The sequence below is a fragment of the Hylobates moloch genome, unplaced genomic scaffold, assembly GCF_009828535.3.
Source record: "Hylobates moloch isolate HMO894 unplaced genomic scaffold, HMol_V3 SCAFFOLD_20, whole genome shotgun sequence".
Taxonomy (NCBI): domain Eukaryota; kingdom Metazoa; phylum Chordata; class Mammalia; order Primates; family Hylobatidae; genus Hylobates; species Hylobates moloch.
Genome location: NW_026652295.1, coordinates 18,893,201 through 18,965,289, shown reverse-complemented (window position 1 = coordinate 18,965,289; position 72,089 = coordinate 18,893,201). Strand labels below are relative to the sequence as shown.

Genomic DNA, 72,089 nt, shown 5'->3' with positions numbered 1-72,089 from the left:
TACCAAGTAATTCATCTGAGTCCACTTGTATGTGAAAGCATGCCTCTTTGTGGCCACAGAATGACTCAACTCAGCGTAGTCATCTTGTGAAGATGTATTACTGTTCATGACAATTTCTAAGTGAGGGATGTGGAAAAATCACCACAAACACATCAGCAGTATAACAACAACAAAAACAAAACCGCAAACCCAAACCCCCTAACATATGTTGTATTTTTGATGAGTTAGCAGTATTGTATCATTTTAGTGTTCAAGAGATAGAAAAAAGGTGATAAGACTTGAATTCACAGGTAACCTCCTTATCTGACACTGTATTCTACCTTACCTTTTTGAGATTAAAAAAAGCAAATAAAATAAGTATGGTATTATACTACGAAGTTTATAGAAATAAACAATGTAAAATATCCCTCCCTATATTCACTATATATCTAGCACTTAGGTGCTAGATATATAGTGAGATTTTATTGAACATGATGCTCTGAGGCACTGAAAAATATTGAATCATTAAAAATATCAAATTATGTTCAATTTCGTACATGGTAAGGAAAGGAAAACAAGACATTTAAAGATTTTCAATAGGGTTGGGATAAAAAAAACATGTTTTTTTGGCCTCAGGATAAGCAGAAAACCAAATTTACTACATCTAACATAGGAATTATCCAGACTATAAGAAAATGGGCAAATGACTTGATGAGACATCTCTCAAAAGAAGACATACAAATGGCCAAAAGGGCCAGGCATGGTGGCTCTCGCCTGTAATCCCAGCATTTTGGGAGGCCAAGGCAGGTGGATCACCTGAGCTCAGGAGTTCAAGACCAGCCTGACTAATATGGTGAAACCCTGTCTCTACTAAATATACAAAAATTAGCCGGGTGTGGTGGCGTGCACCTGTAGTCCCAGCTACTCGGGAGGCTGAACTGCTTGAACTCGGGAGGTGGAGGTTGCAGTGAGCCAAGATTGCGCGACTATACTCCAGCCTGGGTGACAGAGGGAGACTGCCTCAAAAAAACAAAAAACAAAGAAACAAACAAAAAACCAAATGGCCAACAGGTATATGAAAAAGTCCTCAACATTGCTAATCATCAGGAAAATGCAAATCAGAACCACAATGAAATATCATTTCATCCTACTTAGAATGGCTATTACCAAAAAGAAAAAAAAGCAAAGAATGCAGAGAAGGGAAAACTCTCATACACTGTTGGTGGGGATGTAAATTAATACAATCATTATGGAAAACAGTATGAAGTTTCCTCAAAAACTTCAAATAGAACTGTCACATGATCCAGCAATCCAACTAATGGGTATGTATCCAAAGTAAAGGAAATCAATATATCAAAGAGATATATACACTTCCATGTTTATTGTAGCACTATTCGTAATAGCCAAGACATGAAATCAACCTGTGTGCATCAATGGATGAATGGATAAAGAAAATGTGGTATGTAAATGTACACAATGGAATACTATTCAGTCATAAATAAGAACAAAATCCTGTCATTCAATGCAACATGGATGAGCTTGGAGGACATTAAGTGAAATAAGCCAGGCACAGAACAACAAATACTGCATGTTCTTAATCTTATACAGAAGCTACAAAAGTTTATTTTATAGAAGTAGAGAATAGAATAGTGCTTACTAGAGGCTGGGAAGTGAGGGATAGCCAGAAGTTGGTTGATAAATACAAAATTACAGCTAGATAAAAGGAATAAGTTCTAGTGTTCTATAGTACTATAGGGTGACAGTAATTAACAATTTATTGTATATTTTCAAATAGCTAGAAGAGCAGATTTTGAATGTTTTCAACACAAAGAAATGATAAATGTTTGAAATGATGTATATGCTAATTACTCTGATTTGATTATTACACATTGTATACTTATATTGAAATAACACTCTGTATCCCATAATTGTATACAATTATTATTTATCAATTAAAAATAATTGACACATAAGGCCGGTGACTCATGCCTGTAATCCCAGCACTTTGGGAGGCCAAGGCCAGTGGATTGCTTGAGGCCTGGAGTTGGAGACCAGCCTGGCCAACATAGTGAAACCCTGTCTCTACTAAAAATACAAAAATTAGCTGAGCATGGGGATGTGTGCCTGTAATCCCAGCTACCTGAGAGGCTGAGGCAGGAGAATCACTTCAACCCAGGACGCAGAGGTTGCAGTGAGCCGAGATTGCACCACCGCACTTAATGTTAGCTCTTAACGAACCACTAGAAATCATGGAAATATCCTGCTTTATGAGGCAAAAAGTGTTTGGGTCAAATATATTAGAATTTGAAAATGTTTGTCTCTGCAGAAATGAACTCAATTCAAGCAAGTGTTCATTTGTAGGTGTTGTTTCTGATTCGGTTTCAGCTGTGATGTATGACATTGATCATTCACCTGTATGAACCTCAAAATTCTTAGTTGTAATGCAAAATGTTTGTGGAAGATGATCATCAAGGGCCTGCTCAGTTTTAGGACGCCGTGTTTCTATATTACATGCAGTTAGCCACGATTTTCCAGTTCAGGGTTATCTCTCCTGGATCATTTCCTTCAGTTGTCAAATATTCTTAAAACATATCTCCCATTAAATTTTTTTCCTCTCTTTACCTCCAGCAACCACAACTTCTCAGAGCGAAACATTTTTGATTGGCTTGTCTATGCTGGTTGTTTCTACGTCTTCACTTTTCATACTGACTTCAAACCCTCTCCAGTAGGGCTCCCATCCACACAATTTCGCCGAAACCACTCTTGTCAAGACTAAGAGTAATCTTCATTTTGGCAAATCCCTTGGTCAGTTCTCCATCTGTATTTCATTCATTCAATCTGGTTAGCTGTTCTCTCCTATATGAAACAATTATTTCTATAATCTTTTATGCACCGCGCTTGCCTCCTGTTTTCTCCTATCTCACTGGACAGAATCCCCTGCTGGCTCTTCTTCCCATTCTCTAAACCAGTGTGTCTAATAGAAATATGACACGAGCCACATATGTGATTTTCAATATCCTAGGATTTAATTTACATGTTAAAAATGTAAAAGGAAATCAATAAAATTGATTTTAATATGATATGTAATTAATTCAATATATACAAATACTGTAATTTCAACAAGTAATTGATACAATTGAGATACTTTGCATTCTCCTTTTAAAAATAAATACCTAAGTTTTCAAAATCCCGTGACTTAACCGTACATCTCAGTTGAGATGAGCATATTTCAAAAGTTCTAAAATAGCCACATATGGCTGCCATATTGGACAGTGAGGTTCTGAATGTTGGATGGCCCAGGGCTGCCATATTGGACAGTGAGGTTCTGAATGTTGGATGGCCCAGGGCTCAATCCTGGAGCCTCTCCTATTTTCTGTCTACAGCCTTTCTCTCTGGTTAACCTGGCTGAGTATCTATTATCTATATGCTGCTTCAGGCATTCAGTAAGTAGAGTGCCTAATATGTATCAGGGTACTGTGTTTTTGGTACTAGAGGATACAATAGTAAGCAAAATAGTCATAAATCCCCACCCTAAGGGAGACTATTTTCTACTAAGAGAGAGATAGACAATAAATAAAATAACTGAGTTAATTATACGGTACAGTAGAAGGTGAAAAGTGCTACGGTAGGAACAGAAAAGTGTGAAGCCATGTCAGAGAGGCAAAGAGGGGGCTTTTTGGGCACTATTGGAAGGACTTTGGGTTTTACTGTGTCAAGATGGGGAGTCATTATATGGCTTTAAGTAGAGGAAATACCTGGTATGAGTTTCATGATAAATGAACATCAAGTTGTGAAGATCATTTTGGCTGCTGTTTTGAGAATATACAATAGAAGTGACGAGGGTGGGTGGAGGACACTGTAAACAGTAGGAGGCCGTTGCAATACTCTAGACTGGAGATGATAGTGGCTTTGACCTGTTACTAGGGGAAATGGTGAGAAGTTGCCAGATTCTGAAAGAAGTTCAGGCCAAATATATAAATATGGGAATCATCAATACATACCTAATTTGTCAAATAGGATAGCCACCTGCCACATATGGCTATTTAAATTTAAGCCAATTAAAATAAAATAAAATCAAAATTCAGTTCCTCAGCCACACCAGCCTAACCTGATTTGAGGTGCTCAATATGCACACATGGCTGGTGGCTGCTGTACTGGACAGTGCAGATTTAGAGTATTTTCATCTTCACAGAAAGTTCTTTTTGGCAATGCTCAGACACATGACATTTAGTGTTCTGGCTTCTTTGCAAATCAACCGCCTGCTGGATTTGTCCACTTACAAATTAGGTTAATGTTATATTAATATATGTCCAATAAGCATCTCATACATAACATGGTCAGTATTTTTGTTCCAGTCTTCAGCTCTGTGATTTCCATTCCCCAGCCTGTATTCCCTTCGTTTTCTCCATCCTGGGAAATGGAATCATCATCTGTACTATCGTCCCAAACTAGGGGGTTCCTGATTCCTCTCTTTGTCTCCCCACCCATCCTCATCACTTTCAATCCATTAGCAGGTTGATTTGCTTCTACCTCTAATACGTATCCTGACTATGACCATCTCTGAGCATCTCCACTTCTATCACTCTGATAAAAGCTACCAGCATCTCCCACTTGGGTAATGGTGACAGCTTCTAAGTTAGTGGTTTTTAACCTGATTGTACATTAGAATCACCTGGGAGTTGAAAACAACACCACGAAAAACAAGCCTGGGTGCTATTCCATGCAAACAGGTGGGACTTGGTTTTGCAAAAGCTTTCCAGGTGATTCAGATGTGCAACCATGGCTGAGGACCCCTTTCATCCTATCCTCCCCTCCACCTTCATTGTCTGCCCTCTACAAAGGAGCTGTTTATCTCCAGCAGCTAGAAAAGAATTTGGCAACAAATAAATATGTTTGGATGCCTTCTTCATTTGCTTCATTTGAGTTATAAAAGATCCTTTTAAAGTCTTCAGAGAAAAGACAGTGACCACAATGATGATGAAGATGATTTATGGGGCGCTTACTATGTGCTAGGCACTGAGCTTATTTAATCCTGAAAATAGTCCCCTGAGATGGGCACAAACCACCCATTTTACAGATGAAAACACTGAGATTCAGCAAGGCTAAGTAACTGTTTTGGGGCCTCTAAGGTAATGAAGCATGAGAACCCAGGTCTGCCTGAGGCCAAGTTCTGACTCCTAAGAACCAAACAAACAAAACACGTAGCCCTTAATAAATACTTATGAAGTAAATAGAATAAATAGCAACTGGTGCATTTTAGAGACTTGTCAAACACTGATATTTAGTTTATGGCTAAGAAAAACAAAAAACTCTCCTTTTTTTATCCTAACATTTTCTGCAGGGTCACTCCTGCATCTTTTCTGCTCCTGTGGAGGACTCAAGTGCTGCCCTGCATTCCTCTTTTTGCCAGTTATTTGTGCAACATGCAGTTTTAGCCTGAAGAATTCCATCTCCTAGCAGCTACCAGGGTTACTTGCAGCCTCAATGATCTTCCTTTGAGGAGAGGGAAAAAAAAATCCCCTAACTTTGTAATACAGTCCAGCGATGCATGAGAAGCCTTTGTCAAATCATGGGGGGGAAAAAAGGAAAATAAAAATGCTGTTCTCCTCTGGAATGTCTCCTAGGACTAGTGAAAAATGCTAATTCTGACAACAGAAAAATCATTTTAAAATCAAAGCACCTTTGAGTTATATTAGAAATGAGATTAAAATGAGAAGTGGTGAAAGAAAATAATTACATTCTTTCAATCTAGCAGCATCTTATCCCCTCCAGCTCTGTTCTGGTTTATGATGCCCTAGATATTCTCCCAGGAATGATTTCCCCGTGACTCCCTATAGACATGCTTTGTGCGCAGGTTGCATGAAAAGGTAAAGGGATGCATGGGCTCTCTGGATTCCCCCAGAATAGGCTGATGGGAGGTTGGAACCTTTTTTCTCCCCTCTTTAACAAAACCCCATAGCTCGCTGTTTTTATTTTTAATTACTCCAAGATTAATGCGCGAAAGTGTGCTGATGCTATTAGCCTTCACTATACTGGCTGCATCTGAGTACTCCACGAGATCAAGTTAAAAGTGGGCCAGAGAGCTTATAAAAGATGGATTTTTCCTTAAGGGCGCGCGCGCGCGCGTACACACACACACAGACACACACACACACACACACACACACACACACACACACACACACACACGCCACACACACCGGAGCCCCTCACCCTGCAGCCTGGAACGCCCCTCTCCACCGCGAATGGGGCTCGTGGAGCCTGCAAAGGAGTCGGCCTTTGGTATGCGCTCTGGGAAAAGGGAGAGCCCTCGGGACGCGCTGTCACCAGGGACGCCTCGCTCCTGGCGCGCCTCTCCCACGTCCCCTGGCCTCCCCCGCCCTGAGTGTGGAAGTGGCGCTCATTCAGCCTTAGGGGGGCATTTCTGCATTCTTTTCCAACAAGATGACGGCCCTTCGCGGCGCCCCTTCCTCCGGCGCCTCTGCCAAGGAGCTGGGGGCGGGAGCCGCGCGCCCAGCCCGCGGCCCAGATGGCGGAGCAGCCTCGAGCGGGGACATTTTCTCAGGCTTTCAAAAAGAGCACTTTCTTTCCTGCCTAATATTTAGCTCCTTCAAATGCAAATGGAGAGGTTGCGCTCCAAGGTTAGCATAACAATTATGGGAAAGCTTTAAATCTGATGCGTTTGTTTACATGATGAAAGGCGGGCAGGATCCGAAAGCTCCAAGGCCCCAGCTTTTCAGCAACTATTTTCTAACTAGTGAACTGCGAGTCAATTTTAGATCACAAAGAAAACCAATTTATATCACGGTGTAGGCTAATTTTGGAGGGAGTTCCACATTATTATCAATGTGTGTGTGTGTGTGTGTGTGTTTCTTAAATGACCGCTGCTGGAAGAGTGATTTTTCCTTTTCCTTGGCGTCCTGAAGTTTGGTGTAAGCTAATTGGTGTTAGTGATAGGCAAGGAGGTCTTCATTACTGAGAACGATGCGAACCAGGGGATGGGGCGAACGCAGGTAGAGAGTTTTACAGACTTAGTAGGGTTTTAGCATAAAATGCATGAAAAGCATCTTAGTTTGCCTGTTAAAGTTTTTATTTTTTATTCGGCTTAGCTATTCTGGTATTTCAAAAAGGGTTGTGTGGTTTTAAATACCGCGGATGGGTATCAGACCTAGACTTCAGAGGAATGGCATTATCCCACTATAAAATGATTAATTTCTAGGCATCGACACTGAGAACTGGGCCAAGCACATGAGATGTCTAAGATCTGCCAGGAAAAAGACCATGAAGAACCTGCCTGTGGTCCAGAAAGAAATCTCACGTCTTTTTTCCCCACTTCCTCTTTCCCTCTCTCCCTCCCTCCCTCCCTCCCTTCCTCTCTTCCACTTCCAGTCCAGGAGACTTTTTTCCAGACTTTCTTCCTGGGGCCATCCTCTCACCTGTCATACACAGAAAAGTGAATTCTTGTTACCGGAAAGGGGCCCAATCCAGACCCCAAGAGAAGGCTCTTGGATCTCACACAAGAAAGTATTCCAGGCAAGTTTATTAAGAAAGCAAGTTTATTGAAAGCAAATCTATTAAGAAAGCAAAGAAATAAAGGATGGCAACTCCACAGACAGAGCAGCAGCTTGGGCTGCTTCACGGTTAATACTTAACAGTTATTTCTTCGTTATATGTTAAGCAAAGAGTGTATTCTTCATGAGTCTTCTGGGAAAGGGGTGGACAATTCCTGGAACTGAGGTTTCCTCCCTCTTTTAGACCATATAGGGTAGCTTCCTGATGTTGCCATGGCATCTGTAAACTGCCATGATGCTGTTGGGTGTGTCTTTTAGCATGCTAATGCATTATAATTAGCATATAATGAGCAGTGAGGACAATCAGAGGTCACTTTCTTTGCCATCTTGGCTTTGGTGGGATTTGGTAGCTTCCTTACTGCATGCTGTTTTATCAGCAAGGTCTTTATGACCTGTACCTTGTGCTGACCTCCCATCTCATCTTGTTAGTAATACCACCTGGGAATACAGCCCGGTGGGATCTCAGTGTTATTTTACCCAACCCCTATTCAAGATGGAGTTGCTTTGGTTCAAATACCTCTGACACTCTTATTGAAATTCTGTGAGATCTCACCCTATTAGGGTCCTCATCACTGGGAGACCCAGGGGACGAAGACCCTTGGGAGCTTATTGTCTATTGTCTTCATTGGCAATGTATTGGAAAATAGTTTATAAAACACCACTATTTACAATGCTGACTACTCTGAAAGTTTACAGATGCATAGTATTTAACAATGTTTTCCCATTTGAGAGAGTATTTATGACCAACAGAAATACGCCATTTCAATGTTAATATTCAGCTACAAAACCGTTTTTTTTTTCTTGCAGTATTTGTACAGTTGAGCCGAAATGCCTGTTCTAACAAAGAGAGCCTGGGTAAGTGTGCATGCTCCATTGCCTGACAGGTATAATGCAGTTGTTTTCAACTTCAGTGTGCAGCAGAATCACTTGAAGAACTTCTAGCCTAAAAGAATCAAAGAACTATATAATTTCGAGAGAACACAAGATACCAAAATTTTCCTAGTGTAGATGGCTCAATCAGTGTTGACTGAACCATTCACACTAGAAATTAAGTGAAATTGAGGGACTATTCTTAAATGTAAATATTTTTCTAATATAGGTTTTTAGAGATTGCTGACTTGACCTACTTAAGAACTCAAAACAAATAGTCTTCTGGAGTAACAGATAAGCATTAGAAAACACGAGGTCTACCTGGCCGAATGAATGGATTCACAAAGGGGGGTGGTATATAAATGAAATATATTTAACTGATCTTGAACTACATCGAGAGTCACTGCACTGAAGATTCCCCTTGGCTCTCTTAGTAATCATGCCCCTTTTATCAGTTACTGTATGCTTTGGTCTCTTCTGGAGTGTTCCTTTTCTCTGAAACCCTTGACAAGCTCCTTCTGATTAATGATTAAGGCAACTCTTCAAACCCAACTCCTCAAATAAGCCTTCAGGACAGAGAGGTTGCTATTTTCTTTTTTTTTTTTTGAGACAGAGTCTTGCTCTGTCGCCCAGGCTGGAGTGCATTGGCGCGATCTCGGCTCACTGCAAGCTCCGCCTCCCAGGTTCTTGCCATTCTTCTGCCTCAGCCTCCCGAGTAGCTGGGACTACAGGCGCCCACCACCACGCCCAGCTAATTTTTTGTATTTTTTTAGTAGAGACGGAGTTTCACCATGTTAGCCAGGATGGTCTCGATCTCCCGACCTCAGGATCCACCCGCCTCGGCCTCCCAAAGTGCTGGGATTACAGGCGTGAGCCACTGCGCCTGGCCTGAGAAGTTGATATTTTCATGTGAGACCCTAACCATCCTGAAGTGAAATCTTATAACTCCTTTTCATTCATCTAACCATTTAATATAATAAAACATACTAATACTCTGCTTCTGCTTAGTGTCTATATGAGTATGCTGATTTTTCCCATTTTGTTTTAAATTGCATATCCTGAAAGGGCTAGACATTTTCATTCTGACTTTTCATAATGCCTAGTATAGAGCCACACAGAAATAGATACATGAAAACAATAATTTTGATGATGATGCCTCATGAAGTAGCTTGGCAGTAAGTTACTGTCTGTTTACATGCTACTAAGCTAAATGGATGAAATGTATCTTCTGCATAAAGCCTACTTTACGGCCGGCCCGGTGGCTCATGCCTGTAATCCCAGCACTTTGGGAGGCCCAGGTGGGCAGATCACCTGAGGTCAGGAGTTCAAGACCAGCCTGACCAAGATGGAGAAACACTGTCTATACTAAAAACACAAAAAATTAGCCGGGCGTGGTGGCGCATGCCTGTAATCCCAGCTACTCAGGAGGCTGAGGCAGAAGAGTCGCTTGAACCTAGGAAGCGGAGGTTGCAGTGAGCCTAGATCGTGTCACTGCACTCCAGCCTGGGCAACAAGAGCAAAACTCCATCTCAAAAACCAAAAAACCCCAAAACAACAACAACAACAAAACAAAACAAAAAACCTACTTTAGGCTAGCCACTTGGGCATGGACACGTCAGGCTAGTTGAGAGGCAGGTAGTAAAACTGCAGGAGACGTTTCACTCAAGTCATATTTTTATGTGCACTAAGGAAATATACAGCATGAGAAGTCATATGTAAATCATTGTAAAATAAACAAACACCTATAATTTATCTTTCATTTAATGGGTATCATAACATGCTGGAGAATAGTGATCTAGAAGACAAGGGATCCTCACCAATGACTGCCTTTGTCATGAAGATGAGATGAGAGGCAATGCTGTTGAAATATAATGTTCAGTAAGTCATTTATTTCACCCTTTTCTCATTGACAGCAAGAGGAGTAGACGACCCTTCCAGTTCTTTCTGAATTATATGTATTGCATCTGCTTCGGTTTACTTAAACCACATTATACATACACATACAGTAGGGTCAGCATTGGTTTAAACAGGCGACTCTATTATGATAATATTGTCAACACCCATTAAAATTATTGTGAGCTCCTCTCTATGTGTTACCGTCTCCTTGGATTTGTGGGAAATGCTCTGTTGATTGTTTTTCGTGTAAAGGAGTCATTTTCTTTGAGCAACTGCTATTTCTACTTGAACATTCGAGTCATTGAGGAGACATTTAATTTAGGGACGGAGCAGATCTTCTTTACCCTTGCCGTTATCCTGTGTCACAGCTGACTGCTTTAGTGCCAATAAAATGCTAAGGGCTCTGGTTTTACTGGGCAAAGCAGTGAGTGTCAAAGTCATTCCTATTAAATATTAACATCATTTACTAAGAATATAATTAGAAATAAAATAAACTAGCATATAAAATTTGTATCTTAATCATCCTCTGCTCTTGTTCAGGTATTGAAAAATTGTTTTCTTGTTCCTAAAGGTAGAGCTAGGAGTGAGGGTTTTAAGGGCATTAAACCACCACTGCAGAGAGACAGTGATAGTATTTTTTCCACAGGTATTTTGAAAGACCTGAGGTTTTTGGAGGTCAAATTACGAGTATGTCAAGAAATGTGTGTGTGAGTATGTGTGTGTATTTTGAGGTGAGGGAGGAAATGGATGTGGGAAATTAGATGGAAGAAACGGGAAAGTGATAGAATAAATAAGGATCTTGGGTATTTTCTAGTTCTGAAATAAAACCATGGATTGAATTCAATAGGTCAATTTTATGTAAATACAGTGTAGAGGGCAGATATCCAGAAATAAGAGATTTTTATTCTCCAGAGGAAAAGGGAGAATTAACAAGAGCAGAAACTTCTGGAACAGGGTATTCCATATCCTTACTGATAAGAACAGTAAGGCTTGAATTTATTTATTTTGTTTAACTGTTTTGTTTACCAATTTTCCTGCTGGTGGACATTTGGGTTGTTTCCATTTATTTTGCTATTATAAAAAAATGCTGCTACAATCATTATTATATTTGTTTCTTGGCACACAGGTGCAACATCATCCCTAGGGCATCTTGCCTTTGTGATGCATTATTAATTTCTATTCTGTCTAATCTATAATTTTTATTAACAAAATAGTAACCCCTAAACTGATTTCATGTGTTTGCACAGTAGAATTAAATTGGCATGTACTTCTTCAGCTTTGCACGATAATGGCAAAATTATTTTCTAAAAAGAAAACACTCCTACAACAGTGTATACGAGTTTCAGTTACTCTATATTCTTCCTAACACATTGTGTTGTCAGAATTTTAAGTTTTGTCAACCTGAGGGTGGTAAAATTTTACCTCATTTTGGTTTTTATTTTCCTCTCCTTGATTATTAATGAGGTTGATCATTTTTCATGTTTATTGGTCATTGATGTTTTGGCGTTTCCATATAGTTTGCTACCCTTCTACTGAGCTATTTTTTTTTTTACTGATTATTAGGAATAATCTCACACTGATCCTCAGATGATTATATACATTACAAATAATCTTTATTACTCTGTGGCTGGGATTTTCATTCTTCTTAAGATATCTTTTGATAAACTGAAGTTCTTAGCTTTCAATGACATCAACCACTTTTTTATGATTTTACTTTTTTGGGGTCTTATTTAAGAAATCCTTCTATCAAAACGACATCACATTCTTTTTTAAAAAGTGTTAAGCCCTCAATCAGTCTGAAACTGTTTTTTTGCCTCTGATGTGAGGAAGAGGTCCAATTGCACTTTTTCTAAAGGGGTAACTGGTCATCCATGTTTTATTAAGCATTATTTATTAAGTGGCCCCTGCTTTCCTGTTGGTGTATGATGTTACTTCTATCATATGTTAGATTTGCATATATACCTGGGTCTACCTCATGGCCCTCAGTTGTGTTCTGTTAGTGTATTTCACTATATATGTCCTAATTCTACATCATCTTAATTAAGAATGGCTTGTTTGTGTTCACATCAGGGAGAGGATGAACACTTACTTGACTCTTCTTCATGAGCGTCTTGACTATTCTTGATCCTTTGCTCTTTCATGTACATTTTAGAATCAGCTTCATAGATTCCATATAAAGTCCTTTCTGAGTTTTGGTTGAAATTGCCATGAACCTGAAGTTCAATTGGAGGAGTTGACATACTCTTTGATATCACAATATTGGATTTTCTAATCCATGAATATGTTAAATCTCTCCATTTATTTATACCTTCTTTAAACAAAAGTTGATAATTTTCTCTTTAAAGATCTCACATGGGTTTTGTTCTGGATACATAATATTTTGATGGCATTAGAAATGTGATATTTTAAATCCATTAAATGCTCTATGTATTGCTCTTCTATGGTAATGCGATTGACTTTTATGTATCAACCGTATCTAGCAACTTTATTGAACTGTCTTACTAAATTTGATAGTTTATCTATAGATTGATGGGTTATTTTTTGAAGAGCATCTTGTAAGAAAAATAATATCATGTAAGAAAAATAATAACTTTATTATTTCCTTTCCTTACGACTTTAACTTTTCTTTTTTTTCTGCTTCCCTCCTTCCCTGCCTCTCTTTTCTTCCTTATTTCCTTCTTTTCTTCTTCCCCTCTGCTGCTTCCTGTTTGTCTCCTACATCCACCATATCTTTTTTTTTTTTTTTTTTGGTATTAGGACCTTCAGAATAGAGTTAATATAAAAGTGGTAATAGCATATGTCTTTCCAAGATTTTAAAAGGAGTTCTTTGGGCCGGGCATGGTGGCTCACGCCTGTCATCCCAGCACTTTGGGAGGCCGAGGCAGGCGGATCACTGGAGGTCAGGGGTTCGAGACCAACCTGGCCAACATGGCGAAACCCCGTCTCTACTAAAAATACAAAAATTAGCCGAGCGTGGTGGTAGGTGCCTGTAATCCCACCTACTCGGGAGGCTGAGGCAGGAGAATCCCTTGAACCTGGAAGGCAGAGGTTGCAGTGAGCCAAGATTGCGCCACTGCACTCCAGTCTGGGCAGCAAGCAAGACTCCTTCTCAAAAAACAACAAAAAGGAGTTCTTTTAATGTTTTGCCATTAAGTATGATGTTTGTTGTAAAGTACGTATGTATGTGTAACTATATGAAGACAAGTTTTGACAAAGAGCTTAGGTTGTTTTTTTTTTTTTTTTTTTTGAGACAGAATCTTGCTCTCTTGCCCAGGCTGGAGTGCAGTGGCATGATCTTGGCTCACTGAAACTTCCGCCTCCCAGGTTCAAGCGATTCTTGCCTCAGTCTCTCAAGTAGCTGGGATTACAGGCGCCTGCCACCATGCTGGCTCATATTTGTATTACTAGTAGAGACAGGGTTTCACCATGTTGGCCAGGCTGGTCTCAAACTCAAGCTTAGGCTGTTTAAAACTCAAGAATGAACATTGATTTTTATCAACGCTTTTTTCCCTATCTCTTTAATCATATTTTTCCTATAATTTTAATGTGGTAAATTATATTAATAAGTTTTCTAAAGTTGAAGGAAATTTACATTTTTCAAGAAATTAAAATTGGAATTTTAAATTTTGTATTATAGCAGCAAAAAAGCACATACAAAAATTTACCATCTTAACCATGTCTAAGTGTACAGTCAGTGGTGTTAAATATGTCCACTTTGTTGTGCAACCAATCTCCAGAACTTTTTCATCTTGCAAAACTGAAATTCTATACCTATTAAACAACTCCCCATTTCACCTGTTCCTCCAGTGCCTGGCAACCACCATTCTACTTTCTTCTGTTTCTTCCCAAAATTAAAATAGGACTATCATATGATCTGGCAATCCCACTGCAGGATATATTCCAAAGGAAATAAAATCAGTACGTTGAAGATATTTGCACTCCCATGTTCACTGCAGCATTATTCACAATAGCCAAGAGATAGAATCGATCTAAGGGTCCTTCAATGGGAGAATAAAGAAAATGTGGTATATACACACAATAGGACACTATTCAGCCTTACCAAAAAAAACCCAAATTCTATCATTTGCGACAACATGGGTGAAACTGGAGGATGTTATGTTATGTGAAATAAGCTAGGCAAAGAAAGGCAAATTATCATGTGATCTCGCTTACATGTGAAATCTAAAAAAGTTAAACTCACAGAATTCGAGAGCAGAATGCGGGTTGTCACGGGCTGGGTGGGCTGGGTAAATGTTAGTCAAAGGGTGTCAAGTTTCAGTTAAACAGGAGGAATAAGTTCAAAAGATCTATTGTGAAACATGGTGACTATAGTTAATAACAATGCATTCTCGAAAACCGTATTCTTGAAAATTGCTGAGAGTACAGTTTAAGTGTTCTCACCACACAAAAAAATTAGTATATGAGGTAATGCGTTTGTTAATTAGTTTGATTTAATCATTCCATAATGTATACAGATTTCAAAGCATAATGTTGTACACGATAAATATATACAATTTTCAGTTTGTCAAAAAACAAAAAAAGAGTTGTCAAAAAAAAGAGAAAAGAAAAAATAAAAAGAATGAGATACAATTATAATACTCTACCCCATCTAATTCTACTAAAGGCTGAAGAGACCAACATCTATCCAAAAGATCAGTAGTCCCCTAGGTTCCTCCTATGCCCAATCCATCCCAAAGGCCTTAGATGTATTAAAAATTGCCTCTAATTTTACTTGTGTCTGAATTTGTGGAGAGAAGTGAGGGGAGAATCATGCTTGTTACTTAATATACCCCAACCCAACGCAGAGGTCACGTTGCTACTAATGCTCATATAACTATAACTAGTACTACCAGTAACATTCCACGAAGTACTTTCTCCATAAATTATCTACATTTGAGCTGAAATGTACTTGGGAGTTACTTAATACCATCCCTGTTTACATATAAATGTTTATAACTAAACCAACATCACAGCTGCCTAATAAAATCAGGCTTCAAACCTTAAAAAGATTTTTTCTTTAATAGTTTTAAAACTATTCATGTGGTCTCTTTCTTCTTGAGTCCATGTTGTAAAGTAAGTAAAATATATTTTTTAAAGACTTTATCTATAACTTTATTGGTAGAATAAACTTGATAATATTCTTTTACTTTTTTTTAATTCTTGGAGCACATGTAGTTATATACCCATTTCATTACAATATTGTTTATTTGTATGATGTCTCTATTAATCAAACTTGGCAGAGGTGTGTGAATTTAATAGTCTTTTTTAAAGGGCCAACTTTGCATTTTTGATCCCCTATTGTATGTTTTAATTCTTTTTTATTTTCCACTTACTTTATTTGGGGCCATTCTATTTTTTTAATTTCTAAGTTTTTGCCTTAGTTCAGTATTTTTCAGTCTTTTCCTACTCATGATGTAGGCATTGAATGCATTAATTTTTTCTCTAAGTATTTTCTTACCAACATTACTGAGTTACTTACAAGCATATTTTTATTTTTCAAGTGTATGAGCATTTAATAAGTTTTCTGTGACTATCAATTTTTGTAATTGTTATATTTTCATAAAAGAACATTTTATAATTTGCAAATGATCTAGATGTGGTTTAAGAAAATCTGTATTTTCCAATTACTAGAAATAATTTAATATAGTTTATAATATTGAGGATACAAATTGTGTTCTATGTTCCTATTTCTTTCTTTTTCTTTTCTTTTTTCTTTCTTTTTTTTCTTTTTCTTTTCTTTTTTTTTTTTTTTTGAGTCAGAGTCTTGCTCTGTCACCCAGACTGGAGCACAGTGGCATGATCTCAGTTCTCTGCAACCTCTGCCTCCTGGGTTAAAGCAATTCTTATGCCTCAGCCTCCCAAGTAGCTGGGACCACAGGTGCATGCCACCATGCCTGGCTAATTTTTGTATTTTCAGTAGAGACAAGGTTTCACCATGTTGGCCAGGCTGGTCTCGAACTGCTGGCCTCAAGTGATCCTCCCACCTTGGACTCCCAAAGTGCTGGGACTAGAGGCATGAGCCACTGTGCCTGGCTATCTTTGCTTATTTCTTAATGAGGAAGGTGTTTTAAAATCTTACTATGAAAACAGATTTGTAAGTTTACCTTTATAGTTCTCTCAAATTTCATCAAATTTCATGAATTTCATGAAATTCAATTTTCATATTGAAATTATATTTTGAGCATATACAAACTTAAATTATCATATCTTTCTGGTAAATTTAACCTTTTACACTATTGTGTTCTCTTTATCTCTAGAATTATTTTTTGTCTTAAATTATATCATTGCTGACATTGGTTTTATATTTTATGTTGTCTAATGTAAACTGAATCAGAATATATATCTGAATTTTAATATATCTGAATATATGTTATATGTGATATATATTTTAATATATCTGAATATACATATATTCAGATATACTAAAATTAAAATACATGTATTAAAATACATATATTCAGATATATTAAAATATATTTGATATATTTAGTATATCTGAATTTTTTTAAATCTAGCCTGAAACACCTTGACTTTTAACATGTGTAGTCCATTTAAGTTTACTGGGATTAATCATACATTTGGATTTATTTCAAATGTGTTACTGTAAATCCTCTATTCTATTTTTACTCTAGTATTTGTTTTGACTTTAATGCTTACTCTGAATTTTTAATTTTATAATCTTAAAGTAATTCTTCACTTGCCCAACAATGTAGTGATTTTAGAATAGTTGAATTCCCATTACTTTTCTGCTTTCTTATTTGACAAACATGGCTCACTGTAGCCTCGACCTCTTGGCCTCAAGCAATCCTCCCACCTCAGCAGGCCGCCTGAGTAGCTGGGACTACAGGTGTGCACCACCACACTTGGCTAAAGATACTGTTTTATGTATTCAGGGTTGTTTATTAAAGATTAACCTATGTTTACTAGTTTCTTTTCTTGAGTTTCTCACCATTCTTTCTTGTCTCTTAGGCTTTACTTTTTTCCTCATTTTCATTTTTACTAAATTAAATCACATATGCATGTCTTTATTTAGCCTCTGTTAATAGTACAGACTTAAAGTCTTGTTTGTTGCCTTTATTGTGCCCATATTCCTACACTGTAATTTTACTGTCTATAAAATTGACATTTTTCAGTAGCACTTTTTGATATAATTTTGCTCTTTTCTGGCTTCTGTTATTGCTGTTGAAAAGTCAGCTGCCTAATTATTTTTTTAAAAATTTGTTTTGAACCTCTGATTTCTTTTAAGGTCTTTTTTTTGTTTTTGTTGCTCTGCAGGTTTTTCAGTGTGTCCAGAGATAGATTTCTATTTATTTATTCTACTTAGGGTATATTGGGAATCTGAAAACTTGCATTTTTTCTTAATTCTAAAACAAACCTTAGCAAATTTCTTTGAATAGTCTCTCCCTCATTCTCCTGTTATTTCTTTTATGCATGTCAGTTGATGAATATTAGATAACCTCTATTTATGGCCCACCTTTTTTTTTTTAAACCCTTCATTTCATATATTTTTTCTCTTTATCCTTCTGGACTTCATATTGTATAATTTCCCCAGATCTACTTTCCAGTGCATTGATTTTGTCTTCAGCTTTGTCTTTCCAGATATTTAACTAGTTTATTAAAGTTTTGATTTCAATTATTATATATTTCATTTCTATATAACCTATCCAGTTATATTTCAAATATACCTCATTTAGTCTCCCCTTCTTCTGAAAGAATTTAAGTGCCTTCTTATTTAAAAATATTCAATATAATTAATTTACTTTTTATTATTTATCTGATTATTCCAGTATCTGTAGGTTTGGGGATCTGATTTGTTATTTGTTATCCCTCCCAGCTCGAGGTAATAACAAATATACTGTTTTCTTTTTAGCTGTGAGAATTTAACTCTTGATTGTAGGATTCTTCTAGGCCTGAGTTGAAAGTGTTTCCGTTAAATCGTGATTCACCTTTGGTTTTACTCAGTTCTAGGAACCACTACCAATGAAGGACCATTTAAAAATAATTATCAGCTTAGAGTTTTAGGGTTAAATAGCATGAATTGTAGTCCCAATGCTACGTGATTGAAATCTTAATGGAGACTTTCCCCCTCTATCCCAAGTCAAGGAAGAGATAGGCAAAGTTCTATATCTATATCACATACACCTTGTGTGTGTATGTGAGTGTGTTTCCTTAATTCACTGTACTTGTTCACAGGGGATGACTGTAGGCTCGGTCTTCTGGCCTCCGTGAAAAAACAGGCCATTAAAACTGAAGTTACCTGACATCATGGTTTCGCAGAAGATCCTAAGGCCACTACTAATTCCAATGCTTGGTTAATTCTAGACTCAAGATTTCTGGATGTTTTCAGCCTTTGAGAATGTCTACCACACGCACATACACACACACACACAGAGTTCAGTTATATATTTAAATATCTAAAATATGTTAGTTCTATACCTGAAATATTTTCTTACTGTATTTTGTTCTACCATACACTCACACAAAGTTTTTTCTTTTTTTTTTTAAGAAAATAATTACACAGTAAAAAGCTAATACTAAGGCTTAATTCGGTTATGTTATATGGGTTAGAAAAAATAATGACCTCTCAGGTACTGGTTTATATAATCACAGTTATAAAAACAAAAACATTTTCTAATAATATGAAGATCATTTTTTAAGCACATTACTATTGTTTTCATTTAGGAGTATAAGAAAGTGCGACAAGTTTGTTTTCAAGTACTATATTAAAGAGACAACCCTTAAGAATGTCAAATGAACCATTAAAAAAATTAAAGTTCTTCCAATTTGCTGACCACAGGGAGGACAATGCATTTAGCACTGTTACTTGACTAGAGAAAGCCAAGTCTATGTTCTAATTCCAAGAATCAAATTTTTATCTTGAGTGTTTTTTGACCTCGCTTCACTTACAATGGCTTGGGTTGTATTTAATGTGTGGAACAGAGAGAAGGGATGAGAATGACTTTACCTGGTAAACTTGAATGTCTTGTTTCTTTAAAATTGACATTATTTTTTATGAAGACAGGGTATCATTGCATTTGTTTGTAAGGATTTCTGAATGTTTGTGTTTATTTATTCATTGTGGGGAAGAAACATTTCTTTAAAAAAGAAAGCACTTTGACAATAAAGGAAAAGAAATCAGCTTTCATCCTGGGGAAGTGGTGTGTATATCTGATTTCCTTTTAAGCAATTTCAGATTACTAGATATATTTATAATGGGTGGCGATTTTTAATCATTGAGGATAATAACCTCATGTTTTTTATTAGTTATTTGGCTTTAATAGGCCATTCAAGTAATGCTTTAGCTAATAGTTTTTTTGTTTTTAGAGGGAAGGAAACAACATTTTGTTATTATTCAAGAAAACCATATTGCTTCTTAATGATCTGTTATCACTGAGTTTCTTGTGTTATCTTATTCTGCATAGTGTCTGCCATTTGTTATTCAGAAGATTAATTATTATTTTTATAGACTTAATCATAAAGTTCTAGTTCAGATATACAGCAATCATTTGATTCTTTGGTCCTTATAGTCTTCTATTTAGAATGACCACAGTTTTAGCCTGTGCTACTTTAATAGAAAGCATGCCATTTTGGCTATGAGACAAAATATCTATATTAATTATTTGAAAAGGAAAAATGCAAAATTGTAGTGAATTACTTTATAGCTTGAATTTAGTGGCTTGTTTTTTCCTCATAGTTATACCTTTAACATTGGAAATCTCCTTGTCCATCTTTGAGGGGGTAGGCCGGGGTTTGGGATGGGAAGGATTGAGGATCATTATTTTTGGTTGGGGTTGGAACCTTGCCAATGTGTGCCTGGGGAGTCGCTGAGTCTCAGTTGTTTTGAATAAAGTGTTAACTTGGATTCCACTTTCACTTCATTTGGTAACAATACATAGTATCCCAGTGAAATTTTGATAATTTGCAGGGCTGCTAAAATACACAGATTTTTATCTGGAGTTTTGATTGCTTCTTTTGTGAATTGTTCCATAGAGCAATTTTAATAGAGCACATGGCAATACTTTTCTTCAAATAAAAAAGTAGACCAAAAACATTGTGGCTTTAAAAAAACTAACATTTGACCAATTTGGTCCTTTGGTTCTTTCATATTTGCAAAAGTACAAATGTTTGGATACAATGGCAATATGTGGAACAAAGTTATCATCAACCAGAACATAGTGGAATGTTGTTAGTGACCTCTCAGAAATAAAGTCTTACATATTGTGAAAAAACGCACAATGAGCTTAGCTAAAAGTAGCCCTTGTGAAAAGAAATAGGGTGCAAAGACAAAGTCATTGTCATATTTCTTTATTACCATGGGTGGGAGGGCGGCAAGGAGGAGGTAAAAGGAGCAGCCTGGGCGTGCCACACCATAAACTTGATACACTCACTAATGTTAATAATCTTTAAAAATGTCGCAAATATAAGGATTCAGTCTTTTGTTACTTGATTTTTTTCTAAGTTTCTTCTTTATTTCTTTTTTTTTTTTTTTTTTTTGAGACAGTCTCACTCTGTTGTCCAGGCTGGAATGCAGTGGCACGATCGTCACTGAAAGCTCCACCTCCCAAGTTCACGCCATTCTCCTGCCTCAGCCTCCCGAGTAGCTGGGACTACAGGCGCCCGCCACCATGCCCGGCTAATTTTTTCTATTTTTTAGTAGAGACGGGTTTTCACCGTGTTAGCTAGGATGGTCTCCATCTCCTGACCTCGTGATCCACCTGCCTTGGCCTCCCAAAGTGCTGGGATTACAGGCGTGAGCCACTGCGCCCGGCCCCAAGTTTTCTCATGCTTAAAAATACATATGATATTCCAATACCATTGAATCAGAATTTTTAGGACATCTGCATTTTTAAAAGTTTCTTCAGGTAAATATGATAGTTGTGAACCACTGGTCCATCATCTATTAAATACCTTCCAAAGTCTCTTCTTTTTGTTTGTAAATGAGTTCATGTCAGAAAAGCGATCAATTCAAAATATTTTCTCTCCCAGTTAACTATAGATCTAACGTATGCATTGTAGGATTTTGCCACAGATGAGATATGCAACAGTAAATAATCTCCAAAAGAAATTAAATTTTGATTCATTCATTCAAGACGTAGGTAAGGAGAGACAGTCCTGATTTTAAAAGCCAGTGAATCAAACACTTTGCCAAGGGTTATGGAGGCTTCTATTGACTGTGTCCTTTCTATGCCATACAAATTTATATTTCCTGTCAATTTTCTAAATAGAAAACAAAAGAGGTGTTTAGTAAACATCCTTAGGGTGTTCATGTAGATCCCTGTTTAGCAGAAAACTTGTGAAGAAAATGCCTATTTTGTATAAGGCTCTGTATGTAGGAACTCAGTCATGACAGAAATACATTCTTGGAAAAATATAAACCCATATTCAAATGATTTTCAATTTTCTTTTTTTAGTGTATTCAGCTGGAACTTGTCAGCATTTCAAGAGAAAGAAGTCACTCACTAATTAATGCTGGAGGTGGTGAGTGAATGTGTGTATGTGAGTGTACGTGCATGTGTAGGAGGGTATAAAAATTAAGGGAGAGTAGGTTTTTACTTTATTTAATTCCCATACTACTTTTCTCAGATTTATATTTCTTTGTGATTAATTTTTCTCAGACACAGTAATAAGATCTGAGTTTTTTCCTCCAATCCCATGTTTATTTATTTGATTTAGAGACAACACAGCAAGTCCTGCTTTGTTCTTCTGTCATCTTAGTTGTAGGTCTATTGGATCTTTGATCAATTTAGTCTTTTTTATATTGGATTTTCTCCAGATATTATAAATTGCAGCAGGTCGTTTGGAATTAATATAGTTTATCATCTCAATAGGTTCTAAATTAAGGTTCTGTAATAGTGCACAGGAAGTGTTTATGACCTTTAGAATGGGTCAGTGATTACAGGTTTTAAGAGGTTCAGAAAGTTCAAGGAGACCTTCCCCTCAAACTATTCTGCTTAAAAAGGGAAGGATCACCAGCCAGACCAGCAACAAAATTCCAAACAAAACAAAACAAACATAGAAAAAAAAAACCCTCAGTGTTATCGGGAAGGTAAAGCAACAAGAACCCTCGTGCATTGCTTGTGAGATGGAAATGGAGGAAAATTTTTGCTTGTGTCTAGTAGAACTAAACATACATATACCCTATGAGTCAGTAATTTCACTCTTCTGTATATGTTCACCATAAATTCCTGCTGATGTATATCAGAAGATATCTAACATTTTTCTTTTCTTTTTTTTTTTTTTCCTTTTCTTTTGAGATGGAGTCTTGCTCTGTCACCCAGGCTGGAGTGCAATGGTGCGATCTCAGCTCACTGCAACCTCTGCCTCCAGGGTTCAAGAAAATCTCCTGCCTCAGCCTCCCGAGTAGCTGGGACTGTAGGCATGTACCACCACGCCAGGCTAATTTTTGTATTTTCTTTAGAGACTGGGTTTCACCATGTTGTCCAGGCTGGCTTTGACCTCCTGACTGCAAGTGATCTGCCCACCTCAGCCTCCCAAAGTGTTGGGATTACAGGTGTCAGCCACCATGCCCAGCCTTAAGATTTTTCAAAGTAGCGTTGCAATGGACCAAAATATATGTGTGTATGCATATCTGTATGTATTAAAATGAGCCAAAATGCCCATCAACAATCAAATACATGAGTTAATTATGATATACTCATGCATTGGAGTAATATGCAACTATAAAAATGAATAAATTACAAATACACAAGAAATGTGGATCCACCTTAAGGGCATAATATTGAACAAAGAAAGGCCAGACATGATATATCCTATGCAAATGGGATCACGTCAATAAAACAGACATAATGTAATCATATTTTAGGCATGTATAATTATATATAAAATCTTTATTTTTTTTTTTTTTGAGATGGAGTCTCACTCTGTCGCCCAGGCTGGAGTGCAGTGGCGCGATCTCGGCTCACTGCTAGCTCTGCCTTCCCGGGTTCACGCCATTCTCCTGCCTCAGCCTCCCGAGTAGCTGGGACTACAGGTGCCCGCCACCACACCCGGCTAATTTTTTTGTATTTTTAGTAGAGACGGGGTTTCACCATGTTAGCCAGAATGGTCTCCATCTCCTGACCTCATAATCTGCCCGCCTCAGCCTCCCAAAGTGCTGGGATTACAGGTGTGAGCCACTGCACCCGGTGAATTATATATAAAATCTTAAAGCCAGGAAGCACATAGATATTTCAGGGATACTGGTTACAGCTGCAGGAAGGGAGGCATTTATATCGAAGAAGTGGCAAGTCTGGGACTCTCTTATAGTATGTCTTGCCATGAGTGCCAGTTACGTTGCTGTGCATGTCAATAGTTCATTAAGGTGTACATTTGTTTTAGGCACTTCTCTTTATGTATTACATTTGATAATTACACATAAAGTACCTGGACTATGTTTAAAAACAAAATGAAGACACAATCACATGTGTTGGTAAAGGGAGTTTCAGGGTTTCACCTAAACTTACAAAAGCAAGGACAGACTCTGCTAATTGAACTTTGCTCTTCACTCCTCCTGGTGCGCCTTGTTATTAGGGCACATGCGGCGAGCTGTGACATGCTGAGGAGCCCCCCTGCAATGGTTTCAGGGGGATGAAATAAGGTTGGAGAGGAAGCCTTACATTGGAATCTCATTACTTGGGTGAGGTTAAGTCAGACACTTCATGTTACTATAGCATAGTTGTGTGTGTGTTCATATGTTAATTCTATTCTAGTATAATGAGGGAAGTGCTGGAATTCAGCACCAGCCAAGTACCTAATGTGCCCTTCAACCCCTGACCATAATGAATATAAAATGCTGTTAGTAATAGATAGATTGAAATGAAAAACCCCTTCATCTTGGCATGTGAGAGATTTGCAGTCACATTTGGATTCTCAAAGTGCTGTTTGATTGGAGATTAACGTGTGGGTGGATTGACCTTTCTTGCAAGAGCTGTTGTTTTTACACTAGATGTGTGAAAAACAAATTTCAAATAGCTGCCCTATTGTACTTCTTTTGTGATTCATATTATCACCCTTTTAGATTTCTCAGCAATAATGGCGCTTGTTAAACTCACCGGGGCTTTTTTTCCCCCCTTAACTCTACTTAAACACTTTTTTTTTTTGTCTTCCATAGGGGTGGAATTTTCTACCAACAGAAAAGTTTCTTCACATTCTTATATTGTCAACATATCGTTTCTTGATTGGCTTGTGTTTTAGTCCCAAGAATATCTGCTTTAGAAATTAAGGGAAGCCTTGGGATATTTTGTATAGACATTTTTCACCAATTCCTAGGGAGGAAAACATCATATATTATTTTTATCAGCTTTAAAATTTATTGTTTACACATTTTCTTTCTTTCTTTTCTTTGAGGCAGAGGCTCACTCTGTTGCCCAGGCTGGAATGCAGTGGTGCGATCCCGGCTCACTGCAGCCTCCACCTGCTGGTTAAGTGATTCTCTTGCCTCAGCCTCCCGAGTAGCTGGGATCACAGGCCACACCCGCTAATTTTTGTCTTTTTAGTAGACTTGGTTTCACCATGTTGGCCAGGCTGGTCTCGTACCCCAGGCCTTAAGTGATACACCCACATTGGCCTCCGAAAGTGCTGGGATTACAGGAGTGATCTACTGTGCCAGGCCCATATTTTCTACATATAGATCTTTCTTTTGTCTTAGTTTTTTTCCCTTCGTAAGTGTTTCCTACATGTTACCTTGTAAACCAAGATGTCAATTTTTCTTGTTACAGCCATCAAATTGCAACAAAGTAGATTTAGGTTCTTGTCAAATTCTAAAATTTTTTTAATTAAAAAAATTTTAAAGATGATCAAAATTGACCTACACTTTTAAATCTCTGAGCAGAAAAATTATCTGAAACTATATGTTTTGTACTCCCAGTATGGATCAATTTATTTTAAGCTTTTTTGAGTTGAGATTGGGGTGTGGTTTAGGGAAGCAAATAATAGTTCTCAAAATTGAGGGCAAGTAATCATACCACTGTTGATATATCTGATATTCCTCCATATTTTATATAGGCTGAGATGTGAATTATTTTCCATCATGTATGCTTTGTTTGGTTACAGATACAATCTTTATTTTTTAATTAGTTTTTTTTTTTTTTTTTTTTTTGAGATAGAGTCTCACTGTGTCACCCAGGCTGGAGTGCCGTGGTACAATCTCGGCTCACTGCAGCCTTTGCCTCCTGGGTTCAAGCAATTCTCCTGCCTCAGCCTCCCAAGTAACTGGGACCACAGCGAGTGCCACCACACCTGGCTAATTTTTGTATTTTTAGTAGAGATGGTGTTTCACCATGTTGTCCAGGCTGGTCTCGAACTTCTGACCTCAAGTGATCCATCCACCTTGGCTTCCCAAAGTTCTGGGATTACAGGGATGAGCCACATTGCCTGGCCTTGGTTATAGATACAATCTTTATACCTGTAGCTGGTTTGAGCTTATTTTAAATATTTGGAAGCTATTAAATAGTTCCTACTCAATGGAGTAATGAATGCCAGCACAAAAATCAAATACACACGAGGAATATTTACCCAATCAAATCAACTAATAAACAGTAATATATCCCCTCTAGAAAGTTTAGACATTTTGATGTTAAGTGGTATCTTGTTCCGTTTCATAGTAACATCTTCTTTTGAAGAATGGGATGGGACAAAAGAGAATGCAAAAAGCCATTAAAATATTTAAATTTTAATTCCGGGGTCTAAGTTTCTTAAGTAGCATCTGTAAAGGAAGCCTTTCTGTTTTAATGTTTCCCCTGCATTATTCACATCATTTTAAGGACACACCACAAAATATGTTATTTCAATAGCTACATATTGAGTTTGTTCAAGAAGAATAGCTTTGAAAATCAACTTGTTTTTTCTTATTTGCTTTAAGGCTGACTTATAAAAGCAATATTCCCCTAGTTGGTTTCCTTTCTTTTCATAAGCTACCCAGGAAGAGATTTTATGAGTCATGTTGCATTAAAAAATGGCCCTTGTTCCTTAAGTGTCATATGGACTAGAGCAGATACTGATTTTAAGTGGTCTTAGGAGCAGACTGATGGGACATTTGTACATTGAAAAGCTATCTCTGGGGATTTGTAGAAACTCTTATTCAGAAAGTAGAAGTATGCACGTTCTTCAGGGTCACTGGGGAGTCTAAGCAAAATGCCATCCAACCAGTAGTGGCTGCCAAGAGTTAGCCACACTTTTGCCATCCAGTAGAATATGAAACAAAGCTAGAGTAAGCAACTTCCTGTGGCCCTTCTGCTGCTCTCACCAAGTGGCTTTCTTAGATGATAGCCTTTGTCATTGGTAAACATGACTTACTGTGGAGAAGAGACAAGTGATCTGCAAGTAGCATCAGGCTGAAATTCATCCTGGTTCCATCAAGATTTTTCAAAGTCAGAAGTTAAAATGCGGGTTGACCTACTTGAAACTTTCTTAGCTGAAATATGGAGGATAAAATGTGGATGACACAAGCAGGCAAGATCTGGGAGGATTCTCATGCATCTCAACATCGGTGGAACCACATTTGAAACCTGTATGAAAACCCAAGTCCTAGACTGAGTTACTCACAAACAATGGGACAAGTAAAGTTTTACAGGGGGTAGGGAGAGTGGTGACTTATAGGGATGTGGATAGTGTAGGGAGAAGAGACATAGACTCAGAAGAGCATCTATTAACGCTGCTAACATAAACTTTGCTGATAATGAGCTTAAAGATACTTGAGATGATGTCTTCCCCGCCATGATTCAGTCTGGCTTCTCTAGGCAGTGCACATACATTGGTGTAGGTGACAAGGAGTGTTACACGAGAATACACAGCCACTTTGTAGTGCTGGCCAGCCAGAGGAAAATCAGCTCTTGGTAATGCAGTATTGCTGTTAGGAATATCCCTGTTTCTGTCCTTGTGTGTGTATCTACTTATAGTTAGATATCAACATAGACACACACACACACACAAATACACACACAAACGACTTGGTGGCAATACACGGAGATTTTCATGATGATTAAGAAAAGTGGGCAGAACACACATACAATTTCCTTTTCCTGGGGTGCATATATGTCAGTGGCAGGGTGCCTGAGGTGCTGGGCCCGCTCTGCCCCTGTGGGTGAACTTGGGTGGTCTGTCTGAGGTGAAAGGCTTAGGTTGTGGGCTGGTGACCTATCTCAGCCTGTGCAGCTGACTAACAAGCAATTGTCTTCTAATCGAGTGTTGAACTGCATCCAGGTATGTGGAAGGCTAGTCTACTTCCCCTCCAGGATTCAAGGCTCAGACAAGTTTCTCTTTGCTTTCTATGATGCATAAAAAGATTTAAGAAAAAAAATTCTGAAAGCTTGCTGGCACCTTCATCTGGAAGGAAGTACAGTAGGTCCTTAGAAAGATACTCACCTCTCTGTGCCCTCTGTGAGGGGTGTGAGCCCTGACTCTGCAGGGGAGCAATTTGGTAAACGAAGCAGGAATTTTGGCAGTGAGAGTGCCAATGACTGGATGGAGTATATATGTCTTGGTCCCTCTGCCAGCAATTCCAGAAGTTCCTTCCTCTAGTTCTGTGGCTGCAAAAATGAGAGCTAGAAGAATGGGGCCAGAGGTGGATGTGGGGCTAAGGGATGGGACACTATTCATCTCCTTGCTTTGAGTATTAGCAAAAGAAAGTTGGGCACAACCACTGGGACTCCCTGGATGCTGTTTTTCATTAGAGCTACAGAAGATGTTTTATTTTGCGTCCTCTTTTAACTTGCAATCTGGCATATTCTAGCTCTGGATGTGTAAAATAACCTGGGTAAATCAGTCTTCAGCAAAATCTCCAAATGAATGACTTGTGTTGGGGGCTTGCTGTTCTCTTTTATTTATTTTAATTTTTCACATGCTTGTTACTCTGGTGCCACCCCAGTTTTTAGGATGACTAATGATTTCATGCAGCCAGGGATCCCTCCTCAGAGAGGTGGAAAACATCAGATTCAAAACAACCACAGCTATTTATAGGATGTGAAGATAGCTGAGTTTCTTGATAAAATCCAGAAGCATTTGCATTTTAAAAATGGAGACCTCGTTGCTGAGAAATCCAGAGGAACAGACCTTTAAAGACAGATTGCTGGGTATTTTTATGTCTGGGCAAGGGAGATATTTTGGGGCAAGGAAAGCTTCTTAAATTATACCATTCTGGCTTGCTGCCTTTATCTACTTGTAAGGTTAGTCCTAGTCATGGATGGGATGTATCCAGATGAATGGCATTGTTCACTAGCAAAATGAGGCCATCAAAACTGCCTGTGATTTTCCCATGGTCAGATGAAAGTTACTCTTAATCATTTACTTTTGCTTCTCATTTTATCAGCAGCCTCTAGAATGCTTTCCAGGGTTATTAAAAGGATGATTAATTAAAACACAGGTAAGAGTTAATGAGATTTGAAAAGTGCTTGGACATCATTGAGGCAGATAGTTCTAGGTAAGGAGATTCTGAATAAAAGTCATCATCATTCCATCATCATCTTGATCACCACCATTACCATTGATAATAACCGTTAGCATTTAAATGGTGCCTCTTTCCAGAGATTTCAGCATGTGACAGAAAATTTCCTTGTTCTCACAACATCCTGTTAATGACAGAAGGTGGTTGTGGTTTAAAAAATCGTGATGATTATCACCCACTATGTCCTGGCTGTCTAGTCATGCTGATGCGTCTGTTCTCTCTCCTTGACTTTTCTGTCCCTCTAGAGCTTGTAGCAACAGTTCAGTGAATGGGCAGAACTTTGTCACCCTGAGTCTGTGAAGAGCAGAGCTCTCTGTCCCGTCAGTTGCCATTCACACTCATCTTGGGGGAACATTACACCTAATTCATCTCAGCTCATTCTGTTCATCTGTTGCCTCATTCCTTTTTCTCAGCAATTTGTCTTTTTCCCTTTTTTTCTCCCATCTTTCCTAGCATTCTACTGCCTCCCCTATCTCCATTCTCTATTCTCTTTCTATTTTCATTAGCCAGTTCATGTCTGTATTGTTCCTTAGTTTTCCCTGTCTTGGAAGCTTATACAAGATAAACTAGAGATGTAGAGATACGTGTGGGGAAACAGGTCTCTTTGACTTTCTTTTCTTTCTTCTTTTTTTTTGAGATGGAGTCTCGCTCTGTTGCCCAGGCTGCAGTGCAGTGGCATGATCTTGGGCTCACTGCAACCTCTGCCTCCTGGGTTCAAGGAATTCTCCTGCCTCAGCCTCCTGAGTAGCTGGGATCACCGGCGCGTTCCACTACGCCCGACTAATTTTTGTATTTTTAGTAGAGACGGGGTTTCGCCATATTGGTCAGGCTGGTCTTGAACTCCTGACCTTGTGATCCGCTGCCTTGGCCTCCCAGAGTGCTGGGATTACAGGCGTGAGCCACCGTGCCCGGCCTGTTTGACTTTCAAGACTGGGGAATTAAGTATTTTGCTATGTTTCTAGTGTACGTGCTTCTATGTGTTGATACTTCTCAGCCTTTGGTGACTCTTAGCATGTTTTTAGTAACTTGGTTAGGTCACAGTGACTGATTTCTTTTTTAGTTCAGCTCTCTTGTTCTCTGTCTATTAAATTTCCGTATAAATTGGAGTGGGAGAGGAAATTTTGAGGGCTTCAAAGCAGAGTTTTGGCAGCATGTACATTCAAGGGAGGAGTAAGAAGGATTGTGGACTCTGCATGGTCAAGTGTGCATCCAAGCCATTGGAATAACAGACAACAGCTCACATGCATTGAGCATCTAGCAGCATGGTTGTAAGCACTTAATAAATAATAACTAATGTAGTTAGTAGGCATGGTCAACTCTGTATTATTAAATTACCTGTACTCTATGACTCCTTAGCTCCTGCCTTTTTGTATTTGTTTTTTTCTCCAGTTTTCTCGGTAAAAATTTCTTTCCCCTAATTTAAAATTCATCATGCCTGAAATATAAAGACAAGGACCCATCCATACCTTGGATGGGATTGAGAAGGTCACTCCCTATAATCTGTTACAGTGGATGGTGTTTCTGTGAAGGGCAAATTGAATTGCAACATTAAAGAATTAAATTAGGCAGTAAAAGTGAGCCTTTCTCTATTTGAAATAGTCTTTCTAGTCTATAATTTTAGTGTTTCTGAAGATGTTATGAAAAGAATTGTTCTTGCCTGGCACAGTAGCTGAGTCCCAGCTTCTCGGGAGTCTGAGAGGGGAGGATCACTTGAATTCAGGAGTTGGAGTCTAGCCTGGGCAACCCAGTAAGACTGAACCCCCCATCTCTAAAATATAAATATATATATATATTCTTTTGTAAAAATTGAATTTGTCCAGATGCTGATAGCCCCAGGAAAATTAGGAAGAATTGGTAAATCACTCAGGTAAAGTGATTCCTGTGGCTATGGATAGGTGATACTGGTGGTGGGTTATAAATAAACAAATGACCCTGCTTTGGCTAGAGTTTATTCTGGCCACTTTGAAAGCAAATAACTTTTCTGTAGGCATATTTTTTTACAGACATATTCATTTGTGAAGAAGAAAAACATTTTCTGTAGATGGTCAGAAGTTGCAACATCCTCCTGTTTTGAGAAACGGTAAATCTAAAAACATAAAACAAAACAAACAGAAATCCACAGCACCTTTACAATCTAAGATTTTTTTTTCACATGATAGAAACTTGGTTCTCTTGGCCTCTATTAGGGAGGTGTTTTGATGTTCTCCTCTTTATTTCTTTTTAAAATAACCTTTTATATCCTAGTGCTTGTGAAAAATACCTTTGATTCTCACTTGACCTCTTCCACTGAATTGGAAAATTTGCTTCCATTCTCTTAGCAGGTAAATAGCCTTAAAACCATTCATGGTTTTGTCAGGGTAGAGAAGAGCTGAAAAGCATTACATATGTTCCAAGTTAAGAGAGGCCAATCTTGCTGTTTTCAAGTGGTTCCTTCCCCTCCCTTCTTCTATTAAGGGCTCAACCACAATGGAGCTTTAATCAGCTTCATTGATTTAAAGCTAATTTGCACTTGGCTTCAAGGTTAAGGTCCACAGCATAAGCTGAAGACCTTTAAATCAGAAGTCAGACTGAAAAGCCTTAGGTATATCATATTGTCTGCTGTGCATAAGAATGACAGCTCTTGATGACTGCGAATTAACTATTGGGGAAAAAGGCACAAAGCCAGTTTTTCTTCTGTGTTAATATAACCTCTGCTAGCCGAATTTCACAGCATTGCTATCAACATTTCTGCTTCATCATGTAAATGGACGGAATTAGCTGAAAATACTTTGGTACTGTGATGTTTGTAGCCATCCATTTCTGCTTGGTTTCAGTTGGATTTCAACCTAATTGCCAAACTGATTCCATCTGTAATAACTTTTAACATTTATTTTTCCCAAAGGGAAAAAAAATGTCTTGTCTGTATTCCTCAATTAAGAAGGTGATGAAATATTCAGTGTATGTCTCCACTCTGACTAAATTCTTTTGTTAACTTTATCAGATAAACTATAAAATATTAACCAGGCTCATTGTTTGAGCATGTGCAGATGGCATAATATTTACCAGACATATTTTTAATACACATTTAATTTTATAAATTGAATTAACTATTACATGGCTAATTTTTTTCCTCTCTTTTCCAAATTGATGCAACAAGCATTCCTGTTGTTGGCTGTGTGTACTACACTAGAACATTTGTGGATAATTACATAAGCTTAGCTGTGGATATAATAAATAACATTTCCTCCAAACTTAACCACATGAAATCAAATCAAGCAGAAATAATGCTATTTTCTAAGCAAAATTATGCTGACTAGCAATATGTGGGTTCTTTGCTTTTTTTCTCTGACAGCTCAGTTTTTAAAATTTTCTGGCACATTTAAATAGGTAAGTTAATTTTACCCACCTCTCTTATCCTCCATACGGCTTGCTGTATATATCCATATCTTCTCTGCCATTCCCAAATGTACTAATATAATAGCCACATAATGCCTCACCTAAATCAGATTTTCTTAGAATGTGGTTTGGACTGAATCAAGGTCAAATTCTAAATCATGGCACATAGAGCCCTGAAAACCTTTTTTTTTTTTTTTTTTTTTTAAAATAATTAATAAAAGGCTTGGTTATTGGTGAGCTGCTAAAATATCTAAATGGTTTTACAAGATTGTCCCTCATTCAGCATCATCAAAGAGCTAAAGATGGAGCTGATAGGGAGAAAGACACATAAGGAAACATTACAATCCAGTGTGATACATGTTATACTAGAATTTCACCGTAGGGATTGGAGAAAGGAGGGCGGATAGCTAATTCTGAGAGTCAGGGATAGTGGTAAGGAGGACATAACAATTTGGCTAAGATTTAAATGTTTGCCCATTTGGACGAGGGGTGTGCAGTGTAGAAAGGACATTCTAAGCAGAGGGAATGGCCTGTGGGAAGTGGTGAATGTGTGACTACCAAGAAAGACCTGTGAAAATGCATGGAGTATGAAGGAGAGAGTGGTAGGAGAGGAAATTAGGAGGGTAGTTGCAGCCTAGAACCTAAAGGTAGAATTAGCAGGATGTGCTGACGTCACGGTTCAATGGTCCATGTAGCCACAGGAGTATGATGTGCGGGGAATAATGTGATGGTCCACAAAAGGCAAGCAATAGAGGGAATGGAGTCAGGAATGGTGACTGAATTCCTGGAGGTCCCCAGGACTCATTTAGAGAGCTGCATTTTGGAAAAGAATTCAGCTACGAGGAAGATGAAGAGAGCATGAGTATTCAAAATAACTCATTTTGAATATGAAACCTTATTTTGTACCCCAAGTTGATGAACAGAGGACTTAACAGCTCCATGCACGAATCACATTCAAATTTACACAAATGTCGAAGTTGTGGAATCTGATTTAATCATGTTTCACTATGCACTCAAAAGTGGTTTTGAGAGTCCCTCATCCCCTGCCCTCACTAATTGATTATAAACATAATTACTTAAAGTATCATACAGTGCAAAATTGTCAACCCTAAAAAGAGCAAGCACTCCCATCCATAACGAGTAATATGTAGTTAAGCCCGAAAAACTCAAGTATTTTCCTAAGTAAAGAGACTAGTGTTGGGTGCTGAGGGATAGAGGTGAATAAAGCCTCTAAGAGCTTTCACTGGCGTTGAGGACACAAAGCATGAATACATCACATTTTAAATAACAAAAGCGTTAAATTATTCAAAAGAACACAATTTAGCATGAGAGGGGATAGCTGCAGATGCAAAGAGGGTACTTACAACACTGAGGCAATATCATTGCATCTACTTATTTTAGAATATATCAGTCCATAGTAATGTTGACAACCCGCTTCAATTTGTACATGCAAGTTAAACATAAAACACATGTTTCATAGATAAGTGGAGACAATAATGATGGGTTATCTCAAGTGAAGGAAGGCAGTTGAAGCCAAAGAGACATTTGTGTAATAGAAGTGCAATGCAGAACTGAATTGAAGCTAAAATTTGTTCACACAAAGGAGCAGGGGCACGCACAATAACTGAATTCCCCCAAAAGCAAAAGGGTGAATTTGGGGAAACACTGTTTTAACATCGCTGTTTATTTTAACATTCGTTTTTAATTCTCCCTTGACCACATTTAGTTATTATTCAGAGTTTTATTGTCATGGTCAGCACTATCATCCTCAAGGGCAGCCTCAGGCAAAATTGCAGAAGAGAACCAACATTCAACACCCCCAGCCACCCCTTTTAATGTCCTTCTCTGCATCAGTGATGGTTGCCACCCACTTAGGGCTCAGAGCTCTTACTACCTTCCTGACAATCCCTTATGGACATCTGCTCTAGGAAAAACAAACAAGCAAATGTATTCACACAGAGGTGCTAAAATGTGAGAAGTTTAATTTTAACTCTCTCTGTGGGGTATTTACACTATCACAATGGACAAAGACTTTTGCTACAGGGAAGGCATCTGCTTGTATTTTGAGGATTCAGCTAGTTTAGGGAAGAAACAGTCTGAACAGATGTTGATCTTCCTTCACCCTTGAGCATACGTCACAGAATCAGTCACCTACTGCACCTACCGCCTTCGCCACCTCTTATCTGTGTGATGACAGCAGCCTTCGGGTGGGTTTCTTCCATTTTTTCAAGACTTTGTCTGTAATAGAACCTAGTAAGCTAAAAAAAAAAAAAAGATATAAACATGTATTGGGGTTCAGGATATAGTATCCCTGAATATTTTAGGCTAAAGGAGTTTGGGAAAACCACAAAAGCAGGAAGGTCTCCCTGACCTTCCCCCCAAAGCAGGTCATAAAACCTAGGGAGGATTTTCTGACCTTCCTCTGACGCAGTTCATAAGAACTTCATGTGGGAGGTACCCTCCCTATACCCAGAGGAAAGGGCTATCCTTATTTCTGAAGACAAAGGGTCACAGAGAGGAATCTGAACAAACAGGCCCTGCTAGGTTTTCCCCAGTTTATTACCATTAGATCATACCCCCTTTGTCATACTATATTTCTTCACAACTATCCACCCTTCAAATTTAGCATTAAAACACACAGGTTTAACTATTTCTTCGGATCTTATTTTCTTTTGAAGGCTCCTGTGTCATGAAAAACTTACATTAAATAAAACGGTATGCTTTCCCCTTGTTAATCCTTCTTTTGTTACAGGGACCTTAGCCATGAACTTGAGATGGGTGAGGAAAAAAAAGTCAAATTACTGACTTTCTCTGCCTTTCTCTGTTGCTCCAGAATCCCTGAAAGTTTCTAATTGTTCATTAGGACAAATAGGAATGTTTCAACCTCATGATAGTTTTTTTTTTACTATTTTTTTTTTTTTTACTATTTTGAATAGAGAGAGCACCTCTTCCCACCTCATTTCTTTACACTAAACCAACAATTTCCCACTAAATCCCAGCGTTCCCTATGGTCTCACATTTGCCATCATCTTTTTTTTTGAGATGAAGTCTTGCTGTGTCATCCGGTCTGGAGTGCAGTGATGCAATGTCAGCTCACTGCAACCTCCGCCTCCTGCGTTCAAGCAATTCTCTTGCCTTAGCCTCCCAAGTAGCTGGGACTACAGATGCAAGCCACCACACCTGGCTAATTTTTGTATTTTTGTAGAGATGGGGTTTTGCCATGTTGGCAAGGCTGATCTTGAACTCTTGATGTCAGGTGATCTGCCCCTCTTGGCCTCCCAAAGTACTGGGATTACAGGCATAAGCCACTGCGCCCGGCCTCCGTCCTCTTTCCTCTAACCCACTTGTGTTGTTTCAGAATACAGACTCACTTTATCCAATCATCTTTTCTTTCTAACCTTACTTATCCTGACCACCTACTCTATTGGTACCATTTTGTCACTTTCTTCAAGTTTAATGGTCTGTTTCTTGGTATTTCCTGATGTATTGCCTTAGAGGTATCATTTTAAATATTGCTGTTGGCTTATAGCTCTTGGTGAACAAAGAATAACCAACATTATCATGATAGCTTCTGTTAATCTACAAAATATATATTTTTTCATGTGTTATTAATAATCCTACCAGGCAGTTGTTGTTATTACCACTTTGTAAATGAGAAAACTGAGACAAAGAGAAACTGAATGAGAAAACTGAATTAAGGTCAAATTCTAAATCATGGCACAAAGAGCCGTGAAAACCTTTTTTTTTAAAAAAATAAAAGGCTTGGTTATTGGTGAGCTGCTAAAATATCTAAATGGTTGTGAGCAAGGGAGCACTGATTCTTACAAGATTGTCCCTCATTCAGCATCATCAAAGAGCTAAAGATGGAGCTGGTAGGGAGAAAGACACGTAAGGAAACATTACAATCCAGTGTGATACAGGCTATACTAGAATTTCACTGTAGGGGTTGAAGAAAGGAGGGTTAAATCATTAGTTATCCTAATGACCAAATTTAGCTATGACAGAACTGGGATTTTAGCCCCACTCTCGTTGTTGAAGTAGTGCCTTTCTATCGTGTTCATAGTATTCAGACTTGGACTGGTCTGTGAGGTAAGGCTTGGTTCTGCTGTTAAGGCTTTGTTTTATGAGTCCTGAGAGCCTGGTGAACATGACTTTCTTTGGACCTGCCCTTTAAAATTAAAAACAGAAGATTTAGATACTATTCATGTGACAGGCATTTGCAAGCACTGCTTAATTCACCTCCCTCCAGTCTCTGGTCACATGACAATAATATAATTTCACCCGATTACAGCCACACAAGAAACTGACAAGCTGATGTCCTGGGAATGGAGTCCTACAGTTACATTTTCTAACCCCCATTTTGTAGATTTATGCTATAATATCATGAAAATGTATCCCATAGCACCAAAAATAAAGAAATTATTTGTGGTGAAAACTATACACTTCTACCTATTGATCATATATTGACATACGTTTAAACTTGTCTGGGTTAAGCCAAGGATAGACTAGGAGATAAAATTAAAAGGAATAAAATATAACACTTTAATTGCATTTGTGGCCAAGGGACCTACATTATACAGCAACCAGCATGTAACAGTGTACTTCATGTTCCATGATTTACCTTGCTGATAATTGCTTTGCACTCCTAATAAATTAACCCACAGAAAATCCATTCATCTGCATCTTCTTTTTATGCAGAGCTAGAGGAAAAAGGACCAGTATAGCAATTTGAGTGGCAATCATGCACTGATTGTAGCAAAGAAAGTAGCATGGTGAGAGTCTTAAGCATTCTGAAAGCATTTCTTTGTAAGAAAAGAGGAAGGAAAAAAGAAGAGAGGGTTTTTGCTAATTAAGTTCTGTTTTTTGTCTTATTTGCTATGGAGAATATATTATGTCCTAGACCAAAAATTCTTGTTTAATAAACTATATTTCTGGCCAGATATTTTATTTTAATATCATTAATTTTCTTTAAATATTTGTAGAAAATTCTCATTGTTATGTTTAAGATTCCTAGAAGGAAAGAATGTATAAATATGTTATTATATTCCTGTGAGGTTCCTTCTATAAATATTATTCCATAGTAAATCTCACATTTAAGCTGCCCAATTTTTGTGTTAGACTCTGTAATCAAAATCATTTTGAATACCTTACTTTTATTCTAATGCTTTATGTACTTTCAATGTTCTGCCTAGTGCCTTGATATTACTTAGCTCATTTGATCCTCACGGTCAACATGGTAGAATGGAAAGAATGCTGAATGAGTGAGGAGGCAGGATTTCTGGTTTCCACCCTGACACTAAATTGGGTATAATATTAGCCTTATTGTTTTACTTGTCTGAGTCTCAGTTTTCTGTATTTTAACATAAGGAGATTATAAGAGATGATCTCTAAGGTCCTTTCCAAATTTCAGGATATGCAGTCAGAATACTGTGAGTGATTAAGGTTCACAGAGGCAAGTAACTTCCCCAGTTTGATAAGGTGGATAGGTGGTAAGAGAAAAGCAAAAGTGAGTTCTGTGTCTAGCAGTATGCAAACTTGACTGACCTTCTTGCAGAAAACAACAAAAATGCTGTTCAGTTTTTAAAAGGCTCCCTAGATACATCAGCGAACTGGCAAGAAAATAAGAATTTCTTCAGTGCAATGTTGCCAGAAAACAAACACAGGAAATCCAGTCAAATTTGAATTTCAGATAAGCAAGAAATAATTTTATTATATGAGTATGTCTCAAATATTGCATGAAACATATGTATACAAAATTATTTATCTGAAATTCAAATGTAATTGAGCATCCTGCATTTTTATTTGCTAAATCTGACAACTTACTCAGAGGTTAATAACTAAGTGAAAGCAGGGACCTGGAGAGGTAAATTAGCATGGAGGCTGCTTTCACCAAGAAGGTATTTGCTGAATCCAGATAACCTTGAGCTTTGGCTTTTGCATTCCCATAGAGGAGGGGAGAGGACAGGAATCTAGTAAGAGATCAGCAGAATAAAACTGGGACCCCAATAGGCTACATCCTCACTGCAAAAGTCGCTAGAATTAAACCTGGTCCCTGTCCTGGGTTGTATGTGTGGGAGCAGGTAGCATTGATAGAAGGAGCAATTTCCTGTCTTGAACCTCAGAGTTGGCTGTGGATAAGGGAGAATGTTTATCCTGAGAATTCACATCTGAATTTTATACCTGCATAGTCTCAGGAACCTCAAGCCAATAATTTAATTTAAAGTGAACTTTGGTTACCAGTATGACCAGGCATCTGACAGAAGCAAAGACTAATGCTGAGAAAGATAAACTCATGTATGGGAGAAAAGATTCCCCACCCATTCATTACAAGGTTCGTGGCTGAGACCCCTATAACAAAAAGACAGATTAGAACAGGAAAGCATACAAATTTATTTATAACTTTTACATGACATGGGAGCCTTCAGAAATGAAGACACAAAGAAACAGGGAAATCTGTTTTTATGAATGACTATTGCAGAAATATGATTGGAGGACAAAAGGGTATGATCTAATGGTAACAAACCGGGGGGAACTTAACATGATCTGTTTGTTCGGATGCTTCTTAGCAACTCTGTGTCTTTATTCCTTTCCTCAATATCTTATGACTTACTCTAGGGGAAGTTCAGAAAATTCTTTTCTAGATGGCCTGCTTCAGTGGAGAATGGCAGGAGAAGGTCAGTGAGACCTTCTTGCTTCTGCTGTTTTTTTCAAATGCCGAGGTACCATGTTTTGAGGTAACATGCCTTGAACCTCATCACTCAGATACAAGCATAACAAAATATACAAGGAAATAAGGCACTGTGAATGAGGCTTGGTATAAACAAAGGTTGGTACAATCTCAAAGACATTAAATATTAGAGTTATCTGGCAGGTAGAATAAAATATACATTATCAATATGCTTAAAGATTAAAAAGGGAATTGAAAATGAGCAAGCGACTTCATGATCAAGTAGATTTAAAAAATAAAATATAGTTAGTTTTTAGGAATAAGAAAACAGGTGATATTTGGAAGTAAACATTCAACAAATGGTACAAACAGATTATACACATTAGGATAGATAGAGATATAATAATCTAAGAGTATTTGTAATACAGAATAAGGAAAAACAGGTGAAAAATGAGAAAGAGAGATGAAAATAAATTAGGGTCCTTAAAGGAGAAAATGGAGAAGAGGCAATCATTAAAGAAATAATGGATGAAACTTTTTCCAGATATTAAGGTTATCAATCCTCAAAGCCAGAGACCATAATAAATGACATACCATAGTCACAAAGAAATCTACGCATAGGGGTATTAGAGAGTAGATTCAAGACACCAAAGACAAACAGAAGATCTTAAAAGCAGACAGAGAGAAAAAGATATATATGTATCTTTTTCATACATATGTACATACACAAACATATACATATATTAATAATATGTTTTTCATATAGACATACATATACACATATATAGATTTAGACTTACATATATTTCTCATGTATTATCATATATATATATTTAGAAGTAACCAGGTAAATACTAGTCAAAGGAATCTGAGGTAGTTCTATTGATGTCAGAGGAAATATACATTAAATCAAATGGCTAACTAGAGATAAGGAGTGATTATATGATAAATATTTCTAGCTAACAAGAAGTTGTCTATGTGTTTGTGTGTGTATGTGTATTGAGCTTATATGTGCTTAGTAACCAAGCCTCAAATCATATAAAGCAAAAATTGACTGACCTGCAAAGAGAAGTTGATACCTAAGTCTATCATTATAGTAATTGTGTCTTAGTGCTTGTTAGATTAAGCTGACAAAAAAAAAAAAAAAAAAAAATCAGTAAAGGTAGAGAAGATCTAAAGAGCTTAATTAACAAGAGCTAATTGTGAACCCTGTATTTATCTCAAGTTATTTATGGAAAAAAAGATCATATACTGCGCCATCATGTAAGACTCAACAAATTCAAAGATTGATCTCATTCAGAGTATTTTTCTGAGCACAAAACAATTGAGTTAGAAACCAGCAGCAAACTATAACCAACAAAACCATAGGCGTTTGAAGACCAAGAAACATAATTCTAGGCCAGGCAAAGTGGTTTACGCCTGTAATCCCAGCAGTTTGGGAGGCTGAGGCGAGTGAATCACTTGAGATTGGGAGTTCCAGGCAAGCCTGACCAATATAGTGAAACCCCATCTTTACTAAAAATACAAAAATTAGCTGGACATGGTGGCACATGCCTGTAATCCCAGCTACGTGGGAGGCTGAGGCAGGAGAATCGCTTGAACCTGGGAAGCAGAGGCTCCGAGACCTCGCCACTGCACTCCAGCCTGGATGACAGAGCAAAGCTCTGTTTCAAAAACAAACAAACAAACAATAACACCCCCCCAAAACAAACAAACATGATTTTAAGTAAAGCATGGGCCAAATGGGAAATTATAATAAAAATTAGAAAATTTTTAGAATAGAATAAAACCAAAAATACTATATATTAAAAGAGAAAAAAAGAACATTAATGAGCTAAGATTTTTATTTATAACACTAAAAAACCTAAATGGAATGTAACCTAAAAATAGATCAAGTGGAATTTACAATGAAATAAAAAACGAAAGTACAATAGAACCCACAAAATCAAACTTTGTTCTTTATAAAGACAATCCACCGGCCAAATTGATCAAGAAAAGAGAGCACAAAAATAATAATTTTGAAATAAAAGAGGATATTACTGCAGAGTCTTCATAATCAAAGAATAATAAACAACATTATGCTAACACTGAAGTCTTATTAGACCTGGAAACAGTCTTCAGAATATAATTTGCCATAATTAATGCAATAAGAATAGATCATCACATAATCCTGTAATCATTAAAGAAGTTGATTCAGCAGTTAAAAACTTCCCCTTTTCACAAAGAAACAAACAAAACCGAAACAAAACATTATTCCCAGATGACTTAGTCAATGTGGATTATGTAACATTCAAGGAATAAATTATTGAAATTTCATACAAACGAATGTAGGAACTAGAAAGTCTGATCTTGCGCATAGAGAGAGAAGAGCATTTCTTTTTTTTTTTTTTTTTTTTTTTGAGACGGAGTCTCGCTCTGTCGCCCAGGCTGGAGTGCAGTGGCGCAGTCTTGGCTCACTGCAAGCTCCGCCTTCCAGGTTCACGCCATTCTCCTGCCTCAGCCTCCCGAGTAGCTGGGACTACAGGTGCCCATCATCACGCCCGGCTAATTTTTTGTAGTTTTAGAGACAGGGTTTCACCATGTTAGCCAGGAATGTCTCGATTTCCCGACCTCGTGATCCGCCCGCCTCGGCCTCCCAAAGTGCTGGGATTACAGGCGTGAGCCACCGCACCCTGCACCATTATATTTCTTATGTACATTACACTAGAGATTCTAACCAGCTCATTAAGACAAAAATAAATAAGTAAGTAAATTGTGAAGATATATGGATTGTAAAAAATGAGATGGTTATTATTTGCATATAATTGTGTAGAAAACACAAAATAATATGCAGATTATTTATTAAATTAGCAAGAGAATTTAGCACGGTGGCTGTATATAAAACCAATGTACAAAAATCAATATATTTCTATTTGTAACTTAAAAATAAGTAGGCAATATTTAAAAAGAGAATGTGATTTATAATAGCAAAAAATGTAAAGCGTTTACAGAAAAAATCTATAAAAGATATGCATGACTTTTACAGGGAAAATAATAAAGCTTTGTGAGAATACATTGGAAAAGCCCTATATAAATGGAGGACTCTATGGTATTCATGGGCAAGAAAATTCAATATCCTAAAGATGCAAATTTTAATAAAAATTAAATAATGTATTTAATAGATTAAAATTCCATTAAAACTCATAACATAATATTTTTGGTGATGCTTTAAAACTGATCCTAAAATTTATTTGAAAGAGTCAGGAGCCATGTAGAACTCAGACATGGGTCAAGAACCAAAAACTTAGGTGAAGAAATTTTCCTGCCAGATACCAAGCATTAATGTAAATGTAGAATAATTAAGACAATATGATATTGCCAAATGGGCTAACAAAGACAATAATTAAATTGAACAGAGGGCTCCAAATACATCCTCACATTTCTGGAAATTTATGATCCAGATGGCATTGCAGAGTACTAAGGAAAATATAAAATTTTCAACAAATGACGTTGGAACCATCTATATAATATAACAGTTAAATTAGACCTCATATTTTATACAACACAGATATCTGTTCTGGGATGATTGAAGACTGAAGTGTGAAAGGCAAAACTGAAACTTTTAGAAAATGATGGATGAGATGATCCACATAGCCTTAAGTGTAAGGATAGATGTCTTTAAAAAGAACCACAAACTGGCTGGGCGTGGTGGCTCACGCCTGTAATCCCAGCATTTTAGGAGGCCGAGGTGGGCGGATCACGAGGTTAGGAGATCGAGATCTTCCTGGCTAACACCGTGAAACCCCGTCTCTACTAAAAATACAAAAAGAAATCAGCTGGGCGTGGTGGCGGGCGCCTGTAGTCCCAGCTACTTGGGAGGCTGAGGCAGGAGAATGGCTTGAACCTGGGAGGCGGAGCTTGCATTGAGCCGAGATCGCGCCACTGCACTCCAGACTGGGCGATAGAGCAAGACTCTGTCTCAAAACGAAACAAAAAAGAACCACAAACTATTGAAAAATCGATTTCAATATTATTTAGAACTTTTGTTCATAAAAAGACCTCATAGAGAATGTGAAAATATCTGCCTCTGAGAGAAGGTATTTGTAGCACACATAGCTAAAAATTGATTAGTATTCAGGATACATAAGGAATGCATGCAAATCAGACCGAAAAAGAAAACCCAGTGCAGAAATGGACAATAAGACTAGAGCAGGTACTTCACAGAAGAAGAAACTTGAACGGTTTCCAAACAAATGAAAGGGAGCTCAATTTCAATAGTCTTCAAAGAAATGCAAGTTAAAACCATGATGAAACAGCATTTTATACTCAGCAGCAGATAGATGAAAATTAGGAGGTTGATTGAAACAATTGTTGGTAAGTCTATGGAGCAACCATAACTTTTGCACACTGAAGGTGTATACCTTGCACAAGCACTGTGGAATATCACTAGACATTATCTAGGAATGTTGACCGTATGCACATCCTGTGGGCCAGCAAGTCTCCTTGCAGGGATATACTCTAGAGAAATTTTTGTATAAGAAAGATAGGAAAATCTTTAGACTGGTAACTTTTACACTAGCAAAAAACTGGAAGCAATGAAAATGCCCATTAAAATGAGCATGGATAAAATATATGGTATAGTCATACGAAAAATGATGTATCCACATACACGCAGAAAATCTAGGAAATGAACTTCAGCCACAAGTAACAACAAGCAAGTACCTGCATGAATCTCAGAAATCTAATGTTAAGGAAAAAGCAAGTCACAGAATACTACTGATGAATATAGGAAAGTTTATGTTCTAAATTATAAGCGACTAAGCAATACATTGTTTCTGGATGCAAATGGTGTGGTAAAATTACAAAGAAACAAAGGGAATGAGAAACATGAGATTTAGGAAAGTAGTTCCCCATGGAAGGAGGGAAGCAGGGACTCCACAGATCACGTTAATGGTCTATTTAACATTATGGTCCAGAGATAAGCATTGATTTTGCTGTGGTTCTTAAACTACAGATATTTACAAGTGTTTCTTTGCATCTATTCAATATTTAATAAATGCATGTTAAAAATGGACCAAAAATCAGGTTTTGGGTCCCTGTTGCAATACTCATTCTAGTGAACCACATACTGGGCCACTGGCTTTTCTCTGTTTCATGTGTTCTAGAGCAATTAATTACATGCACATATACCTGCATTATTGTCATTGTATGCTAATTGTCTTTCAGTTCTCTATCATCCAACTATTTACCATGCCTTCTGAAGGCAAATGTTTTATTGCTTTTTAAACACACTTGTACTGTGTTCTTTGAGAATGAAAAACATTAATTAAAACTGTAGGTGTGAAAGAACAACCTGTACTCAAATGGAAAGAGACTTCTGATAATTCTGAAAGACCTGGCAGCTGGGACAGTACAGTGTAGTGGTTAGAGGTGTAGGTTTAGAAGTCAGCACATGTCACTTTTAATCCTGGCTCCACTATGTGTTAAATGACCTTGATTTTAGATTTCTGAGTCTTGTATTCTTCATAAGCTTCTGCTGTTGTGAGGATATTGTGGGCTGGTATAGGGAAAACATTTATTTGGCTGCCTAGTAGAACTCAGTATCAGGTAATTGATATCTGTCAACATTATTATTAAGTATCATTAAAGAGTAAGAAAGATGTAAAGTTAGCACCTAGAGCTACAGGAAGTAAAAATATACCTTGAAATTAGCTGTTAGTGCAAGTGTAAAACTTCCAGCTTTCCTTTGCTTTGGAGAGAATTTTGATATTTTCTGGGTTAAAAAGTCCAATGAATAGAACTCATTTCCCCTCGTGGCCATGTATTTTTCATTTGATCTGACTTTTCATAGTCTCATTTTTCTCACCTGAAATATGATGATGATGTTTATACTGGGTCTTTGTGAACCTCTGAAGTGGTAATATATAGTAAAAAACTTATTTAATAAATATATTATCATGATTGTTATACCTTAAGAAACTATTTTGAGTATATTATTTGTAGTTTTCCAAAAACAAAAAGGCAAGTGCTCCAGTTTTTAGTGTGTGTGATTATGTTTTCGTGACCCCTGGTCATTATCGTTGAAGCTGCATAAAAGTGGTCGTGTAAAATGTCACATAGCAACATGTCCCATCTGCTTAGCAACAGAAAGAGGACAGGTAATAAAATATTATATATCAAAACAGAAACTCTGTAAGAAACTAGAGTCAAAGAAGCATCAAACCCTAAACCTATTCATATTTTTTTCCCTTAAAAAAACAACAAAAAACACTAGGCCGGGCGTGGTGGCTCACGCCTGTAATCCCAGCACTTTGGGAGATCGAGGTGGGTGGATCACAAGGTCAGGACTTCGAGACCAGCCTGGCCAATATGGTGAAAACCCGTCTCCACTAAAAATACAAAAAAATTAGCCAGGCGTGGTGGCACATGCCTATAATCCCAGCTACTCGGGAGGCTGAGGCAGGAGAATTGCTTGAATCCGGGAGGCGGAGGTTGCAGTGAGCTGAGATCGTGCCACTGCACTCCAGCCTGGGTGACAGAACGAGACTCCGTCTCAAAAAAAGAAAAAAGAAAAAAGAAAAAAGAAAAAAAAAAAAACCACTAAAAACCATTCCCCAAATTGTTGTCAGAAAGAAATTCTACCAAGTTCCCTAACAATATTCAATTCATTTTTGTTATGAACCTCACAGTGTATTTCATTTAAATGGCGCAAATTTAAATAGTCACAGTAATCTCGATGACTTTCTTAGACTCTACATGTCCATGTGAGGTAAGAGGAATAAAATACCCCACAGGAGAAAAATTCTCCTATGTGGCAAATTAACTGCCTAGAACATCAGTGTACAATTTAGTACTCTGTAAGAAGTGATTTTTTAAATGGTGTCTAGAAGAGTTAATTTACCTCATAGCAGCAAGTAGTTTACTACAAAAGAATTGCTTACTCACCTTAGATATTTTGGAGTAAATTCATTATAGGATTACTCATTTTGGGGCTAAAGGAACATGTTTGCTGTAATGATGGATAATTATACTGTACAATTTCTGCATTATTTATTCTGTTTACCAGCTGATGGACCACTGTTCTTGACAGGGCTTCCATCTGTTTTGATAGGAATTAAGGAGTTCTGAAAGCATTTAAAGGTATTCTTCAGTTAGTGCTTAATTTCCTCAACTCCAAAACACCATTTATTGTACCAAGACAGAAAAAAATGCCAATTAAACCCTGACACAATGTATTCTTATTACTGAAGAATTTTTATTTCATACTTGTTGACAGAGCTCTTTAGACAGATTCAGATATAGAAGTTTTAATCATATATTACTCTTATACATTCAAAAAAGGGAAAACAGAGGTAAAGGATATTAAAGGTATTCCCAAACTGTCTTCAAATTCTGAGTTTGACTCTTCTGAAGTATTTTTCAACTCAGAGTCATGTATATCCATGTTTTTCCACAAAGTGTTTTCTTCTTTGCATGAAGTGGACTAGTGAGTCAGGATATTTCCAGGACTATTGCACGGTTGTCATTGGCATTAAATTCTAAGTAATAGACAACTTCTGGCTAGTTTTATGTCTTCTCAGTCTTCCCAGAAAATGTCAATGGAAGGATTTGAAGCAACGATTAGAGCTCCTATTTTTTTCTAATGGCTCTTAAATGTTTTGTTGGCTGAAAACTAAGAAGTTGCAGTGGCCGGGCGCAGTGGCTCACGCCTGTAATCCCAGCACTTTGGGAGGCTAAGGGGGGTGGATCACGAGGTCAGGAGATCGAGACCATCTTGGCTAACATGGTGAAACACCGTCTCTACTAAAAATACAAAAATTAGCCAGGTGTGGTGGCGGGCGCCTGTAGTCCCAGCTACTTGGGAGGCTGAGACAGGAGAATGGCGTGAACCCGGGAGGCAGAGCTTGCAGTGAGCTGAGATTGTGCCACTGCACTCCAGCCTGGGCGACAGAGTGAGACTCCGTCTCAAAAAAAAAAAAAAAAAGAGAAGTTGCAGTTTGCCAGGTAAGCCACCAAGAAAAGCAACCAACTTTGCTCATGAGTAAGAAGGTAACTAAGTCAGGAGTGCTGCCTGGTTACAGTGACTTTAAGGTAACTTTGACTCTAAGATGCACTTCTATTTTGAAGACATTAAAAATGAAAAAGGTGCATATTTGTAGTGAGAAACATGGCATGGAGTTTTAAAACATTTTTACTTGAATTAATTATAGATATATCTGCTTATATGAATCTATCAATGTATTGCTCAAATTAGCATTATTTGCAATCTTGTTATTCTCTTTAGAGCTGGCAAGAGGATTAACACTTGTATATTTTTCTATTTTTTCCTTCTATATATTGGTATCACAGTTTGAGTTCTAATTCTGAACCTTCCAAGAAATAAGATCTACAATCACAAACACCGTTTACTGAATATTTTCCATTTCTTTTTTTTTTTTTTTTCATCTAGGTCTTCACATTTATTGTTGTCTGATTGTTCATAATAATATATATATATATTTTTTATTATACTTTAGGTTTTAGGGTACATGTGCACAATGTGCAGGTTTGTTACATATGTTTCCATGTGCCATGTTGATTTCCTGCACCCATTAGCTCGTCATTTAGCATTAGGTATATCTCCTAATGCTGTCCCCGCCCCCCCCACCCCCCACCCCACAACAGTACCCGGAATGTGATGTTCCCCTTCCTGTGTCCATAAGTTCTCATTGTTCAATTCCCACCTATGAGTGAGAACATGCGGTGTTTGGTTTTTTGTCCTTGCGATAGTTTACTGAGAATGATGTTTTCCAGTTTCATCCATGTCCATTTCTTGATGGAGCTAGTTCACTACAAATTCATTTGGACTTTCCTCATCTGGGCCACTGATGCTGCTTGAGAACATCTTTTTTTCCTGTCATACATGGGGTTCATATCTTACTCTTTGCTTCTCTAAATCTTTTCTACACAAGGACCCAACTGATTCCTCCACCTCTATCAAGTTTCCCACAAATAACACAGCTCAAGGTGATCCTCATTCACCACTATCCTCTCTCATCCCAGATACTACTGTCTTTTAAACATTTTATGCATGAGAAAATTGCAGCCTAGTTACAAAGTTGTGAAGAGTCTTATGTGCCATGCTAAAGAACACATGACTCCTAAAATAACCATGAACATTTTTTTTTTGAGACATAGTCTCGCTCTTGTTACCCAGGCCGAGTACAGTGGTGTAATCTTGGCTCACTGCAACCTCCACCTCCTGGAAGTAATTCTCCTGCCTCAGCCTCCCAAGTAGTTGGGATTACAGGCACCCACCATCATGCCGGGCTAATTTTTGTATTTTTAGTAGAGATGGGGTTTCACCACGTTGGCCAGGCTGGTCTCGAACTCCTGACCTCAGGTGATCTGCCCACCTCAGCCTCCCAAAGTGCTGGGATTACAGGCATGAGCCACCATGCTTGGCCTAAGATTTTTAATTCCTTAGACGTCATTTTCCTATCTACTAAGTGAGAATAGTACATACTTAGCAAGAGTTTTGTAGATAAAGTTATATATATAGAGCATCTAACTGAGGGCTTGACACATAATAGTTGCTTAATAAATCATACTAGTTATTATCATATAGGCAATGATAGCACATTAGATGATTTTTCTTCTGAAAACAATGCAAAGACACACGTCTAGATAACGTCCACAGAACATGCAGTATCCCTAGATTCCAAGTGTATGATGATAAGTAAATCCAGGTCAAACTGGTAGGACCACTAACAAATTTTGAGGTTTTCTTCTTGAAGTTTGTCTTCGTGGGTGAAATAAACATCCATTTGCTTATTTGCCTTGTGAATCCCATTTTAAGTCTGGCTGGATAGGGTTGTGGCTCCATTAGTAATTCAGTAGGACTACTCCTGTTTTTAAAAGTGATGAAACAACTTTCAGTTGCTAGAGCTTCAGAAATACCGACCCTCTGTTAGATATGGGGAGGGTGAAGCCTTTACATACATCGTCCCTAATCTTCGTATGAGTCCTCTCTGGAGGGTAGTATCCTTATCTTACTGGTGAGGCAACTGAAGTTGAGAGATGAAAAGGGCTCCATCCTTGGAGGGTGACAGAGCAGGGCTCTGCCTAGAATCTGCTGACTGTGAGGCTGGCTCTCTCTCTGCACTTTGCCAGGTCATACTGGGTCCTCTTTTCTTTTTTCTTTTCTTTTGTTTTCTGTTATGTTCTTTTTTTTTTTTTAAGATGGAGTCTGGCTCTGTCGCCCAGGCTGGAGTGCAGTGGCACGATCTTGGCTCACTGCAAGCTCCGCCTCCCGGGTTCATGCCATTCTCCTGCCTCAGCCTCCCGAGTAGCTGGGACTACAGGCGCCTGCCGCCATGCCAGCCTAATTTTTTTGTTTTTTTTTTGTATTTTTAGTAGAGACGGGGTTTCACCGTGTTAGCCAGGATGGTCTCGATCTCCTGACCTCGTGATCCACCTGCCTAGGCCTCCCAAAGTGCTGGGATTACAGGCGTGAGCCACCGCGCCCAGCCCATACTGGGTCCTCTTTTCTAAGAGTTTACTTTACGTCATCCTCCATAGTCTGTTTCATACTATCAGCTTGGCTATTTGGGGTTGATAAATCATGACTGGAGTATTTGAATAATATCCCTGCCCATATGTTCTTTAAATTCACATGAAATAAGCACCGGTGCATTGTCAAAAACTCTATTGTCTGGCATATTTTTCAAGTAATAGGCATGGAGCTGTTGATTTTACAGCAGAACTTTGAATCAAAACCAGAAGTCTGCTGCCATCAAGTTATTATCTTGGAACTGTCCTGCAAAATCAATAGAAATGTAGATACAAAATAAAAAAATAGAACCTACCATTTCATTTAGAAACTGATATAGTTTGGATTTGTGTCCCTACCCAAACCTCATGTAAAATTGTAATCTCCAGTGTTGGAGGAGGGGCCTGGCGGGAGGTGATTGGATTATGGGGGTGGATTTCCTCCTTGCCGTTCTCAAGATAGTTACTCTCATGAGACCTCATTGTGTAAAAGTGTGTGGCACCTTCCCCTTCACACTCTTTCTCCTTCTTTGATCATGTAAAACATGGCTCCTTCTTCTTCACTTTCTGCCATGATTGTAAGTTTCCTGAGGCCTCCTAAGCCATGCTTCCTGTACAGCTTGTGGAACTGTGAGTCAATTAATCCTCTTTTCTTTATAAATTACCCAGTCTCAGGTAGTTCTTTACAGCAGTGCAAGAATGAACTAATACAGAAACTTATCAGAAACATGTTATCTGTCATATATTAATAGTTATTTTTTCTAAACATGATTTTTAATGGCTATGTAATATTTCATTTTATTAATATCCCTAAGCAAGCCTCTATTTTATAGTTATGAATCCATTTATTAAATATTGTTATATGTTTTTTACATATCTGTAATATTTCTTTAGGCTGTATTTCTGAAAGTAGAATCTAGGTCAAAAACAGACCTTGTTTAAGGCCTTTAGTGTATAATATTGCCTTCAACAGAAATTTCAAACTATTTCCAGGAGAGAACTCCTTCCCAATATCCTTACCAATGGTAAATTTTATTATTTTTATGAATTGTCGGTTATATAAATGAAAATGGAAGTTTGTTATTTAACTTGCATTTCATTCATTATAAGTGAAGTTGATTTTTTTCATATATGATCTGTGTGTATTTCTTCTGCAATGAATTTTGTGTTCATTACTTTTGCCAATTTTTAAATTTGTATATTTATCATATTATTATTGATTTGTGAAAGTGTTTCATAAATTAAGGATTTGCAATGTATACATACTGTAAATACTTTTCTAGTTTGTTTTTTGTTTTTAAATTACATTTTTTTGTTCTTGAAGTTGCTTTCTCTCCCTTCTTTAAGTTTCAATACGGAGAATTAAGCCAAGATTTTAGACAATTTTCTCATGGAAATAACTGTCTTTGATTAGGTTCCATTAAGTAACATAGATTAAGCATGCTACTATAAACTTCAAAATCAGAATTGGGTCAATGTCACTAAACCAAGGCCTTCTAACCAGAATACCTTTCTTTTTTTTAATGTATCACTTATATGTATCGTTGTCAAAGTAGTATGAGAGCAGTTTTCTGAAATGACATTGTAATTCACCAAAGTAATCATGTTGAGGCATATACATTATGTTTCTAGGTTGTGACTGCTGAGGTTTTCTTATGGAATTTTATCTATTGGTCATGCTGTTTCCCGCCTGCCCCTCTCATTCAATTTAAAAAACTCAATCTGGAATTATACAGTTAATAGCTTATGTTTCATCATATTCTACCCTGCACCTAATACAATATCTTACCATAATGAACTCTGAGCTCTATTTGTGAATGCCTAATTCAAAGACAACTAGGTGGAGAAAGACAGAAATCTTTTTTTTTTCAGTTTTGAATAAAAGCCAGAAAAAATTATGAAGACATAGCCTGGCAGTATGTCTAGAATGTATTAAAGGATTAGAGATCTAAACAAGTTTCAAAGTGGGATTATTATATAGGTCAAGACAATGAAACATGAGGAAAGTAAGTGACTAGTTCCAACTGCCTGTAATTCAGTCTGATTTCCTGAACAAGTGTATGGGCAGGTTGGAGACCAGAGTTGACCAATAACATGACTTATACTGTGTGTGTTGGTTGGAGGAGGGGGGTGTCAAAAGAAATGTGCTTTGCAGACTTTCAACTACAGCAAACAAGACTGACGAAGGGCCCTAGCTGCTAGGCTCTAAAATCCATTGCCATGTCTGGGCTGAGGCCATGCTTCCCACCAGTTTCCCCAAAACTGAGTATGGCAGAGATAACCAAGGCATACCTGTTCTTGTGAGATGTGGAACTCCACTGACGACCAAATTTGTTTCAGGAACTCTCCTATAACCTTCCATAGACCACATGATGGCCTAGGGGTGATTTCTTTCCTCTCTTCTCTCAGGGTCAGACTTGCGTCTTGGCCTAATGAGTCTTTTTGTCTTTCTGACTCTTCCCCCATTTTTTTCTCACAGACATTTCCTCTAATAAAGTCCTTGCATGTTTAATCTTGTCTTTGACGTCTCCTTCTTAGGAGACCTAGATCAATCTACAGAGAAATTGCTGGCCAATTTTCTTATTCTTTAGAGACTCTGGCTTTTTTTTTTTTTCTGTTTCAAAAAATTTCTAAATCTTCTTAAAGACTTCTTTCTTCAGTAAATGGTAACAGTAAATGGCAAAATGTACATAAAAATTTGCATGCAATTTTAGTTGGTGCATGAGAATTTTGGAAATCATTCAAGGATCCTCTGAAAATCCAATGGACACCATGTCGAGTATCCCCACAATTCTTTCTGAAGATATTGATAGTTGGTATTGATGAAGACTAATTATATGCTTTAAGGACTTTTATCTTCCTCTGGTAATGCAGGCTACATACCCATTCATACTCTGTGGTGATATTCAAATTACTTAACAACCAATCAGAACAATCGCTAGCCTCTACAACACAAAGTAGTTCCCACCCTGTTCTTTTCCATTATCTGTCTTCCATGAAATTGACGATAATTCTTAATGTATATATTCTTCTAGATATTTATTATGAACTGCTCAATAACTTTTATTAAATGTCAACAGAGTATTTGGCCTCGGGCAGAGGGAGACATCAGGAAAACCCACACAAAAACTAAGAGACAGGAAAACTAGCAGTAAGGAGTCCCCCTTTTAGTTCAGAGTTAAATGCAAGCATGGCTTGCATGGTTTACATTTGAGCAATTGTTTGTACCCCACTATTCTTTAAATAGCCAACAAAAGGTTTTCGAGGCAGCCATTTTTAATTGGTCCAATCCTCATTCATATCTTTTGAAAAACCCTAACAATTTGTGTTGAACTGCATGTCTACCTTCTTGTGTTCCAACTCTTTGGTTCACTTTGTCTGTTGTCTTTCCCATATGGTTCAAAAAAGCACTATGCATAATGCCTTTCTCTAGCATGCCCTTTTGATTCCTAACATTCTTCTGAGGGCCTTAACTCTATAACCATTACCTGAACGTGGTGCTTTCATCTAGGATTAAGTTTTGCACTTCTATTGATCTTCCTTTATGGGGTTGAATGTAGTAAATGAACCTCCTAGCTCCCAACAAATTTGCATGTAATTGCCTGTCCAGTCCTGAACTCTGAATACTGGGCTGGAAGAATACACTAGCATTAACAGAGCCAAAAATGTTTTTCTTTCAAAGGCTCTGCTCCTTTGTAAAAGTGGCATATATGGGAAGAATCAATAGGCTTTCTCAAGGTTTGGGAAAATGGTGAGGTGGGGGGATGTCCGGAAATTATTACCGTGCTATCAAAATTATCATAACCTCAAATGGACCTTTTGAATAAGTCTAGAGCTGGCATTAACCTCTTTTTGACCACTGAAACATACTGACCTACATTTACATACCCCCAAAGGGAACTGAAATACTTTAATCATGCCTTCTTTTCACTTGAATTTCTTTAGACAGATTTTACTAGGTAGTGATAAAAATTTTGTCCTGTACCGTGTCTTTGATGGATTTAATGATCAATCATATATGAAGGGTTATTGTTGAATTATTTTGAATAAAAAAGTAGTTTCACTTGAAGCTAGATAACTTTTATATTTAACGTGTTATATAAACCCTCGAACTTTTCCTCTGATCTGTCACAATGGACATGAAAGGTATGAAATTTTTAAGGGAGATGTAAAATTTACTGCAGAGAAATGTCTGATTGTTAGACTTTTATTATAGTTAATTACAAAAATTCAGTACTGCACCGTTTCAAGTCTTGATTTTTAATTTTTTAAAAAGTGATGACTCCATCAATATTTGTGTGGAACACTCTTCATTTGCTGTCCCCCAATGCAACCATAAACACCCACTCCATTTACTTTAAAACATTAAGTGATTGATTTAATAAAAGTTAAATGAAATAAAGCTTAATTTGCTCTTCAATAATTGGAGACCCAATGCCATGTCTCATATTAAGGGACTTGGTAATTATTTCTTTCTTTTTGTTTTTTTGAGAGGGAGTTTTGCTCTTGTTGTCCAGGTTGGAGTGCAATGGCACAATCTCTGCTCACTGCAACCTCTGCCTCCCGGATTCAAGTGATTCTCCTGCCTCAGCCTCCCGAGTAGTTGGGATGACAGGCATGTGCCACCACACCTGGCTAATTTTGTATTTTTAGTAGAGATAGGGTTTCTCCATGTTGATCAGGCTGGTCTCAAACTCCTGACCTCAGGTGATCCGCCTGCCTCGGCCTCCCGAAGTGCTGGGATTACAGGCGTGAGCCACTGCGCCCAGCCAGGAGTTATTTCTTATAAGTAAATCCCTTGTTCCTCTTTGGAGAATGTAGAAGCTCTGCATTCTGATGATATGTGACTGGGAGAGGGGTCAAGGTTCCTCTCCTTGTTTGTCCTATTCAGTCTGATGAGCTGATGAAGTCAGCAAGTTAAAGACATGCTTTGGAATGATCAAAGAGGAATTATTTAGGAGGAGGTGTGGTTTGTGAGGAAATGTTGAAAGCATTTTTAAATTGCACTAACAACTGATGAAGTTCAAGCATTATTAGCACTGACGGGAATCCAGCTGAGTCTTTAGCAACATCATAACTTTTTATACCATCCCTGTGAAAGTGGCAATGTTAATGTTAATTTGAGTTAAATTCTTAAGCATCCTGCTTTTGATTAGTTCAAAATGCCAAATACTAATGCTGTGGCAAAAAATTCTGTGAGATATAAAAAATAGATATATTTAAATATGTCAATTAGTGCTGGTATTGGCAGCACATATACTAAAATTGGATACAGAGAAGATTAGCATGGTCCCTGCACAGGAATGACATGCAAATTCATAAAAAGCATTCCATATTTTAAAAGAAATCAATGAAAATAAATATAGCAATTACATTTGAGAAGGATGAGAAGGAAGATTTCAGAAAATAGAACAAGTTCTATTGTTTTAGACCAGATAATTATGCCAAGAATTATTTCTGTCATTGCCATTCTAGTATTCATGTTAAGGGATATCATCTGACTAATAATAATATCCCCAGACACTGTGTAAAGCCCTATATGTGTTAACTCATTTGATTAAACACAAATAGTGAGAATATGAGATGTGGACAACTTTAAGATGAGGAACTGGATTTTAGGGAGGATAGGGGACCTGTCCAGAGTCACTTTATTTGTAATGGATATTTTCTGCCTTTGAACCTTGGTTGTCAGACACAATCATTCTAACTGAAGAAATGCTCAAACTTGTGTTGTATGTGCATTATACTCCATTGAAAACCACTTAGGTGATAAGGGGAGAAGGGTCTCAGTTTAAGAATCAGAAGATCTGTGTTCTAATTCTGACACTAATCTGTCCATGAAACATTTTTTTTTTAACTAACAAAATTCAATTAAACTTGTATCGTACAGGCTAAAGGAAGTCAAGCATTTAAGCTATAGCCTATATCTCTCCACATCTTATGTGATATATACATTCTTTCCCTCCTCATAGTGCTTTTGTCTGAATTGCTTGTTCTTCAGTACATTTACATGAAGAAATGTATTTAAAATAAAATATGAATAAAACAGTTAACACTAAAAAACATGTTTTAAATTAATATGAAGTCATATCAACATAAAATAATATTTTAAAGAATAACTATTAAATTCTCTATCATTTTGAAAGAATAGGACAAACATGGCTAAGAGGAAGAAAATGCCCAGTTCTTTGAAATGAGTTCCACACACTGGATTTAGATCCATCACACCCTAAGATACAGAAGTAACTTGTAGAATTACTGCCAGAAATATTTTGAAAATTTAGGGAGAAAGGAAATACTGTTGAATGGAAAATGTTACCTCAATCATCATACAGGAGACAAAATATATGTTTTAAAGTTGCAAAACTGCACACTGATAATCCTGCAACCCTCTGTAGTAGGTTATGGAAGGGACAGTTTGTGGAGGAATGGTCACTAGGAGCCAGCATGGGTTCACTGAGAATGAGCAATGCCAAGGTAGCTAATTTCACATTTTAATAAATTAGACTTGCACGTTTGGGGAATTTTGGAGTCATAGTATGTAAATATATTTCTGGACTTGAGTCTAAATAGCAACACATTGCTTAAAATTCCCAGAAATTTTGTATTTACTTTAAACAAATTTTCCTTTAACTTTCGGGATGCCGATTTACTAGATCTTGGTTGGGACCGGGAATGCCTATTTTACAAAGTTCCCTAGGGAGTTCTGATCATCTTCTATGTTTGGAAATCTCTACGTTGGGCAATCCATTTTTTTTTCTAGCAAATATGAATACATTTCTTTTGACCTCCACTCTCTACTCATAGATTTAGCATCTATTTTTGAACCTCATAAGGTCTTGGACAATTTGAGAAAGATTAGAAGAAAGCAAAGATGCTTATTTGGGAGCATCCTCATGTAGCCATTCCAAGGTTAAATGCACAGATATGAAGCTGGCTTCCTAGATCCGAAGCCTAACTCTCTAGCTGTGTACGTTACTTTTTGCGTTTGTGCCTTTGTTTGCTTGTTTTTACATGTAAAATAGTAATAGTGCTTCCTCATTGGTAATTAATTGAGATACAAATAAAGTACTTACAAAGGTGTCACTGTATAGGATATTCTCAATTAGAGTTGGCTATTATTATTATTACCATTGGAATAAATACCTATTATTTTTCAGGTGGGACTGCCAAGATGAATAGACATAATCCTTAATTTAACAACTTCACAGTTTATCATCGGAGTCAAGTGTGCAAATAAACAATTGCCATGCAACTTTCAAGGTACAAGTTTAAAAGTATATATGAATTTTATTGGGCAGACATCAGTGACAGCTTCACAGCAATGTTGTCACCTGAACTGTATATTTAGGTGAATTATTTGGACATGTAAGTAGGGGAAAACTCATTCCAGATGAAGAGAATGCTATGACAAAGGTGCTGGGGACTGGAAAAGCCTAGCTTTCCAGAGACTGAGTATTGCTTTAGTGGGCAATAGGAGAAGAGAGTAAAAAGAGGTATATCAGGATTTGCTTTAGGGGACTCAGTGCTGGCTAGATCCTAAAAGGGCCGTGAATACCATGCCAAGGAACTTGGCTTTTTTCCATCCTTAATGAGAGCCATGAAAAGATTTTAAGCCAGGAAATGGTGCTATTAGATTTTCATATATGATCGTAGAAGGCTGTTAGTAGAGTTGAAACTAGAGGCAGGCACACCAGTTAAGAGGCTGTTACTATGATTCAGGCAAGTCTTCGTAAGGGTCAAAACCAGAATGGTGACAATGGGATGGAGAGAGCAATATGTGATAGCTGCTGGTAAGAAGATCCCAGACATCTTGCAGGAGGAATGCTGGTTACTGGCAGATGGGAAGGAATGGGAAGCAAAAAGATTCCCCTGATATGTCACTCAGCAAATAAATGGTTGAATCTTCCTTCAAATTGAGCTAGGAAATACAGCATAAAGAGCATATTTTGGAGGAAATATAAGTTGTGTTTTATTCTTGCTAAGTTTTTTTTTTGTGTGTGTGTTAGGGGAGTGTTGATATATTCAGATAAAGCTATCCAGAAGGTGGCTGGATATTTAGGCCATAATCTTTGGGAAGAAAGCAGGGTTTGGAGCATTGATTTTGGAGTTGTGTCCTAAAGCCACACTTATGAGTTAGGATTCGATTTTACTACATGTACTGCATGTAACAGTGACTTAATGAAGACAAAAATGCATTTCTATCTCACCTAAAAGAATTTTGGAGATATATAATTCAGAGAGAGAATCATAACCCTACAACAATTTTGTCTCTTTCTAGCTCACTTCTCAGCTACCTAGGGCAAAAGCTGCTGCCAGAGTTCTAACATTCATATCTTTGTGTGTTGTTATGGGTTGCAATTTGGAGAAGAAAAGAGGGCTGTGATCTTCCTTTCAAAAAAAACTCCTTGAAAGCACCACACTTCTGTTTATTTCTCGTTGACTAGAACATAGTCAAGTCATGGGATTCTGGGTAATGTAGTAATTTAACTGGATGGATATATGCCCAGCTAGTTGGAGTTCTGTTATAAATGTAGATTAGCGCCTATCCTGTTGGCCACGTGTCATGAAGTGGCAGGTGCACTGCAGCCCCTGGTGTGGGCTGCGGTGCCTGCTGCCCTGGAGCTGCCTGTGCTGGACATGAAGCGGCCCTTCCTGTGCCGGGAGCCGCTGAGTGGCCAGGACTTGGGCCTCAATGTCCCTGCTTCTGTTCATTTTTCCCTTATGAACATCAAAGTGCTTGCCTTTTCTGGGTAGCATTGCACTGAAGTTTTAGATAGTACAAAGTCTTCAAAAAAGAACAGCAAGGCTAGAAAAGGCTTCGCTTATTTGTCAACTGCAACAGCTACTGTTGCATATGGTGCCAACAATGTCTTCCCGTAGTTTGTTCCCAGCGCGAGGGCTTCTGCTGATGTGTTGGCCATGTCAAAATCAAATTCAAGTTATTCAATATTCCAGAAGGCAAGAATATGGCTTTCAGTGGAAGAGGCAAACTCCTGTTTGTGGGCCATAGAACCAAGAAGGAAACTGACTAGGAAGCTGCAGTTGAAAGACTGCAGTGATACCATCAGTGATAGACTGCATAAAGAAAATGTGGCACATATACACCATGGAATACTATGCAGCCATAAAAAAGGATGAGTTCATGTCCTCTGCGGGGACATGAATGAAGCTGGAAACCATCATTAACACAAGAACAGAAAACTAAACACCGCATGTTCTCACTCATAAGTGGGAGTTGAACAATGAGAACACAAGGACACAGGGAGGGGTACATCACACACCGGGACCTGTCAGGGGGTGGGGGTCTAAGGGAGGGATAGCATTAGGTGAAATACTAATGTAGATGACGGGTTGATGGGTGCAGCAAACCACCATGGCACATGTATACCTATGTAACAAACCTGCACGTTCTGGACATGTACCCCATAACTTAAAGCAGGTTATCCTGATAAGTGTTTACATTTGCCTTGGTTATGTACTCACTGCATTTGCAGGAGATTCTGTTAGTTATTTCTGCCCTTGCCATGGGTCACACTATGATGCTTTTGGCAGGATTAGGAAGGGGCCTGCACCTCCCAACCTTGAAGTTCCCTCATATGAGTTCACCAGTGTTGATATAGTCATTGTTGGTTAGAGACTTGGACTCAAGTCTTGGGCTTCTTTGTCACCGCAGAAGAGTTATTTGAGTGCAAGCCTTCTGCACTTCAAGTTGATTGATGTGAAATATGTAAGAATTGATGATAATGTATTTGCAAACATTAATGTGAAATAAGTTGAATTTAATGTTGAAGACCCAAGCATTCACTTAATAAAGCCATGGTTAAACATTATTAAGCTCACCCATACACTTGAAAAGTGCAATATCTTTTAGCTAATTTTAATTAAAATTAGCTAAGATAATTTTTTAGCTAATTTTGATTAAAAATTACAGACTGGTGTACAACAAAATATGGGAGAACAGTGAATATTTGAAGGCCACTCTCAGTCTCTGCTACTCCAGGGAATGGATGCATTCAACCATGAAAGGATACCAGGTGAGGAAGGTGAGCAGCAAGGATGGAACCTTGAAGACCATTCAAGCATTCCATCCTTTTGTAGCCACCTCTGGTGGGCGCTGCCCAGTTGCTCCTCCCCATCATGTTACATCTGGATGCTCCTTCCTTGTTTCTTTCCAGCCCCTGCTCTGTGCATCTGCCAATGCCTGGTTTCAGAACCCAAATTATGTCTACACTCTATCAAAGACATGACTGGAAGAATAAAAATAAGTTTATTAAAACATCTACATATTTTTCTATATGTTACTTGAATTAAGTTTGTATGTTTGAATGAAATTTTTACTTTAAGTATAGGTATTTCTGAGTACTTTAGATTACAATGTTCACAACTTACTTTCCTAACTTGATGTTCTTCCTTGATGTTCACAACTTACTTTGCTAACTTGATGTTCACAAATTTTGAAGATTCTCTCTGAAGCATGCTCTAAACCTCCACCCAACTTTTATGTTAATGAATCTCGTTAGGGTGTTGCTGTAAAAACAGCAACAGTGGAAAAAACAGTACCCTCACATTTGTTTTCTTAAAATCAAACCAACAATGCCCCTACATTTTCCTCTTTCTTTCTTTCTTTCTTTCTTTCTTTCTTTCTTTCTTTCTTTCTTTCTTTCTTTCTTTCTTTCTTTCTCTTTCTTTCTTTCTTTCTTTCTTTCTTTCTTTCTTTCTTTCTTTCTTTCTTTCTTTCTCTTTCTTTCTTTCTTTCTTTCTTTCTTTCTTTCTTTCTTTCTTTCTTTTCTTTCTTTCTTTCTTTCTTTCTTTCTTTCTTTCTTTCTTTCTTTGACGCGATCTCGGCTCACTGCAACCTCTGCGCCCCAGGTTCAAGTGATTCTCCTGCCTCAGCCTCCTGAGTAGCTGGGACTACAGGCGTGTGCCACCATGCCCGGCTAATTTTTTGTATTTTTAGTAGAGGCAGGGTTTCACCGTGTTAGTCAGGATGGTCTCGATCTCCTGACCTCGTGATCCACCTGCCTCGGCCTCCCAAAATGCTGGGATTACAGGCGTGAGGCACCATACCCAGCCCAAAGCCCCTACATTTTAAAAGTTAAACAAATTTGACACAATTGTCAAATTATTTCATATTAAAAATTTGTTTTATTTCATTTTAAAAAATTTTTGAGTGGTTTTGTTTTGCAGAGGGTTAGTTTTCCTTTATTTGATCCAGAATTACTAATCCAGAAAAGGTACCATGGAAAGGCTAATATGGAGAATCTTTTTATTAGTTTCACATTGTAATTTTTATTGTCACATCTGTTATAAATTGGCCATAGATGGTAACAGAGGTTTTTATAAAACTCCTATTTCACTGATCATATGCATTGGGCTTAGAAAAGACCTGTTATAACCTACTTCATATGTATAGTACATTGGTGTCAAAGCTCGCCAACAGGAATTTCAAAATAAGCTGACTCCAAGGCAATCAATTAATATCCTTTAAACAGTGTACCACAGAATTTCCAGTAACCAGATTTATTATAACATCATGTGCATTACAATGAAATCTCATAAGATAACTGTCAATTATATTTTCCTTCATTTCATTAGCAGAGAGGCCAGATATTTTTGTACAGCTGAGAATTCATGGCACTTAGTATACAATTGTATTGTAAATTGCTTTATTTTAAAAAGTGCCTGTTTGTGTAACGGCGTGATTGACATTTTGGCAGAACTGTGTAGAACTCTGAAAATAATGTTTGTTACTTAACTGATGGCTTTACAGGAAAGGCTCAAAAATGTAAAAAACAATTTTTTTGGTAGAAAAAAATGATAATTGCTTTTGGGACCATATGGCTTCATGGTTAGAGCTGGGTAGTGTGTCTTTCTGAGCTATCTCTCTATATTTGTATGAATAAGTAAAAAATATATGTTTACGCATTCATTCACTGCACAAATATTGTACGAATGCCTATTACGTAGGTATTCACCTGGTATGGTGAATACAACAGAACTGGTTCACGCCATCAGTGAACAAATAGTTCTATAGAGGAAACAGAAATAAACATGAAGATACCTTTATGTTATATATAAACATATACATAAAATAGATGTTTCAGACACCATTTTATGTCTCCAAAATGAAGTGGTGCTAAACTAAGAGTTTAAAAGTGGGTGGCAAAAAACATATAGAAAACATTTAACTCCCTCCCTAAAAATAAAGGATATAAAAGGGTCCAGAAAGGGGAACATGTAGAGAGAGAGAATTTTTAGGGAGACCGACATGGGTTCTGTGAGTTCTTCTTTCCCACCTCATCACAATAAGAGATATTAATTGAGTTCAGTTCCTCAACTTACTAAGAAAGGACTCATTGAGATAATCCTGAGGATTGATGCATGTTCCTCAAAGTGAGAAGACCCAGGGGACAATCCAACTCCTACCTAAGACATTTAACAGGCATGGGATCCACTGGCTGACTTCCACTGGAAAAGCTGAGCAAGAAGTGACTGCAGTGTTATATAGCCTGAATTAGCAGGTGCTGCTGAGACAAATGAATGTTTCCTGTGCATTAAATTTGGGACAAGTAAGAGAAAGAACATCAGCTTGAGATGATCTCAGATTCTAAGGTCAGATCATCTTTGAAGAAGGAAACAGACTTCACCAAACAGACCCAATCTGTCTAATTCCTTGAGTACAGGAGCAGAGGCAGTGGTAACCGAGGATCATTGCATTGCCAGCCTCAAGGGAACTGCAGGTGAAAGTTCTCCCAGTGATAGGAGTCTCCAAGAACCCACAAAACAACCCCTGAGAGAGATACTTCTCACCACCCTCCTGACTTTCAGTGTGGGATGCCAACTCACAACAATTATCAGTTGAATGAAAACTCCTATTTCCCCTGGCCCACGTTCCATGAAGGAGTCAGAAGCCACTTCAAGATGGGGCAGAAAGAGTATAAGTGAAAGGTTACTTAAACTTCTGCCCTTGAATTTCCTCATGTTTAAAGATAGAGTTAATAGTACCATATCACAGAGTTGTTGAGAGGATTACATGGGGTAAATAAGACCCTTAGAACAGTTATTGACACATAATAAATACTATGCAAGAGTTAGGTATCATTTGAAAAGGGGCAGCAGTAGCTGACACAGTGTCAAAGGAACAAAGGGAGGATGGTTTCAAGAAGACTCAACATCAAAAGAAAAAATCAAACAGGGAAGGAAACCTAATACACAAGGCTTCATAAAGTTAGCATTTATTTGTTTTACACAATGATTTCATCTCTCCACATCATGTTTCTTTCGGAAACTTTTTTTGTGGATCAGGCTTGACATAAACATTGCCAGCTTGATTTGGCTTAACAAAATGCCCCCCATCCCCCCCGCTGCCTTATTGTGAGCATTAACCTATATGGAATAAGGTCAAACATTGCTAAAGAGAAACAGGTTGCCACTTATCTTTGTTAAATAATAGCATGGTAGCTACCGTTTCCTTAAATAAATCTCTAATGTTGATCCTTGCTTTTGTTTATTGTTGTTAGCACCTTATTGATACCATCAGTAGCACAGACATTTTCAGCCGCTCTTTTAGATAGATGACCCATCACCATCAATAGCTTCCTCATGGAGCGGTGGTTCCTGACATAGGGATGGGGAACTGCACTCTGTCTGTAGGGAGAAGAGGTGCATGTAGTTTAATAAACTGCACAGTGATTCTGCTCTAGGTCATCCCTTCCTTGCCATCTCGTACATCAATACTCTTCCTATCCCACCTCCCTTTCCACACACACCTTGAGAACCTGATGGCAAGGGTTCAAGACGGTGTAACTAATGAATTAATTCATGCCTTTTTTGTTCAGAAAATGAAATTAATTACTAAATTCATTTTCTAAAAGAAATTTATTGAGATATAATTTATGCGTGATACAATTTACTCATGTAAACTGGACAATTCTATGGTTTTTAGTATAGTTAACAGATATGTGCAACCATCCCCAAAGTCAATTTTAGAATGTTTTCATCATCGCAAAGAGAAACCCTCTACCCTTTAGCTATCACCCCCTTGTCTCTTATCCCCCACTCTGAGACCCATAGTCCTAAATAACCACTAATAGATTTTCCTATTCTGGACATTTCCTATGAATTCATTATATAATTCATGTTGTGTGTGTGTGTGTGTTTGTGTGTGTCTGTGTCTGTGTATGTGACTGGCTTCTTTTCCTTAGCATGATGTTTTCAAGTTTCATCCATGTTGTAGCATGTATCAGTACTTTGTTTATTTTTATTGCCAAAAAATATTCCAGGGTATGGCTATGCCATATTTGTTTATTCATTTTTGTTCATCTATTGATGGACATTGGTGTTACTTCTGCAGTCCCTTTCTCCTTTTTGTGTCTTTGCATCTCAAGTATGCAGTGCATCAAATCATATAATTATTCCAGATGAAGTGAATGGATATTAGTGGCTATCCATGTTCCAAATTAACTCAAGAGAGTAGTATAGCTTAGAGAATTAGAAACAATAACGTTGGTTATGGTAACATAACCAATGATACGTAGAGCTGATGAGTTTCAAATGCTAAAAAGTGAAGTAGAGCCAGCAAAACTGAAATGAGTTTTCAGTGCTGAGGACTGTCCGCGTGTCTTGGAATACTAGAGTCAGTTTGCCTGTTCCTATCCCTGCTGCTAGCTAGCACTGACACTTCATTTGCAGACTGAAGAACAGGTAAGGATTAAATCATGAAGAATTTCTAAAAATAAATTATTTACTTATTTTTAACAATCATTTGCAACTTCAGCAAACATTTTTCTTAAGGTACATAGCAGCTTTTAATCCACTGCCAAAATATTAGGGTGAATAGGCTTTTTTTTTGTCTTGGCAGAGTGTACATAAACATACGATGCCTTGCTTAAATATTCATAGACTCCCAGCTCGCAGTACAGTAACTTAATAATAAAATATTTTGAAGAGGGAATGATGCTGTGGAGCTTGTGATACCACTAATGGATTTGAAGAGGATGCTAATGCATTGTAGGAGGAAGTGAATTGAGCTCTCGTGTGTAAAGGAGGATTATAAAATATAATTATGAAAAAGCAATAGTGGCAGGCTTGAGGAAGTTCTGTTGATGTGTGGGTACTACAAATGACATGTTTTGTTGATGAGAAAGAGGCTTAGATGGATATTTACTGTGCTAGCAATCTTCTCTATCCGGAAACATGAAATGCATTATAGAAATGGCCATTTTGTGAACTCCAGAGTGAAAATTAAATAGTGTAAGATGGAGGCTGACAAGACCCATGCAGCTTTTCATTTCGAATACCAGTTGTCTAGGAAGGCGAGGTTTTCACATCAAGAGTTTCATGAAGGCACCGGAAGAAAAAAAAGTGATATGACTGTCAAAGTAGAGGGAAAACTTTTTTTGCAAAAAGAAGCTTAAGGAATTCTAGAAGATTAAATAATTCATGGCATCCTGCAAGAAGTGGAGGAAACATGAAGACTTTTCTGAATATCATTTCCTGGGTACAGCTTTGAAAACTTCTTATAAATTGTGGGCATCGGTGGGGGCAACTAGACTGGGGCATACAATTAAAATCTTGACTTTCCTTAGTTTCCAGTCCTAATCTCATTGCTTTACCTAAGGCTCTGCCCCCTCAGGCAAAAGGAAGAAATGTTCTTAGAATGTTACTCTAATATTTGCTGAAAGAATATACAATGCCCAATAATTAAATAGAGATAAGAACATTGAAGAGACAGGTCATAAGTGATATAGCTTTAGTCTTAAACTATAGCCCCTTTTCCTCCTGGGAAATTATTATTATTATTATTTTTGAAACAGGGTCTCCCTCTTTCCCAGGCTGGCCTCGAACTCCTGGCCTCAAATAATCCTCCTACCTTGGCCTCTCAAAATGCTGAGACTACAGGCGTAAGCACCCATGTCTGTCTGGAAATTCTTAATGATATGAATTTAATTCTTAATGATATTAAAGCTCAGTGTTTTACTCCAATCTATTTTTTTTTTCTCTTTTTGAGACAAAATTTTCCTCTGTTGCTCAGGCTGTTCTTGAACTCCTGGGCTGCAGGATCCCCCTGCCCCAGCCTTCCGGGTGGGTGAGATTATAGGCACCCACCGCTGTGCCGGGCTTACTTCAATCTTTAAACAAGAGTCATATACGAAATAGGAATAAAGTTTATTTTGCAGAAGCACATAAGAATGTTGCCCTTTTATGGAGCTATTTGGGAGGATAACTGAGTGCTGTAATAATTTTGACATTGTTTAAAACATGCATGAAATGCTGTGATTCTCTAAATAAATTGTTTAAAAATTATAAAAAATTCAAACACATGGAAAATATATGCAACACCAAGTTTAAATAGTTGTTAACATTTGCTGTGTTTAGTTCAACTCTTTCTCTTCTCTTCTTTCTCTCTCTCACTTTCATAACACACACACACAGACACGCATACACACAGATTTTATACAAACAGCACTCTACAGCTATATCTACATTTTCACCCTCAGAGGAAGACACTTTTGAGAAATTGATGTGAACTTTTCCCAGGCATTTTTAAATGTTTTTGAAACTATAAATGCATGAAAACTTACAATATGATTTAAAATTGTATATTTTTGATGTTCCCCTGAAAGCGTCCTTTTGCAACTTATTTTTTTCACTCTACAATATGTTTTAAGGTTTGTGTAGATATATGTTCATCTATTTAAACTGCTATATAGTATTCCATTGTATTAATAAACCACAGATTTTTTTCATGAATTTTTTTCCCTGAAGGACTAAATATAAATATGTGTATTTTATAAATTAACAGCTATTCAGGGTTTTATAACATTTAAATTTATATCCTTTGCTCACTGTTTGACTGAAATTTTTGTTTCTTGTTTTTTTTTTTTTTTTTTAGAGATTTCTTCCTATGTCCTGGATAGTATTATTTGTTTGTGTTTGTATAATATAGAACATAGAATTCTACAAAATAATACTACAAAATCTCCCAATCTATAATCTTTTTTGTTTGTTTCTCCTTTGTTAAAGAATCTTTTTCACATTGAAATTTTTTAGTTGCAATGGTCAGATTTAGCATCTTTTTTTAATCTTATTGTGGTGTAGTGTTTATATAAAAATCCTCATGTCTGGTGCGATGGCTCACACCTACAATCCTAGTACTTTGGGAGGCCGAGGCGGGTGGATTGCTTTGAGCTCAGGAGTTTGAGACCAGCCTGGGGAACATGGCAAAACCCTGTCTCTACAAAAAATACAAAAATTAGCCAGGCATGGTGGCGCATGCCTGTAGTCCCAGCTACTTGGGAGGCTGAGGCTGGAGAATCTCTTGCAGTGAGCCGAGATCATACCTCTGCACTCCAGCCTGGGTGACAGAGTGAGATCCTGGCAAAAACAGAAAACAAAACCTAAAAAAAATTCTCTTCGACCCAAATATTGTACATTATTCTTTATATTTCATTCCAAAATTGCAGAGTTAACTCTTCACATTTAGGCCTTAATCCATTTGTGTGTGTGCGTGCGCGCGTGTGTGCATGCATGGCTGCAATGCAAGGTAAGGATCTAGTTGCATCTCTTATCATACATCAGTAATTATTTTATCACCACTTAATTGAATAGCCCATCCTTCCCCATTGATTTGTAAGGGCAGCTCTGTCATATCCTAAGCTCATATACATACAATAGACTGTTTCTAACTGGGCAAATGGAGTGGAATTGTTCAGCAGTATAGCGAGTGTGTTTTATTTTATAAGAAACTATCGAACGGCTTTTTATGGTGACGGTACAATTTTGCATTCCCACAGGCACTCTGTGAGAGTTTCAGTTGCTCTATATTATTGCCAGCACTTGGCATGGTCAGTTACTTATTTATGAATTTTTAATATTAGCCATTTAATAAGTGTGTAGCAGTTTCTCATTGTGCTTCAGGTGTTTGTCATCTGCAACTTTTTTGATAATGTGTCCATTCAGATTTTTGTCCATTCTTTTATTGGTTTGTTTCCTTATTGTTGAGTTTTGATAGTTTTTTATATATTCTGGATACAAGTCTTTTGTCAGATATGTGATTTGCAAATATTTTTTCTCAGTTGGTAGTTTGCCTTTCATTCTTCTATGTTTTTCACAGAGCATTTTAATTATGAGGAAGTCCAAATGACCTTTTTTTTGTCTTTTATTGGTTGTGCTTATGGTATTGTGGCTAAGAATTCTTTGCCTAGCCCAAGGTCAAAAGTTTTTTTTCTGATTTATTTAAAAAGTTTTACAGTTTTACATTTTTTACTTTTATACCTATGATCTATTCTAATTTAATTACAGTAATAGCTGTGAGTATACGTTGATTAGCTTTTTGAATACAAGTGTCTAATTATTCTTGTAACATTTGTTGAAAAGCCTGTTTTTTCAACGAGTTGCCTTTGTATCTTTGTAAAAATCAGTTGGGCATATTTGTGTGGGTTTATTCTGATACTATAAGTTTAGTCTTGATAACTATATCCTTATAGTAGATTGTAAAATCACATAGTATGCATCCTCCAACTTTGTTCTTTTTCAAAATTTTTCCTTTGGGATTTTGATTGGGTTCATATTAAATCTGTACTTAAATTTGAGAAAAATTTTCATGTTAATAATATCAAGTTATTAAATAGGTGAACATGATATATCTCTTCATTTTATATAGATTTAATTTATTTCATCAGTGTTTTGCAGTTTTTAGCATACAGATCCTGTACAGAGATATTAGAGTCACAGGAACTGAACACTTGGGGAGCTGTCAGGGTACAAGTAACAGCTGCGGGGGAACTCAGGTGGAATGAGGGGCATCAACAGTGCCTAATTTAATTTGTCTATGGCTAGGTTTAATTTTTTAAATCCAATCTGAGAATCCCTGTTTTTCAGCTGTTGGTTTGTGTCTATCTACATTTATTTGAGTTTGTGTTTCTACTTCCTACTTTTATGCTGTTATTTATTGCATTTTTCTTGGCTTTTTTCCTTCTTTACGGGTACCTATTAAATGTATTAAATTTTGTTTGTCTTCATTTTTTCCCTTTTCTAATGGTTTTGAAAATAAAGATTTTGTTTGTATTTTCTTAATAGCTACCTATTTGAGTAAAATTTGAGTAAGAAATCTTTAACTTAACCTAAAGTTAAGTATTGGTTATCTTTAACTTTTTCAAGACAAAAGAAGCTAAATTTTTAAATCTGTAAATCTCTCATGCCATATATGAGTAATTATGTGTAATATTTTAATTTACATTTTATCTTATATTTAGCTGGTGTTATTTTATGAAGTCCATACTTGCTCATTGATTGATTTGTTTAGTATTGTTTATTGCATCTACTCCTTCAATTTAGGCTCAATTATCTTTTTCATTAAATATTACTTAGCATTTCTTTTAGTGAACATTTGTAAGTGGTACATTTCTTTAGATTTTCTTTCTTTTTGCCAATTTTTTTTCTCACTTTTAAGAAAGTATAGTTTAGTTAGACACAAATTCTTGTTTGACAATTATTTTCTGTAAATATTTTCAGCATATAATTCCATTGTCATGTAGCCTCTATTTTCTGTTATCTATTTAATTTTGTCCCTTTGCAGATAATTTACTCTGCCTTCTGGTGGCTTTTAAATTCATTTCTCTTTTCTAGTACTCTTTGGTTTCACGATAATGTGTCTAGGTGTGGATTTATTTTTATTTATGCTCATTTAAAGTCACTGGACATGCATCTTCAATCTGAGAACTTACGTATTTCATCTTTTCTAAGAAATTTTGGCTATTGTGTCCTTGCAAATTATCTCCCTCCTTTCTTTTCTTTTGGAACTTATCTTAGCCATATATTGAAAGTCCTCATTTTTATCTGTTAGTCTCTTTATCACTGCTTTATATTTTTTAACGTTGTAATTTTCAGTGCCTTATTCTGTGCAATTTCCTTAGATCCATAGTAAGTTCACAAATTCTCTCAGCTGTGTCTAATCTTTCCTTTAAGTTGTCCATTGAATTTTTAGCATAATGTTTTTAGCCTAATGTTTGCAAGTTTCATCCATGTTGTAGCATGTATCAGTACTTCCCTTCTTTCTCAACTCCTTTTTTTACATAGAGGGTGGCCTTATGTTTGCTCATCACATGGATACTAAAAACCAGCCCATAAGTGACCAAGATAGAATCTTCCCCTTTCCCCAAACAAGACAGCCACAGAGTATGCCCAAGTCCTACTATCTGATTTTTAAATTCCCTTTTCTTTCTGGCTTCTAGAGATTACCTTCTAACTCCTGAAAGCTCAGCTAAGCATTTAAAAGGAGTCTGGCTATGTTTTATTAACTGTTTCTAAAAGTTTGTATCAAGAGAATCTTCAGACTTTGCCATGTTCCTAACTGGAAACTCTACAGTAATTCTTCTGAAATAGATTTCAGAACACCCTTCTGACCTGTAGTCTAAATAACTTTATTAGTGAATAGTCATATACTGCATGCCCAAGGTTGCAGAGATTCAAATAATAGCCTTTAGGACAATGCCACTAAATTTACCTCCACTCTAAGATTTGAAATTGAGCTTTATGAGAATGAAATGAATAGAACAATGCATTTTTTCCAATGTACATTATGCAATGCTGTCACATTATACAGAACCTGTGACATTAAGTAGACCAAACATAAAAACTCAAGATTTGTATATTTTTCTCTATGTCCAAGAGTGCTGCTGAATAATTTAGAGTCACAGCAAATAGAAAGAACCCATCACATTTATCACACTTTATACTTTTAGCTAACCCAGGGTTTGGAAAATTCTTGTCTTTTTTTTGTCTTTATTTTTTTTCTATATGTTCTCTTTCTGAGATAATCTGACAGGTAGCTAACAATGATTTAAATGGGACTTAATCTGATCAGTAGAAAAAAGAAATGTAGGAACTCATCTTACTCAAACCCTGAAATGCTGCATTTTCTATTCGTAATGGTAACCCTCATGCCTGTGATACAGGACTGGAGTCTCAAGTGTGCCTTTAGTTGTCGGAAATTGCAAAATGTTGCTTATTGCTCCATCCAGGATAACCACTGTATACTTTTGTTTTAAAGCAGTTCTTAAAGAAACTAAAAACCCTAACCCTTTGAAGAGTCAGCAGCAATTTAGTAATTAATACATTAAACACGTTAGCCCTATTCAATGCAGTGTAATTTTACTGACCTTCAAAGAGAATCTTCTACAGAGAATTCACTCCTGAGTAGCTGAGTGGTAGTCACTCTAGCCAACGACATAAGTGAAGACCATGGGCAGGGAGGTTTTCTTGGAGGCTTTTCTTTCAGCTGGCAATGAAGAGAAAAAAAGTACAGAAATGGAAGCACAAAGCTTTTTACCTTAAATAGGAATAGAATCTCATAAAATCCTAAAATAGTAGGATGGATAAATCAAAGTTAAACTGTGATAAGGTGGCAACATATAACTAAGGATGGACAGAGCCAGACACAGATTCTGAGGCTTCTAACCCCCAAATTAGAGTATATTTGAACACTAAATAAGTGTTGAATAAGATTTGAACACTAAATAAGTGTTGAAGGCAGAGACTGCTTAATTTATTTTTATGTTCCTCTCATGTCCAGAATAGTAGTTTATATACAGCAGTATCTTACTATTTTTTTAATGTAATAAATGAAAAAAATAGTTGGGTGGAGGCAGTGCTCCATTGTACTTTAATGTATTATAGCTTTATAGCGAGTCATTTTGAAAACTTTTCAATCTTCATGAATATATCTCTTTATTCATCAATATTTTATGGCATTGCCTAATTATGTTTCTATATTAATATTACCCGAGATGTAATATTTTTTATTTCAAATATGTATGATTGTCTTAACAATCTGCTTTAATTTTTAAAGTTAATTTAAATTTTAAGTTCTAGGGTACATATGCAGGATGTGCAGGTTTGTTACATAGGTTAACGTGTGCCATGGTGGTTTGCTGCACCTATCAACCCATTACCTAGGTATTAAGCCCAGCATGTATTAGCTATTTTTCCTGATGTCTAGCTTCCCCTACCACATCCCCCGAGAGCCCCAGTGTGTGTTGTTCCCCTCCCTGTGTCCATGGATTCTCATAGTTCAGCTCTCACTTATAAGAGAAAACACACAGTGTTTGGTTTTCTGTTCCTGCATTAGTTTGCCAAGGATAATGGCTTCCAGCTCCATCTGTATCCCTGCAATGGACATGATCTTGTTCCTTTTTATGGCTTCATAGTATTCCATGGTGTCTACGTACCAGATTTTCTTTATCCAGTCTATCATTGATGGGCATTTGGGTTGATTCCATGTCTTTGCTGTTGTGGATAGTGCTGTAATAAACATATATGTGCATGTATCTTTATAGTAGAATGATTTATATTCCTTTGGGTATACACCCAGTAATGGGATTGCTGGGTCAAATGGTATTTCTGCTTCTAGATCTTTGAGGAATAACCACACCATCTTCCTCAATGGTTGAACTAATTTTCATTCCCATCAACGGTGTAAAAGCGTTCTTATTTCTCCACAACCTCACCAGCATCTGTTGTTTCTTGACTTTTTAAAAATTGCCATTCTGACTGGCATGAGATGGCATCTTATTGTGGTTTTGATTTGCATTTCTCTAATGATCAGTGATGATGATCTTTTTTCATATTTTCCCCACATGAATGTCTTCTTTTGTGAAGTGTCTGTTCATGTTCTTTGCACACTTAATTTTTTATTCTTTTCACAATTATCTACAACTGGAGGAAATCTGCTTGGTGAAATTTTGCTATTCTAAATAGGCACCACCATCAAACTTGAAGA

At 37.3% G+C, this 72,089-nt stretch overlaps 1 non-coding gene across 1 annotated transcript; it reads left to right on the top strand.

The window, feature by feature from the left end:
* The first annotated feature begins 54,541 nt into the window (after window positions 1-54,541).
* Window positions 54,542-54,644, top strand: LOC116460579 (U6 spliceosomal RNA). Its single transcript, XR_004245866.1, has one exon. It is a non-coding gene; the product is annotated as a U6 spliceosomal RNA (small nuclear RNA).
* Window positions 54,645-72,089: the final 17,445 nt, after the last annotated feature.